Here is a 72,089-nt window from a genome sequence, read left to right on the forward strand (position 1 = left end):
ACGGATTAGAAGAGGGACAGTGCTTTAACAGAGGGGATATGAGCACCCAAGAAACCTAATGGATAAGGAAAAGGGGAAAGGAAAACGACATTTGCAAAAGATGTCGTCCAGGATAAGTCAAATGGAGCAGAAGAGGGCAGGGTTTGGAAGGCTTATCAGAAAGAAAACATATAATTCTTAGTATCACAAAGACTTTTTTCAAAGATTGGTGTGTGTATATATATATGGTAATGGAGTACACAATAGATGCATACGCATATTGCCATATTACCATATATACATATGCATATATATGTTCATATGCATACAAACACACAAAACCTCCCAACACAGACCAACCCATAAATATATAAATATATAAATATATAAATATATAAATATATAAATATATAAATATATAAATATATAAATATATAAATATATAAATATATAAAAGTGTATAAATATATAAATACACAATGTATTTCCCTTTTCCAATAAAAGAGGATATAGGCTCTTAGACCAACTTTCATATATGGCAGCTTAGAGCAAAAATGTTTTATTCATGAATGATGTCTTTTGTCTTTTTTTTTTCTTTTTTTTATAAACACATAAAAATGTGAAACAATAAAAGTGATATATACCTAATAATGAGTGAGCCAATAAACCCCACCAGGCAACTTAGCTTTGGAAGTGAAAAAATTGACTTTATATAACAAATTGCAGAATTATTAATCCTGTTTGAAACCCTTTTTATATCAGACCATTTACTTTAATTCTCACTACTTTCAACATTATCATACATTATGCATTTTTTCTTTGTAATTTTTTTTTCTTTCCACAAGTACAGTGTGCTCCCAAACTTTAAAGGGCTGGGATCATTTTAAAGAGAAGCCTACTGGGTAAAAAAAAAAAAAAAAAACAAAAAAAAACCAAACAAGGGATAAATTATTTAGGCCATTCTGAGGTACTCATGCCTGCAAAAACTCCCTCACAGTGGTCCCTCACAGACCACTGATGAATTAAACTTTGTGGAACCTCTGCAAGGCAAGGAAATATTGTCTCCTGTTAAGAGGGCAGAGAAGTGAAAGCACAGAGCTATTTCTGTGTCTACACTAAATTGTGCATGAAGATTCCAGAGGGGGACCAAACTCACCCTTCCTTGTATCTTCTGTCCTGGTGAACATCCAGGGCTTCCTGCAAGTGATGGAAGTGGGAACCTATAGGGAGGCCTTGCCTTAAGGTGACTTTCTTAAGAGACATAAACAGGAGCAAATGTACTTAAACAAAATCAGACACTCTAAATGTAGATTGGTCTTCAGACATATCTGCAAAGAAGAATGTGAACTGAGTGAAATAGTGGGTGAGGAGAGATGAGGTGATGTTTTTTGTAGTAAAGCCCATTTTGTTATGACATGATTCATCCAAGAAGAGCCTCAGCCATGCTCCTGGTGTTGTAAACACAGTGTGTGTGGGCCTGGACACAGGGGAAACCTGTATGGGTGGTAAGATTCAGGTTATGTCTGCAGTGCGGTGCTCTTAATGCCTATCCTTTTGGGAAGTTTCTATATAATCAGTATTATCTGAAAAGACCAATTTTAGATGCAGAGTGTAGAAGATGATTTAGTCTAGAACCTGAAGTCTGAGGTCATATTTTTCTCTTCCCTGCCCAGCTGAGGAGGTAAGTGATGGAGTGGCTTTGGCTGGCCCCTGGTGTCCAGCTTGGGTCAACCCACCCCACCTGACTAACAGGCCATGCAGCTCAGGTTCAATGGCACCAGCAACATCTGGTTAACTTGGAATACTTTTGTTGGTTAGCCAACATATAAACACGTTAGAGGTAACATTTATAGCGTAGTCTATTCTAAAACATCATTTTTGGTGTATTACAAATTCCACCTTTGGGCAAACGTTTCTCTAATCTTCCCCTGAACAGGTTAGATAATCAGTTTGAAGAGTCCTTAAGATATCAGTCAATTTTATTTTTCACATCCCTTCCTTTGCCAAGATTAACAATTTCAAACTTCCATACTTGCTAACTATGCATAATGCATTTCCAGATGTGAACACTTGTTTAATCCAGTGAATTCTCTTTCAGAAGTAAGATTTCCACTTGAAGAAACCTGGAGTACCCACAAACTAAACTCTAATACTTTGGCACTGGTTACCATCTCTGTGTCAATCTGTACAAAAAGCTTTATTTTCCATCTTGGAAAATAACGATTCCAATATCCTTTTCTTGTTTTTTTTTTATTAACTTGTAAGTCTGTGACAGATATGACTTCTTCCTTAATTCCTAATTCATCCTCACTGAGGCATCTTAAAGCCTATATTCAGCTCTGTAGTAAACCAAATATTAATTTTCCTCTGCAAGAAGGGAAGAAAAAGTACCTCCATTGTGTACTCTAAAAGAACCTTTTTTCTCTTTATTGATCATAAATTGTGTAAAATTATATAGTTCTGTCCTATATCTCATGTAGTGAACACTTCATGTGTGGTGAATCCATGAATTTTTAACTGCATGTAAAAAAAAGTCTCTTATTTTTATGGAAAGGAATTAGTCCAAATGGGGATCTAAAAGCATATGGATTTTGAAAATATGGCCAAAACACCTATTTTCATAACAATCAAATAATAATTTTATTAATTTACAGCACTGATACTCTCTCTTTCCTGTTGCCCAAAGTCCCCACTATTTGTTCCTGCATCTCTCCATACTCCCTTTCTTCTATTATTTTGTTAGCTATCTATGTAACACTGATTTTGAAACTCTGAACACAGCTGATGTTGCTGACAAAAATCCCCAACTCAACAAACAAGAAACCCAAGTGCAATTCCCCCAGTGATGATGTACAAAGGAGGTTGTATTGTCCTATAATACAAAGCATATTAAAAACCGGATTTATGTGGAGTAATTCAAAATTTCCATTTCCAGACATGGACTGAGACAGAAAGAGAGTAATAGGGAGCCGAGATGGAGGGAATCTTGCTTTAATTTATGGTTTGAAAGCATTTATATTTAAACTTTTCCACACAGAGGGTCAGTAGCACAGAAAGAGGTATATTTGCATGAAGTGCTGGAGGTGTTGAGCTCCTGAACAAGTCTGCTCTTGGTGTTCCAGCCTTAGGTAGGAAAGTGATAAGGCCCAAATGAAGTAAAAAAAAAAAAAATTATTGTGGTGACTCTGGCACCAGGCAAATTTTGTAGAACATCTTGCGCCAGCAGCCAAAGTGATTTACATATATTTTTTTCCTTCTCTCTGAATAGAGTGGACAGCTGGCGAATCCTTATGCCTATTAATCTTTCAGCACACAATCATCTCTTGATATCCAACAACTATTTTTCAATCTTTGGGGCATCAGCTGAGGTAATGAATGATTCTGTTATATTCATACAGTACTGATAGGCAGTACAGAGCAAGACATTAGGTTTGAGGGAGAGGAGAAGGAAGGAGAGGGGAAATGCTGGCATAAGGCAAACAGGGTATTATTGGCTTTTGATTGGGGCAAACAAAAAGAATTCTTCCTAATCTGGTCCTCAGGGGATCACCATAATACTCTGACCATCCATGTACCTTTTGTGTGTGCATGCATGCACGTGAGTATCTGCGTTAAACTTTCTTGCTCTCAGGTAGGATTTTTACTACTTCCAAGCTTTTGGTGTCTCTACTCTTAAACTTAATTGGTGAAGCTACAAAAGTTTTAATTTCTCCTGTCCAAGAAACTGAAATTTCTGTGCCAGCTGCACAGAACAAGCCACTGCAGTATGTAGCACAGAACATAAGACACTGTGTTGTTGAACAATGAAATCAGGTATCCAGTCTTTTGCAGAAAAGGAAAGGAGAATACTTTGTTAATTCAATTGGGTCTAAATTGAGAGGAAGATGTGTATATGATGGAGAATTGAGGTAGTGAAATTTGTGGGATTAGGTGCTGATGTGAGATTTTAGAAATTTCTAATTAATATGTTTAAAACTAGGATCTTGATAATTGTTCATAATAAAGCACATCAGCCTCAAAAGTAGCAATAGCAGGATGAGAAAAAGGCTGAATTGGATAAGTGTTCTGGGTGGGGAAGGGATCTTTATTACACTTAATTTTGAGGAATTCTTAGGGAGTTTAAATAACTTTTCATTGTCCCTTCCAATGATTGGCCCCAAGTGCACTCTCTAAACACAGAGTATGAAGGACTGCAGTCCACCACAAATTCTGTATCACAGGAACATCAGTTCTCTTGACATCCCTGTTCTAACTCTGATGGGTTATGATCTGCAAATACTGTAGATCAAGGTAAAGCAGACTGGAGCAAAATTTGGAGGCTACACACTGATCTGTCTTAACACCCTTCTGAGGTACACCTTGGTCATTGCTCTCTGTCCCTCTTCTCCTTTGCATTTTCTTTTACTGCCTCTCCTTGTTGACAATGTGTATAATTCACCTCTGAGAGAAGCTTTTGAATCTGTGACAGACAAACATGACTGAGAGAAGGCACACATTTCATTTTAACAAAAAAAATCAAACCAAACCAAACCAAAAAAATCAGGCCCTGAACAAGAAATAAGGCTGGACTCTTAACAGAGGCAGGAAGATTTTTCTTAGCAGTAAGTGCATTAAATAATACCCCTTGCTGCGTGCTACAGAAAAGAAGACAGAAAAAAAATTTCCAATGTTCAAAGAAAACTTTGTCTTTAAGGTTCACAAATATGCTAGCAATTTGTTGCAGGTATTATTATTACTACTATTATTATTACTACTATTATTATTATGATTATTAAGGTTCTACTTTAGATAAATTGGCAGTCTATAAAAAGAGGAACACAAGCAGTATAAATCATCTACTCTACTGCAAAAGAGAGGTGCTTCTGTAGAATGGGATGCTGAACACACTTCAAGGTGTTCCCTAAAGAATGCTGATGAACTCCTCCCCAGATCCCCCTTCAAACACAGACTATATATGAGCATGTAATTAAATATGTGTTCTTTGATTATCAGTCAAAGACTCATTGCAAGTGGTACCAACCCCTTTGGAAGGCACCCAGCCTACTTCCAATTAAAAACTACCTGACTATAAATAATAAAAGCATATTACACACATAGTAAATAATGGTTCTTAAAATAATGTATTTCAGGAGTTATATTTTAAGGATGCCATATGTGTTCCCTGTATAATGAGCTCTTCCCTCTATCAGTCTAACCAGCAACCTCTCAAATCTAGAGACTTGAAAAGATGAACTTGCTGGTTTAATTTCTTCTTTTCCCAAACATTAGCCAGTTGTTTTTCTTTCTCCATTTTAAAAATTAAATTATCTGTTTTCTGCATTTACATATCCCCATCATTGTAAACAACAAGCTGTAATTTAAAAGTGAATTTTCAGAAAAGAAGGAAAGAAGATAATATTTTTTTGAGATGAAATATTTATGTATGAGGATGTTCATATAGAATATATATGTAACTATGTGATGTGTATGTGTGTGTCTGGCATTATGTTTATGTACATGTGTATTTGTATATATGTGCATATAAATATATATCCGATGCAGACTTAATGCTAAAACCAGCTTCAAATGTTAAAGATACACTGAATGGAAGATATTTTATATTTTATAATTTTTTAAAAATGTAATATTGATTATTCAAAACAAAGATTTTATGCAGTTCATCAAGTGCAATTTTTTTTTTTTTTTTTTTTTTAAGAAAATTGAATTTCTGGTAGAAAGAGAGATGGGATTCTTCCATACCTCATAATATACCATAAGCCAAATGACTCTTTCTCACTGTGAGTTTCAGGTGACCACACATCTGAGTGTGTGCATGTGTGTGTGAATGTATTTGGCTATTTTGAGGCAATGGAATGATGTTTTTCCCCATCTGAAAAGTTTAATTTTAGGAACAGGAAAGACTTTTTCCATACTGGTTGCAATCAAAATCTTACTGAATAATAAGTCAAACTACCGATTTTACAGTAAATACTAACTCTTGCATTTTTGAACCCCTTCGTGCCTAGACTTTTCCCCACTGAGATATCTATATGTACATACACACACAAATAAAGAAATACCCTTATACTGAGAACATTCAAAGCCTTAAAAATGTTTTGGATATTATGTAGAAAATAAACTAAGGGTTACACCCTACCATACATGTAACATCCAGAACTGACATTTATTTTAAACAGAAAATGGAAATAATATAGTTGTTCATCCCAGTTGAAAAGGGAACATGAAAAGCGTTCAAAGTACACTTTGTACCAGATAACAGCATTTATGTTTCCACTTTTGGAAAGTCTCATACATGACTTCAGGCTGTCAGCATCATGATTTTTAGTAGGAACCGCCTTATGGGTTATTCCATAACTGGTTATTTGAGAGATTTCTATGCTTTCTGTGCTACAAAAACAAAAAACAAATTATTAAGAGAAATGGTCATAAAGTTAGGAAGACTATCCAGAAAGGGAAACAGTGAGGATATACTGATGACAGTCACAAACACTGGAGCTAAAGCAGTCTGGTTTGCAGTAGATCTGTGCATTTTTTGTTGAATGACTTCTTGCTGTATTCTGTTATAATTTCCTGTTATCTTCACATTTACTCATAGTAGTACTTTTTCTTGTCCCCCTATGGGTTACCTGTAGTAGTTTATACTTCTTAGTAACAATATCAATGTAAGCAGCCACTGAGCAGTCTGCACCCTTGGCACAGGGTGTATTCCTTTGTTTCTGCATTTTTACCATTACAAAGCTGAGTATTTGCAAAGCCAGGAAGTTCTGTTGCTTTTCATCCAGTTGATGGTGAAACCATTTGTGTTGATGGTTTACTGGCATTTGAGAAGGCTAGAACTTGATGAGAAGCCAGATGAGGAGTGGCTGAGGGCACTGGGTCTGTTCAGCTGGAGAAGAGGAGACTGTGGGGAGACCTCACTGCAGTTACAACTTCCTTGTGAGGGGAAGAGCAGGGGCAGGCATTGATCTCTGCTCTGTGTGACCAGTAACAGGACCCAAGGGAATGGCCTGAAGTTGGGTCAGGGAAGTTTTGGTTGGATATTAAAAAGAGTTCTTCACCCAGAGAATGCTTGAGAACTAGAACAGTTTGACTCCCAGGGAAATGACCACAGCACCAAACCTGACAGAGCTCAAGAAGTGTTTGGACAATGCTCTCAGGCACAGGGTGAGATTGTTGGGGTGTCCTGCGTAGGCCCAGGAGTTGGATGTCAATGATCCTTGTGGGCCCCTTCCAATTCCTTATATTCTATTCTGTGAACTTTGAATTGCTTTGATAGTGAGAAGGGTTGTATTTGACTTCCCCAGTGAAGACCTCACATGCTAAAAATATGTTTGTGTGCCATCTAACTACTGCAATTATCTCATCTGATTTCTCTGTTGTTATTATTATTATCATCTGTGGGTACATAATTATCCTGAGACCATCACTTCTTAGCCCCACTGGGTTTAAAAAAGTCAAGAAGTAGAAAGAAATCGTGGGAGACTCAGATACACCTACAGACCAATTGATCGTGTTGCTTCATTCCCACAGGAAACCAGCCTACACACAATTACAATTTATTGCAAAAGAGACTGGAACCCCCATGTCCCACAGATAAGTATCTAGGCCATGGAAATGTTCCTCTGTGCCTGCCTGCTTCTTCTGACCATCTGCCTCTCTTTGTCTATTTCTCTTGTTCTCTAGCTCTCATATAAACTAGAATAATTCGAACAACAAACACTAAAAAGGAAAATTGTTTCATAACATTATGCATTCTTTTCTTAACAGTGGAAGTTTTAGGTCTCAGTATACCCTAAGGAGGAGAGGGAACTTGATACTAAATCTTTTTTAAATGTGTAACCTCACTGTATAAAAAGTAGCATCCACTATGTAAAAACTGTAAACATTCCATTTTCTTTCTGTTTTTTGTTTTTTTTTTTTTTTAATCTTGAGGGATCTTTCCCAGAAGTAGGTAGGATGGGTATTAGATCTTAAAATAGAATGAAGTGTTTAGTACAGCTGGACAGTAGCCATTGCACTGTTTCCACTGTATTAAGTGTATTTAATGAGAGTTGTAACTGTGTCAGGAAAAAGCAAAAAGATGCAGAAGACAGAAGCATGTTTGAAACTACCCCTCTTTTTTGAGTATCTCAGCCCTTCTTTCAACAAGCCACCTCTGGGAGCATGGTCTCCAGGGCATAAACTACCTCCCTGAAATTAGTCATGCAGAGCATACCCTTGGGCTTCACTTTACTGATACAGGGCTTTGAGGGCAATATGGTGCAGCAAGCATTTGACACAATATGTAGCCATTACAGAACCTGTACAGAAACTGAAACATATGGGCTTGGCACAGATCTCAGCTTCTGTGGATTAAATTCCTGACATGTGAGGAAACTGGCTTAAAGGAGGAAGTGTTTGGAAGGGCATGATAAGATAAGATGAGGGGGAATGGCTATAAAAAGGAAGAGCTTAGGTTAAGATTGGATATTAGGGAAGAAATCTTCTCTTTGAGGGCTGGCACAGGTTGTCCAAAGAAGCTGTGGTTTCCCCATGTGGTGGCCAATTGGCCCGTGGCACAAGGGACAGAGAGAGCTCTTGCTAAGACAGACTCTGGTGCCAGAGACTTACCAGTCAAGGTTAGGGTGACCAGAAAGGCTTCTCCCAGGATGCTTGTTCTGTTATGTTAATCTGTCCCAGTTTGGATTCCCCGGTTGGCTGTTGGCCTCTACCCCTCATCACTCCCCCAGAGCTTCCCCACTGGTCCCTGTTCCCTAGTCCTGCCTTTTCCCCGGCCCCTGGAAAAACCCTGAGCTGGCCTTTGCCTCTGTAGCCTTCAACAGTGTAGAAGCAATAAATGCTCCTGTTGGAATACACGCAAAGACCCTTCCGATCTCTTTGTCACCGACTTTACACTGAAGCTGGCCGTGTGTTTGTGCATGCATGTGAGCCACAGAGCTGGACAGAGACAGTAATAGCCCCATCCCTGGGAGTGTTCAAGGTCAGGTTGGATGGGATTTATAGTAACCTAGTCCAGTGGAAGGTGTCCCTGTCTGTGTCAGGGGTGCTGGAACAAGATGGTCTTTAAGGTCCCTTCCAACCCAAGACATTCTCTAGGTCTATGAAATGTATAAAGAAAACCCACCTATGGCTATGCCATATGCCCCTCCAGCTGAAGTGATGGAAGCCATGAGGAGCCATGGAAGGACATATTGGCTAGTTTGGAAAACACTGTTTAAGGGTGATCTGGATTTAAGAGCTAGTGTGTATTTTACTCACCACAATTAGTGAATTAAATTCCTTTGTGCAGGCAGCATTAAGTGTGTCCTACACGGAGTTCAGTGAGCTGGCAGCAGATGCCCTGTGCCCTATCACTGAGAGCTTCCATCACAGGTGCATCATGATCATTTCACCTGATGAAGGAGAACATCTCCTGTAGCCATTTTTCACCTCCACAAAACATAATGATGCAAAGCAAGATCTTTACTTGTCACACGTGCTGGGCCCCCATACTTGGGACCGCCTACAAAAAAGACCCCAAAACAAACCCAGAAACTTTGAGAATGTCCTATCCCTCAGGTATAATGATCAGAATCCTGCTTTATAACACCCATATACACTTCATCACCATAAGTACTTGACTCATGGCTATCTTGGGTTCAACCAGAAAGACAATCTCCTCTGATTTCAAACCATCTTGTATTTCAGAATTATAATGTTATTTTTGATGCCCATGTCCCTTCACCTCCAAACCTCTGGATTAATCAGGCTCTCTGCAGCCATGTAAAAAATACTGCAATTGAGACCTGAAGGGATTCATTCTATTAGAATCAGGCAAAAACTTTCTGGTTAAGCAGAAAGGACATATTTGTTGTCCCCTATAATTTCTCTACAATTTCATGGGAATTGATCCCATAAATGCTTATTCATTCAGGTGAATAAGGAAAGTTCTCAACCTTAGCGAATTACTCAAACAAAGTTTTCAAAGCATTGCAATTTGGCCTTTTTTACTTTTTTTTTTTTTTAATTTAACTGTCTCAGGAGAATCATTGCTGCTAATAAATATCAGAATATTTTACCTGTGTCATTTTTAACAACTATTTGCAAAATATAAGCCAGCAAACTATTTTCTCATTCATTAATAAATCTTTGTTGTTTAAAGATAAAAAAGGAAGAAGAAGGGCAAAATGGATCATGGGCAAGTCTCAGTTAGGAGATGATACCAGAAATCTTTCTGAAGATTTGTTTTCACACTTCTGTGGCTTATTGCTACTCTGTGAATTTTCTCACATTGCTTAATTTTTTTTCACAGTCTCGGGCAACGGTTTCATTTAAAGTGAGCTGGGATCAGTTTTAAAATGGAGGACTTTCCATCCAGAGAGTGTTCTTGATAGCAACCAGACAGCCAGGTGTTGTGGGACACAGGTTTCTGTGGCCCAATGTCCACATCTCAAATCTGCGAAACGAACTTGGGTATGCATCACAAGGAATATAAATACGCAGGACTAAACCAAGCAAAAAAGCCCATCACAACATCAACAACAAAATAGTTTGGGGTATTTTTACCTTTCTACTTCTTCACTATTTGATCTCTCTGCTCTATATGAGCTGATGTGATACTTTTCAGTCAGTGTAATAGGAAAGGAAACAACTGAGTAAGAAACATGATTTACTGTGATACATACTAATGTGGCACATGGACAGCTTAAAAGAAAGGGTTAAGCAGAATCTATTGCTGAATAAACATTTCCTAGGGGACATTGAATTGGTAGTTACTTCCTTTTGAGAAGAAGAAGCTGTTTGAAGATTCATTTGGGGCCTCCATCCTCAGGCTTTGGAGCTACAATTGTTGTCTGAGGTTTTGGTTCCTTGTCTGAGCTACACTGCAGGCATGCCTGTGCCCCAGCCATTAACAGTGCTGACCTTGACCTGCTGACTGGAATTCTGGCTTAGCCTCAGACCTGTTTCACCCCTGTGCACCTGTCTGGGATTCACTGCCTGTGGCTGGTCCTGGTTCCATCACTGTTCTTCTTGCTGCCAGGCTTGGCTCCTGGGTCATTTTCCTCTTCTTTTATTGCTCCTTAGTGATATGTGAATACTGTTATACCACCTTCTCAGGTGATATATATAAAATATAAATAAGCTAGAAGGACTGAAATTCACAAGGCTCAGAAAATATCTAAAACCCACATGTTTTTCAAAATCAAATTTATTGTCCTTAGTAGAAATATTCGCTTATATACTAATACATAATCATGGTGTGAGTTATCCACTGTCCCCCAAAGCCCTAGGCCCTAAGTAAGTGAATTTCTTGCTGAAGATGCTGTTCTCAATTTTTCCAAGGGAAGTGTGAGATTAAAAGGCTAAATAACATCAGTGGCATTTCCACATTGCCCATGAATGGTTTAGGAGGGCTCTTCTGCTGAGAGTAGTAATCTGAGTCTGTGATCCCCATCAGCTTTGTCCATTATTGGTGAACTTCAGAAGAAAATTTCACTTTCACATCCAACTTTCCTTTTGTCTATCACATCCTTTTTCTATGGTCAGTGCTTGGGGTTGATGTCATGTTATTATAGGACCTAGAAGAGAAAAAAACCCTCTGGTCTCTTCACAAGGTGAAGCTGATGGAAAATCAGATGACATGGTTAAGCAGCTCTGGTGGAAACCTGGAAGTATCAATCCTTTATTATCCCAGGAACCTGATAGTGTCTGGATTCAGACAGTACATATTGGAAATAGTGTGCCCACCATACCTGTAAAAGATTTGTTTCTCATCTTTCCTTTCTTTATTTTGTATGGATCCAAATAATTTTCTATATTTACTATGGCATGTAGGTCTGAACTGCAGTCAATGCTTTCTAAAGTAAATTTTTATTCCATCCACTTCCATGATGAATAGGCTCCACCATCACCGTGTCTCCAGTCTGACCCTAAAAGTCATATCTGTGTGTAAGACTGGCCCTTTTCTGGAATGTACCTACTGGTTATTGTTGCTCTAGCATGCAAGCAGAGTATATATTTCAATTCTGTTTTAACAGAAACCTTCTGTAAGACCTTGGAAATGACATTTATTCCCTCTGTGACTTGATTTCTTTTCTTTTCCTACCCCCCACTAGTGCTCAAATATGGTGACAACAGGGCTCTGGACCCTGTTATTACCATAGATTGATGTACCAAAGTATTTGTCCACTCAGTCTGCGGCAATCTTTGCACTAATTGTCATTTGAAATTATTGCTTTTTCTTGCTGTATTCAGCTATTTTCAGTACCATGGGCAGCATGACCCAGTGAAATGGTGTCTCTATAGAACAAAACACTTGGGTCTTTCCCTAAACATCAGGGGAAACTCCAGTCTTGTCCATAGTGGTTTGCACCATTTGTTTCCTCTCACCCTTGAGGCATGGTAATTCTGTTTGTAGCATCAGTGTGGATCAAGACTATCCAGGATGGGAATTGAGGTTAGCACAAAGTCTGTGATTGGCACCAGCGATGAATTCTTATTGTGTTGAGATTTTGGGCATGACAGTTATTGGTAAACCAATCCGAAATAATCCCATTCAAACCTGCCAGATTTGCTACAAAGTGATGTGTTCCTGAAGCTCCTTGCCGGAATAATGATTGATGCCTGCTGCCAATCAGTGCTGAGACACAGTCGCTTCTTGTTATCATTTAACTATGGCTACACTGAGTGTTTAGCAAAATGAAGGTGCATATTTGATGTTTAATGATCAAAATTACCTACAATTGCTCATAAAAGAGGTTCACACCTTTGTTCACTGGAAGGCAAACCCAGGCAAATCACTTGACTTCCTTATGTTTCAGTCAATCCATCACTAGAGAAGCAATAAAACAAACAAACAAATAAAAACCCCCTACAGATACAAAAAAAAACCCAACAAAACAACCCAGACCCAAACAAACACACCTGAAAAGCAATCAGCATTTGAGCTAGTACTTACAAGGGAAATTAAATGTGCATTTCTCATGTTCTAGTATCATATCAAAGTACTTCTTAGCTTCACTGATTGTACATTACTCTACAGATGGTATCAGGTTACCTTTGCAGAAAAAAAAAAAGACTATTTGATTTTATATTATTTTTTCTGTCACTTGCAAACGAATAGAATTAATGGATGATGAATTCTACTCTGACACTCTTGTTTAGCTTTATTATGCAGGTGGGATACTTTGTTTGTAGAACATTCTTCTTCAGCTCCTAAATTTTAGGAAAATGCCTAAGTCTCACTGGTAGCAATGGGATAGTGTATGCTTACATTTAGGTCTGTACTCAAATACATTCTGAACGAGGAAAATATTTTGGAAAAAAAAAAAATCAAGGCATACCAGATTCAAGATGTGTAAATGCAAATGCTAATGTAAGGAATTATAAATTGGTCAAAAAACATGGGTAGGCCACAGCAAAGATGGTTGTAGTCCATAAAGGTCCCAGTAGTTTACAACAAGCTTCAGTCTTAGTGTATTAATTAAAAATTCACAGCGGCTCAGGACACAGCAATTATATTGATGCAATTTTTCTCTTTTATGCTAGGAGAAACTCACCTGATAATACTAATAATGGCACTTGCATAGCACTTCACATTTGCAAAGTGCTGTACCAACAACACATAAACTACACCCTGGTTTGTATTGTTTCTTTTACTGCTGCTAAAGGATGGGTCTTAGAGGACAAGGAATAGGGGAAAAGTTCCTCTGCAGTTGCTGCGCTGTAGACAAGGCTCTGTTCAAACTAGTCTTTTCCCTTGGGTTTCTGTTAAGTCATGTTCTTCTTGCTTACAACTTTAGTAGCTTTTCCACACTAATTAAAAAAAAAACAAAAAACCAAAAAAAACCAAAAAACCCCCCCAAAAAAAACAACAAACCCAAACCCAAACCCAAAACCAACCAACAAACCCTATGAAGAAACCCAAAACATGAACCAAATAAAAAAAAAAAAAAAAAAGAAAACCCAACAATAAACCCCCCAAATATTTTTTTCTTGATTCATATTATGTTTATCTTATGCAGCACAACTACAGTGTTTGGACCAGGCATCAATGAATTCTGTGGATCCTTGCAAGCTGTAGTTAAAATATTCCAAGCATTTAGCATCAGCACAATTTTATAGTCACCTGAGACAAAATAGATGCCACACAACTTGTTTTTTTAAGCAAGTTAAACAACACTTAACAGCAGGGGAATGAATTATGAAGTTTTCTAGGATGCACATTGAGACTTCCCAACAGACAGCAAGATGCCAGTTCACAAGTCTTGCCCCAAAGAGTCAGCTCTTCTCAACATGTATTATTGCATTTATCAAAAACTGGTGACCATGATAATCTTGTTAAACCCTTTACACTCAGCAATAACTACAGATCATTCCCCCCTCTATTTCTGCATTACAGCATATGAAACCAGTTCTATCTTTCTGTGAGAACATGAACTAAGGAGCTCTTCTACAACTTCTTGCACCCATGTCAGGGTAGAAAGGAATAACTTTGTGTTCTATTTCTTTCCTCCTTTCATTAAAAACACTCTAAACTTTGCAGTCCTCACTGACATGAAGCTATGTCCAAGTTAGTTCCCAGAACACCGACTAAATAAATTTGCAAAATCTCCTGTTAATATTGTCAAGATTCTACAGCAGCAGAGTCTGCTCAGGAGCTGCAAGGAACCATTAAAACTTTCCTTCCTCTCACTTCATAGTACTCTGATAGTTCCTAAACTTATTTACTTTGCTGAAATAAATCCTAGTCTTTTTTCTTTCCCTTAACCTCTGCCCTTTAGTTCCTAATCTTTGTCTGTGTCTAATAAGGGAGTCTTTTACTCACAGCATTCAGCTGACAAAGTCCAACTACAATAGATCAGTCAGCAAGTTGTGCCTGCATTCAGCTCTCTCCTGACAGAAACGTACACATTATATTACAAACTCTAATCTGCATTAACCAGAAGCATGACTTGTGTCTTCCTTCATAGGAAGGCTTTTTTTAAAAACCATTTGACCAAGTTCACATGAGTAACTTCTGCATTATTCCTCTGGCTTTTTTCAGAGTCATGCAGCTTGCCAATTAAATCATTTGAAGTTGCTGAGTTATGGTCCTGTGATAGTCATGTAGGTGTATACAGAATGTGCTGCATTTAATCTTCAATGGACGGAAAATTGCTGGCACTATGAATTTTGCCAACCTTTGCTTCCACCCCCCCCTCCACACTTTGCAAATGGTTTTAGAATCTAAATGCAAACGCATTAAGTGTAAAGAATGAATTTGGCATTTAAATTAATGGTTTCATGTCAGACAGAGTACAGGTTTTGTTTGTTTGGGTAAGAAGTTAAAACCTGCATTAAATCTATGGTGTCAGGTGATTGACCAGCACATTTTGTCCACAGGATGAGACTCAAAACCAGATCTCAGCTTATGAAATGGCTGGCTGACTCTCAGTTCTCAGTTCCTCTTTTTTTTTTTTTTTTTTTTCCTTTGCATCAAAATATCTTTACCCATGAACCAGTAGAGTTCCTCCCAATGCAAACTATCATGGTTCACACTACAAGTTTTCAATGGCAGCCGGTCTGAAAGACTGCATATATCTACCCTCAGACAGCTGTGTTATGGAGCTAAAGGAACTGCATCTAAATTCATGAGCCGATAAAAAGTAATCTGGCTAAAGTCTTTTTTATACCGGAATATACGCTGATAATCACACCCCCTTGAATTACAAATGTTCCATAACCATTCAAACTGGTACCGAGTTACTGACATTATTTGAAGTAATGACATAATAAAACACACTTTAAAAGACAAACCCATAACTTACTTACTTCTCACTTAAAAAAATGTTCCAGAAATCTTTTGAGAATGTAATTGATGGGATACCAGACTTCATAGACCATCAAAGACCTATGTTTTAATAAATGAGAAAAATTAAAGTTTGTTTAGCTTACTAATTAGCTTTGGGGTTTTTTAATTATTATTATTATTTCTTATGTTTTCCTCCTTTTCTTTTCATCGTCCTACTCAGTTCTCTCCCTCTGTCCCCACCTTATATTTTAAAATTCAACTAAAAATTAATTAAAAAACTATGTTGACCTGCAGCTTTATCTCACTAACAAAAGTATGGATTTTTCTCTTCTTCTTAGAGACAACAGATATATCTGCATTCTCATCTCAATATTTTTTAAGGGAGGTATGGGAGGTATGGGAGAGGGAATGAGGCATTTGATGCACCCAGTTTAGACAGCACATCTAACTTGCTTCATAATGGTGTGACTACCTACCTGTCTGTGCAATACAAAGCAGTGATAATTAATAAGGTTGCTCAGCATAAGGGCTTGGAGCAACTTGCTGTGTCCATCTATCTTTCTAATTGTCATCCGCTGTATACTTGCTGTGGTTTCAGGAAAGTCAGTCATGGTATCTCCCCCTACTTTACACATCAGGAAGAAGCTGAGCTAATTTAACACCCCTTGCTTGTGTTTTCAAGTAGAAGTGAATTTTCTACAGCTAGTTGAACTGAGAAATTCATACAAATTAACTAATTGTCTAAATGGCTATGTTACTTTCTTCTTGTCCGGTAACTTTAGCACAGGGTTTTGTGAAAGGACTGAAGAGTGATCAAGGTGTCAAATTCTCACAAAGTTGTGTGGTTAAATGCTATTATGGGGCTGATTGAACCGAAAACTTAGCCAAGTCTTGGCCTTAAAATAAAGGAGGAACAATGGTCATGATTGTAAAGGAAAACCAGAAAACAATATGGTTAGATATTGCAAGGTATATGTTTTCAATAAAAATAAGAAAAAGGTAAACAAAAATAACAGAGGACTTTTTACCTACCCAAAACAAATCTCAGCATGTAATATTCAGCATAAATAGAAGTTGTGTGTCTTTTAGCTGAAGATAGTGGAGAAATGATGAAATAAAAGTAGTTTATTTTAGACTTTCAGGGAAGTTCACAGTACCTTATGTGAGGCTTCTAACTCCAAGGGTGTCCCTAGTGAATTCTTCAACTCTTAGTTGACTTAAGTATCTTCCATTAAAAACCTCCACACCCAATAATTATATATCCACATCCTAGCTGTCCATGCCTGGAACTGAAAGATCTTCATTGCAAGAAAATGAGATCTAGTAACTGCACAGATTTTGGTCTAAATTCTGCATTTGTAGACATGTTCTTCTCTTGTGGGAAGATTAGCCAAAAAAAAAAAAAAATAGACGTAAGCAATTTGTTTTTACATGGGATAATAGGGGATAAGTACTTTAAAAAATGTCAACAGATACTAGTTTTGTTGCAATTAATGCAAACATCTCTCTTTCCATACATCTGTGCTCAGCTTCCAAGGTGCAACACTGCATATTCATGCCTTAAACCTCAGTTCTCCGCCCACAAACCAAATAATCACTGAGAATGAAATTGAAGGGCCCTGTGTGTGAAAATAGAGTGGTGATATGAGAGCAGGAAAGGACAACTTTCTGGCCAGCACCCCAGCAATGTTGACCCTCCCTGGACACCCAGTGCCAACCAAAGCCACTTTGTCATTCCTGTTTTTGACTGGACAAGGGAAAGAAAATATAACAAAAGGCTCACAGGTTGAGATAAGGACAGGAGAAGATCACTCACCAGTTACTGTCACAAGCAAAACAGACTCAATTTAGTTAAAATTAATTTCATTTATTACCAAGAAAATCGGGGTAGAGGAATGAGAAATAAACTCATGTGCTGAAAACACCTTCCCCCACCCCTCTCTTCTTTGCAGGCTCAACTTTACTCCTCAGTTCCCTACTGCCTCCCTCCCAGTAGCACGGGGGGACAGAGAATGGAGGCTGTGGTCAGTTCATCACACATTGTCTCTGCTGCTGCTTCCTCAGCAGGGCTTGGACTCCTCACACTCTTCCCCTGCTCCAGTGTGGGATCCCTCCCATGGGAGGCAGACCTACGTGAATCTCTGCAGTGTGGGTCCTTCTCACAGGAGACGTTCTTCTGCTCCGGCACAGATCTGTTCCATGGGGGACAGTCCTTCAGGAACAGGCTGCTCCAGTGTGGGGCCCCCATGAGGTCACAATTCCTGCCAGCAAACCTGCTCCAGCCTGGGCTCCTCTCTCTACAGGTCCTGCCAGAATCCTGTTCCAGCATATGTTTCCCATGAGGTCACAGCCTCCTTTGGATATCCCCCTGCTCCAGCCTGGGCTCCTCCAGGGGTTCCAGGTGGATCTCTGCTCCCCCGTGCCCTCCCTGGGCTGCAGGGGCACAGCTGCCTCACCATGGGCTGCTCCAGGGGCTGCAGGGGAATCTGAGCTCCAGAGCCGGGAGCAGCTCCTGCCCCTCCTTCTGCACTGCCCTGGGTGTCTGCAGGGCTGTTCCTCGCACACATTCTCCCTCCTCTCTCTGGCTGTATTTACCATCGCAAAGGGTTTTTTCTCCTTTCTTAAATACACTATCCTGGAGGTGTTACCACCATCAGTGGTGGGCTCAGTGGGTCCATCTCTGGACCCAGCTGCCACTGGTTCCACTGGACATGAAGGAAGCTTCTGTCAGCTTTTCAGAGACACCATTCCTATGGCCCCTGCACTACCAAAACCTCATCATGCAAACCCAATACATTGGTGGTCTGTTCAGTGGCTGTTCACAAGATGTTTCAAAGAAAGATACCAAAAATGTTATGATAGAGGTTGACTGAATAATCTGTCTTTTCAGAGCTGCTGCTGTTTTCTGCCCAAAACAGCTGGAATCTACCCGAAAGAATCATATTGGTCTCTAAAGGTCTCTTACCTCTTTCACATGTTATACCTTAAACACTTCCACCTGTCTTTTTCTTCTTTCTTCATGTTATTTCCTCTTTTTAATCAGGGAACAACACATCTTATTTCATGAACAGAAAGACAGGCAAATGTTAATTCCATTGAATTTTAGGCTCTAAGCTAAGACAATTTATTTAGTACCATAATCTATTATATGACCAAATAGAAAAATATACTTCTTGAAGTGACAATTTACTCTGCTTAGATCTGAATCTCACTGGAGGTTCCTTTAGCTTTCCAGAAGCTAAAAAAGTAACAGAAAGTAATTTATCTAAGGTATTCTAGCCTAAATACCTCAGTTATGAGCCTAAAGTTGGGCTCACCCTGTGTCTTCGCACTCACAATACAACTTGTAAATTGTTCTTTACCTCTCTCAACCAACTGCTTTTATTCAACCATTTCATTTAAAGGGTGATCTCATAGCTGTTTGGATACCACATTTTGCTCTGTGGGCCAGATCTTGCTGAATTACCATAATTCAACTCAGTGCAGGAGTCTACGTAGGAATAATAACAAATTAATAGTAAGAGAAAGCAGCATGATGCACCACTGCTGGAATTATTCTCTTCTCAACTGTAGTAAATTGAGGATAGGTAAGCATTTGCTTTTACAGTCCTGGTGACAAAACTGAATTAATTATTAAAGATGATGGTATCAGTAAAACTGCTTTTCAGCCAGGCACTTGAATCTCATCCTTTAATAAGATACACCAGAAGCTGGAGGCGGAGGGTTGTTTGTTTGTTTTTCTTTTACCACAATCTATCAGCATAAATACCACTTCCTTAGTTAGAATCCATCTGCTTTGCTGACAATGTACTCAAATTGCAAGCAAGCATTTAATGGTGTCATGCTGAAGCACAACAGAGTGGCTGCTGAGAGAGCCTTAGGAGTCACTGAAATGAAAGGGCTTTTCTCTTAATTTCAGTCACTAGAAGACTTTGAAAAGAACATGACATCTTAGCCATCTGAGCTTTTTAAACGAGACTTTGGCAGATGCACAATGCTCAGCTCTGTGGTACCTAAATAATTGAGGCTTTGAAACATCAAAGTGCTCACACCTTCAAACACTCAAGTAGCTTTATTTGAAAGATTCTTTTCACAAAAGAAGACTATCTCTGCCATTTGAGATCAATGGATCTCTCTGGAACACAGTGTCCCCAGTTTAGATTGGAAGACATGGGTTGTTTACTACATATTGACTAGCAGTGTCCCAGGTGCAGAAGGCTTTTGATTAAGTGGATGTCTTTGTGATGGCATGACACAATAAAAAATTAGGGATGACATTTGAAAAAATGGAGGAGGGGGATCATTACAGCAAAAATTTGAAATTCATAATAATTTCACTGGTTTTATGTGTGCATTTAAGTTTATTTTTTATTAATAAAATCTGATTAAATTTCATTTTTCTTTGCTTTGGTTTATTTTATACCCAACAGATAGAAGTCTTCTCTCTTGATAGTGTTGCACTCAAAATGTTGTTGGTGCAAAAGGGAACAGTATCTCTTGTGTTTGAAACTAAGGTTTTATTGTTACTTTAATTAATGTTTAACAGTCTAAATAAAAGCCTAATCCTTTTTCCTTATTAGTACTCGTGGCGATGCACATAGTGAAAATTAGCACAGAAAAGTCCTTGAGAGCTAAAATTGTTTTTCAGAAAACTTATTGTGCCTACTTTACTCTGAGTTGCAAGTTGTTGAAAGCTTCAGTCCTTCTGGAGAGGAATGCACGAGGTGGAGTTAAAAGTTGACTGGGTCCTGATGCAGAGAGGTGGGTGATGTGCTGTGAAGGATTCCTCCTCCTCTCCAGTTTTCAGCCTACTTAGCCCTTTCATTCTCCCTTTCCCCCATTCCCTTTGCATGACCTCTCCCCTCTACATGACTTTCCAGCTAAGTTTTGCAAGCGCTCTAGAACTTTCACTAGTCCCAAATAGTATAAAAGCTGTTGTTTGTTGCACAGTTTTGACTTCTGTACTCATTTCAGAGACCTTATACTGTCACTTCAGTACAGACCTGTGGTCTTGTACCAACAAAAACTAGATTTACTATGATAAATTGGAGGAATATCATAATTTTCTATTATCCTAGTGCTTGTGTATCTCCATCTTTGGATTTCAGCTATTAGGCAGCAAATTCTGTAGAGTGAAAGGAAATAAAGCAGTCTTTCACTTTGGTATTCTTCTGAAAAAGAAAAGGTTTAAAATGCCTTATCTGTTTGCAAGACTATTTATTTACGCTATCCATTGATAAGTCTTCAAAATACAATTAATTAGAATGGTTTTGATAGTAGCTGAAGATCTATAGCCACTTAGATAAGGACTTTAATTGTAGACTGCAAAAATATGTCCTCCCTGTATGTCTCTGAATGGTGATGACTGCTTTCCTAAGTTAAACAATTTCATGCAGATCAGTGCAAGGTAATGTAGTTTATCAAACCTGTAGAGATTTGTGATTGTCTTTGGGCAAGAAGTTGACTAGAGATTTTGCTATTCCTTTTAATTTTTCTAGGAAGGAGATTATTGCAGCAATGGCAAAAATATAGAATTCTTTTCCTATGTAACTGCTATTTTATAGTATTTCTTTATACCTACAGCCATATATACACAAATAGTTATATATGTGTAGACTTTCAGATAGATGTAACATGGTAGGAAAATTTGCTGTTTCTTTAACAGCTCATAGTTTACATGGATTCAAGAAATTGCCACATAAAGAAATTAAAGAAAAATCCACCTCAGGCTGCTAAATAGAAACATTTAAGCTCAAGAAATTTCCAAGGCACAAACCATTGAAGGCTATGAGAGTATACCAGGAAAATATACACAGACCTGCTTGTTATTCTGGTTTGCTCTAATTATCAGCTTTTGGGTAGTAGTGGAAAGGAAATATTGACTTAAGTGAACCTCTGGTCTGATCCAGCATGGCCAGTCTTATGGTCTGATGTTTTTTTTCTCCATAATTGAGGTAGTAAAGCAAGAACCCCTACAGCAAAACACAGAATACATCTGATTTGGTCTCATTTTAAAAATGGCATGTCTATCAGCTGCAAAACCCAAAGTTTAATAGCAAAAGAGATGACATTTTCTCAAATTCTGGATTAAAAGTGAGCCTTTGAACCAACAAAAGCCTTATTGCATTCCACAACATCTTGTGTCAACCACATGTTCACTCTATCTGTGACAGAAAATAAGTTTCAAGGAATGCTGAAAAGTTGTATTAAAAACAAAGGCAAATGAGGTAGAAGATCATGTCATTTACTGCTTTGTTGGCAACTCTTCTGATATCCCTGTGACAGCTCCTGTCAGAGAACAGAACAAGGTAGAACTGCAAACCTTCAAGTAAGAGATATAGAAATTTGTCTGGAATAAAACTAGATCACTGAAAAATAATCTTTTACATTTCTGCCAAAAGTCCTATACCACTGTCTCACTGATGTACAGAAAGAGGAAAAATATGACCTCAATATTGCTTTTTCACCATTGACTCATCCCAGAATTGATACACTCGTGCTGTGGTTGCCCTGAAGTGTAATAGTGTACCATTAAATTCCAGCTGCAATACCATTATATTGCTATTAGAAAAGACTGACGAGCAACACAATTTTTCAAATAAATATAAATTGTGAACGGCTGAAATGTGAAATGCCCTCAAGTGCCCAGGAGCAGAATTTTTAAGCGTCCTTTTTTAGTGGACAGTTATGATCTCCAGCAAAGGGATGGCTCAGTTTCTCTTTCGATTTTTAGTGGTAGTCTTAACAGGCACATACAACAAAGAGCCATACAGAAGTCTGGGCCGTGACCTCTGCGTAGCCTGGTGAAGGCACTGAAGTTCTGATGAGTATTAGCAGTGAGAAACTTACATTTTTGACCTCAAAGAGCTGGTTCAAAACCTATTGTGATTCTCAGTCCTACACAGTTGCTGTCCTGTTGTTTTGTGCTTGCTTTATTTGCCTTAAACTGGGGCAAAATTCACCTAATTATGACAGAATAACACCATAAAACTACAAGGCCCTTTATCTAAACAAATGAAACAAACACAAATCTTTATCTTTCATCAGGCTTGTCTCCCTGAAATTCACACTTCTTCATCAAGAGGATGTTTTTTACAGCTACTCAGCTGGAATACAGTACACACTGCATGTTGTTAGCCAGCATTTTCACACCCACTTATTCATGCATATGCTAATAGTTTTCTCACTACAACTGCTAGGCTTTGTTCAGGACCCCTTACAGCTGTTTCAAGCCTGCACCACCAACCTGACAGCTTCTGGGTAATTTACACCTGCTCCCTACCCTGTGGTATTTCGGTTGCTGAACATACAAGGTATGTATGACCATCAGCACTGGCCAGTGAGACTTCATGTTCCTGCCTATCAACTTGTAGGTGTAAAACAGATGGGATACCCAGCAGAAATAGTCCGAGTGATGTTAGCTGCAAGTGGAACTCTGGAGTTCAATTCCACACTGTCACTGAACTGAACTTTGTTAGCAATTTCTGAGGGGTTTTTAAGGCTAATGTTGACAAATATGTAGAGATAGAGGTGCTTTTGATCCTCAAGGAATACGAGTTTAATCATTAATTTGTATTTAAAGAACTATTTAAGAAAGGGAGAAACGTGGTTTAAATCGCAGATAGGTTGTGTGTGATTCCTTGCTTGAAGTACAATCCTGTTGTTCAGCTAACTGTGCCAAACTGTGAATTACAGCTCCAGCAATTGCCAGTGCCACTTTTGGTATTTCTGCTGATCTTTGTTCATTTAATACCTTTAAATTAGGGATGGACAAATGTCCAAAATAAAGTTGGGCGAACCTACCAATGGCAAAGAAAGTCTTTGTTAAAACTGCCATGGAATTTGTGGGAATTTTCTTCATTTCACCAAAACACTGCTTTTTATGGGCTTCAGCTTAATGGCTTCTTGCTATTTTCACTGTAGGATTTGAGGAAATCTGCCTTCCATATTTTTCTGTCCTATCTTTGTGCTGGGGCTGGACGAATCTGTGGAGTTTTCAGTTATCTGCTGCTGTAAATCACAACACTAAATATAAATTGAAGCTACAAACCACTCTATATTAACCCATTGGACTGGGAAAGATGGACACACCACCCTCTCTGCCCCTATTGCTAAGGGTGGGGAAAATTCTTCAACTGCTGTGGGGCAGGCAATTCTACAATGGGTTCTCAGGGCGAGGAGTTGGACTCAATGATCCTGATGGGTCCTTCCTTTCCAACTCAGTAAATTCTATCATAACTTCTCACATCTCTTAAATAAATATCTACCAAGTCTGAGCACTTGTGTCACAGCAGGTGAACGGTACAAGCATTCTTTGTTTCGAGAATTCCTCTCAAAATTTTTCATATTATTATTCCTGCATCCCTACTTATTTGAATTGCAAGTCCTTTGAGGAAAGGGTTTGTTCATTCAAGTATTATCACAGTGGGGTTCTGTTAGTTACTCTCGTGAGAGGATGAAACACATCTGGGCTTTCTGGAATCTCCTCCTATGATAATTCTTTGTTGTAATATGAGATTTTTGTGAATAATAGCAGAAAAACTAATTTTTGTCCAAGGATTTGGTTAAAGCTTTGGAGATGATATCTTGGGGGGATTCATCAGACTTCTGTTCTGTAAATATTTTTTATTATAGTGATTTTTGTCATTATCTTATGCATCTTCTCTCTAGTTGGAAATGAGCTGGATACACCTCTAGTCAGCTATGAACTGCCTCTGGAGGCTCCTTAGGAACTGATTTCAGAGTTTCTTAGGGATCCAGTTTTACTGGGGTTATTTGCTTGTATAATGTGACTTCCTGTACCACAAAGAAAAGAAAAAAACCCAAACCAAATGAACAAACAAAAAATTCAAAGCTTTATTACACTACAGCCATTGACTTTAGCTACAGCAAATAATTTAAATATTTTGGAGGCCATGTTATCCTACTGAATTCAAACATAAAGAAAACATTCATGAAGTTGAAGTTTAAATGGCTCATTACTGCTGAAAGTGAAATGGTCTCCTCCCTCTTTATTTGTGTATCACTCATACTTGTTTGAAACTTGACAATAAACTGAATATATTTTACTACAAAAAAAGTTAACTGAATTTGTCCAGAGAGGGATCAAAGGAATCAGTGCATGATGTACACAGCAAATGAAGGAACCAGGAGAAGAGAGAGCTTAGACCAAAAATAAAATCATAGAATCATTTGGGTTGGAAAAGACTTTTAAGACCATCAAGTTCAACCATAACTGTAGCATCATAAAATGGTTTGGGTTGTCCAGCCCCTTTGCCATGGGTTAGAATGGGACTTTAAATACCATCAAATTCCAACACCTGCCACTAGGCCAGGTTGCTACAAGTCCCAGCCAAACTGTTTAGATTGGTTTTGCCACCCTTGGGCATAATTTCTCATACCACACCATCTCTCCTTTGCTTCTTATTTTTAATCTGAGTGCATGAAAGAGAAATACTACACAGGTATTTATGGAAAAAAAAATTCTCTGTAACACAAGTCTATCCAGGTAGTTAGAACTAATCTATTTTATTTGTTTAATTAGTTTTTTTGTTATTTGTTTTAACTAAAATGTCATGGGATACTAAAAGTGAGTGTGCTGAAATGTGTCCCAGACCTGAACAACCAGACTTGTATTTTATCAAAAGTAGGAAATATGTTGCAAGACCCACTTTGCATGAAACTGCACTAATTGCTATTAGTAGTATTTTTAGCTTCTAATTCTTTGTTGATATACTCTTAAGGTATGATGAATGGCACATTTAAGTCAGAGTTTAGCAGTGACAAGTCCTTCATAATAGCTGGGTAGGTTAATGACACCGGAGGAAAGAGTTTGTGAGTGAGCGTGAGAGAGAGAGGTAATTGTTTGCCTGGCTTGTTCAGGCTGTTAGCATCAGCTGCATCAGATGACAATGACATGAAAAAAGTATTGTTCCAGGTGTTGTATTTCAGACAAGATTTTTATAGAATAAGTGGACTCACAAGGTAAATTGAGTTAATTTCAAGACAATGTTTTCTTTATTTTTGATTAGAAACGAAGCCAGACTGGCCCACTTTTTATTACTTGCGATGTCTCCTCTTGTACTTTTTGCAATATTGGACTTGTGAGAAAAAAAAAAAAAAATCTTTACATAATAATAGTTGAAAAAAAGAAGAATTTTATAGTCATGATCTCATCAGAATGCACAGTGAACCAGAAGATGATAGTAAAGTGTAGTTAGCTCTTGGCTGTTGTCAGCCTGCTGATTAGAAGGGATGCCTGGGAGGGGGCTGTTGGTTGCTCTTATGAATCAAGCAGATTCCAAGCAATCTAGAACCCAAGAAAAAGAAAAATCAGGAGAAACTATATGGTTCCACATGTTGAAATCCCTGGAGTTTTGTGACTTGCTGTGGATTCTCCTTACAGATGGTAAAATTGTACTTTTTCCACTTTTGCAGATCTTCCTTGGACAAAATTTTATTTTATAGCAATTTAAGGTTACCATCACTCTCAACAGAGCAGGGTAAGGAATTACACAGCCTTGAAGCCATGTTTGCAACCTCCAGTTGCAAAAGATACACCTGAAGGTATATCCTGTGTGCACTGAACTTTTAGCTGACAACTGGTTTGGAATACGAGAAAACACTTGTCTTGTGAGAATATCCAACTTTGGAGTTCAGTGGTAAAGAGAAAAGAAATAAATCAATGGGTTTAGGTTTGTACGTCAGGAAGTTTTGTTCAAATTGGAAAATGTTGTGTTTCATTTTCAAGTTATTTAAGACTTTTTTTTTCTCCTTTTCTTACCCTTTAAAAAGATCAATTTCAAAATGAAAATGACATTTTGAAATGAAACATTCCAGTTCATTCTGAAAATGTTGATATAAAGCATTCTGACATTTCCTAAAACCATTTTCTTTCATGTGTGCATGTGTATACGAAGACTACTTGAAGGATGAGACTTGACCTTATAAATTCATACTTGTTGATAAAACAATACAGGTAGAGGTGTGCATGAAAATGTACTTCTCTCTTGCTAAAAATACTTCACCCAGATGTAAAAGGCCCAGAGGAATAGCTGCAGGATTTAACCAGTTATTGTGAGCCACATGAAACAGAGCAGCCCCTTGCTGCAGGCCCCAAAGTGTTGCAATCTGAAATGGCCACAGCCCGATCTTCTTCAAATCCAATTTCTGCACCATGATGAAACATAAAACCAACAACAGAACAGTAATAAAAATTATTGTAGGGATTCTTTGTCAGAGTGAATTCTATTTTAAACACCATCTATACCAGTAGGCACAATAGCTCATAAATATCTATTTGAATACAAATGACAAGAAAGTGGGGTCATTCTTGGTCATTCAACATTGGAAGACCACATCCCCACATGTGGCCATCCCCAGCTGACCTGTTTTCAGGTGAGATAGAGTTAATTTTCCTCCTAGTATCTGTAATGGTGCTGTGTTTCTGATTTGGTATGAGAATAATGTTGATAAGGCAGTGATGCTTTAGTGGTTGCTCAGCAGTGCTTATTCTAAATCAAGGGCTGCTCTGCCTTTTAGCAGAGGCACAAGAAGCCATGAAGGACTGGGGGAACATGGCCAGGACAGATGACCCAAACTGGCCAAAAAGATATTGCATATTGTAAGAAATCATGCCCAGTATATAACCTGGGGGGGAGCTGTCCAGAGGGGACAGATCATTGCTTGGGGATGGGCTGGACATTGGTCAGCCTGTGGTGGGAAATTTTGTTGTGCATCAGTTGTTTCTCTTGGGTTTTATTCCTCTCTCTCATTTTCATGATAATTAGTAGTATTAAATACTATATTATTATTTTGTCAGGTATTTTTTACAGTTGTGAAGGAGTTCTTATCTCAGTCCAGGAGGTTTGCCCTTTTTTTCCAATTCTCCTCCTTAACAGGGAGCAGAAGGGTAGCAGAGAATGCAGTACTTTTTGCCAGCTGGGGTTATTGGTTTACACTAATACAAACAATTTAGTACAGTATTATACTAGTATTTAAAAACAAACAAAACCCAAACCATTTCCCTTTTTGTTCTGTAGTGTCAGCAAGTCATCTTTGTATATCAGTTCAGGATGGGAGAGAAGTTCTTATTTTTCTGAAATATTTTGCTGACCAAAACCATGTACGACCATGTGCAATTGAGGGATGCCACACAACAGCATAGCTAGCATGTCCAAATTTGCAGGAATCTATTCTAAAGGCTTTATTGATGGTGCTCCATCTACTTTCCTGCAATCACCTTTCTGTTATGCAGAAGTGGGGAAGAAAACGAACCTAAACACCAGCATTTTATGTCATAAAAACTGCAGCACTGAAAGGAGAAGCAAAGGGCCTATGCAAATTTTTCTGTATTGTCTCCTTTCTCTCTCTCTTTTTTTTTTAATTATTATTTTTAAAATTAAAAATAAACATGCAATTGGTTTTAATCCTGCTGAAAATTGGGAAGATTTATAAAAAAAGCACTGCTAAGCAAAACTGCTTTTGGGCAATAATCTCCCTGTACTTAAAATTTAAGGGCATTGATGTGGTGCAATGCTTGAAGAGTAAAAAGAAGGCTCTTCCAAGCACCATGTCAGGTACATCAAGTACAGAAATCCTTCAGTGTGCTGAAAAATGTGTCACTGAGAAAGAAAGCCCAAACAGCTTTTCTACCACATAAGAATGTACAGTAAGGCACAAAATTTATTTAGAAACTTATTTCCTAGATCAGCTATTCTGATCTAATTGGTAATAGGAAACCCAGTTTTGCAAACTCACAATTCAAGACAGAAATAAGAGAAAGCACAGTAAAATAAGATTAAAAAGCAAAATTGCTAACAAAAATGAAAGAAAAAATATTAAAATATGATCTAAGGAAAAAAAGCAAATTATTTTAATGTGACTGGCTAATGTAATTGCTAATGCAAGCCTCAGTTTCTGGAATAGTCCTCAAAATGGTGTATCTGCATTAAATGTACGCTGTTTCAGATGACAGAAACCCATTTGATAAACTAGAAAAATTAATTTCTTACTTACAATCTACTGAAATCTGGACTGTGCTTTTTATCCACAGGAAAAGGAAGGGTATGCAAATTAGTCTGTACCATTTTGACAGGTATAAAAATGATGATGCAAAATGAGATCAAATCAGATGTGTAAATCTCTAGAATTTGTGTCCATCTGTGTTTCGATGATACCTCTATAGAAAAACATACAAGAATTTAAAACAATTATTTGATTTCAACAATTTATAGAAATCTGCAGATTATATTCCAATTTCCAAAATATAAGCTCCTCATGTTACTTTGGAGGTCCTCCAGGGTACTACTAGGCCATGGAAAATTTTGGAAGTCTAAAATGGCATCAAATGCCTATAGAGTTCAGGAGACTGAATACCACTATTAATGTAGGTATCACTTTATATTATGGACTGCATGACCAGAGAGATCACCACTCATGTGTTACAGGAAATTTGGAACAAACTCTATTAGGGCAAACCTGAGCCAATATTGCCCTATGTTTTCCATGGCCATTCACTTCATATATCATATAATACATACATGGAGAAAAGGAGGCTTAAGGGACACCTTCTTTCTCTCTACAAGTAACTAAGGAGGCAGCAGCCAGGTGGAATCTGGCGAGGGAATAATGGTGTCACCATCTCTGGAGGTGTCTAAAAAATCTGTGAGTGTGGCTCTTGGGGATGTGGCTCTTGGAGTGATGGATTTAGTACTATCAGGTTTACAGTTGGACTTGATCTTAAAGGTCTTTTTCATCCTAAATGATCCTATGATTCTGTTACAGTGCAGATACTGCAACAAGCTGTATCAGACAACAAGGCCCATGGAAAAAAATATATATGGACTGATTCTTGATAGATGTTTCAGACAGATGATTATTTCTCCAGCCGCATGGACGGGGCTCTGCTGAGGAACTGCTCAATCACAGGACCCGAGGGTCCTTGCCCATGCAAAGGAACACAAAACAACCCATGGGGAACGAGGCTGACCAGGGGCAGGGAAACCCCGTGCCTCCCCCCAGGGCCCCTCTCCCAGGGCTACATGGCAGGGGGAGAGCCCCAACATTTCACCCGTTTCATTTTTAACAAAAAGAGATTTAAAACTTAACATTAAAAACAACTGGATAAACTTGAGATAACAAGAACAGTTTCAAAACAAAACAAGCCACCCTCCTGAGTCTTTAAATGTCCAAACGGATTCTCTGGAACATCTTAAGGCTGACAGAAGGGAGACAGAACTCTCTGGGCATGCTTTGTGGGGAAACTAAGGCAGGAGAGGGTTTAATTTCTTCCCTCCCCCTTTTCATCCCCACCTTGGCATCAGAGAGGAGTTATAGGGGAAGGGAATTGTATAGGGAAGCCATGGGGTGAAAAACAGATTAGGAATAAACTGGGGATGGGGTAGACTTAGGAAAGGGTTCATATTGGGTATAGGGTAAAAGGGAAAATTAGGCTGTGGGTAGGGAAGTTGCTGGGATGGATATTGTTTATAATTTTGTGCATAATGGCTGCCTTTGACTGGAATACCTCCAGACCCAGTAACATTAGCTGCTTGTAACCTTTTTCTACCTTGCACAATTTTGAACTCCACTACCTCTCTATCTCCAAAGTTTGGTATTACAGCTGGTGATGGGGTCAGTAGCTCTGACCCAGGAAGAGGTGACCGGTCCGGGGAGATGGTCCCATAAGGAATCGCCTTCCCGAAGCCCGGTGTCTTCCCTCAGCTGCTGGCAGGAGGGCCCTTGCAGAGGCTGTCAGCTCTTTAGTGATTGTCAGCTCGTGATTCCAGCTCAGCTCTGCAGGGCAGCCTCCAGGCCAGACCAGGGAGAGACGAGAGGCTCGTGGGGCTGGTTCTGCACGAAGGTAGCTTTATTGTTGGTCCCCTCCAGCGAAGGGGAAAGCCAGGGATGAGAACCCTCTCTGAGTCCCACAGGAGCCAGAGGGCTTGCTTTTATAGGGATACAGGGGATCGGTAAAGGCCAATGGGTTACAGAGGATCTGAGATGGGTAAAGGCCAACGGGTTACAAAGGATCTGCATAGGGTCTCCTAAAGGATTGTAGGTCTGTCTTTTCTTGCCATGACCAAAGAAGTGGTTGCCTTTCCAGGGGGTCCTGCTGGGCGATTGCAAAATCTCTTATCTCAGCAGAGATCCCTCCAGGGCAAGGGCTGGGCATACCCCACAGTTTGGGATGAATTTTTCAGGGTTATTCTTTTTAATAGCAGTTCTATGAGCTAATACATCTTGCTGGTTGTCACATCTCATTATAAAACCATAATTTTGTTTAACATTATACCATTTTATTATTCCTAAAACCTTAGCTACGGTGATTCTTTCCTTTTTCTGAGTGGCTGCTGTTTTCTGTCTCGCTGCATTTTCGCTTTCTCTTTCTCTTTCACTAGCTCTCGTGTTGGAATTGTTGGGGCTGCTCGTGCCTGCGCGCTCTTCCTGGGGTCACATTCAGGGCCACGCGGGCCAGGCTGGGCCGCGCCACTCAGCTCCCTGTGTGCCACTGCCTCTGCTCTCAGCTGTGCTGCCGCTGCCTGGGGCCGCACCCACGTCTCGGCCAGGCCCCCAAGCGGCAACCCCCCCACACCCCGCTCCAGTACGTGTTTCGGCTAGGCGTGGTTCCACTCCAGCCCCACTGGCACTGGCCGCCAGCCGCGCACCGCCCCTCTCGGTTGGGCATTCACAGGGCTCGCTCCACCATGTGCTGCGCGGGGCCAGGCGGGCACCGCCGGATTACACCTCTCCCGCCACGCTTCGCTCTGCTGCCAACACTGCAGCTCGCGCCGCTCCACCTCCACACGGGAATTGCCTCGCTGCTGCTCCGAGAGCGCTTGGTCCACGTGGCCTGGGTTGCACAGACTCTGAGGCACGCTTCCCTTCGCCAAGACACAGCTGACATTGCTCAACAGACTCGGTAATTAAATAATACTCACGAAAATATTCTTCCATCGGCATATATTTTGACTCAAAAATTAACTGTGTCCAAATGGTCTTCCAAAAGTCTTTGGTAAGAATCACATCCCAAGAAACACAGAAAAAGTTCTTAAACAACCATTCCAGGAAGTGTTGCAGTTCCTTTTGAGCTTGAATTAAGCTAAAATTTACAAATCGTTGTTCAAGAATCTTTTCAAGTTTAAGATAAATGTCCATATGCAGCTCTGAGAGCCAAGAGTCTTTCCACGGTTCCTCCATAATCCAGGGAGAATATCCAAACCAAAGCTAGAAGAAAGAGATCTAGAGTGGTTTTTACTCATGAATTTTCTGTCCTTAGGGATCACTGTCTTGCCCGCAATTCTCTACCGTTTGTAACAGTGAAGATACTGCAACGTATATCAGACAACAAGGCCTGTGGAAAGAAATATCTACAGACCCATTCTTGATAGACGTTTCAGAGATGTTTATTTCTCCAGCTGCATGGCCAGGGCTCTGCCGAGGAACTGCTCAATGACGGGACCCGAGGGTCCTTGCCCACGCAGGGGAACACAAAACAACCAATGGGGAACGAGGCTGACCAGGGGCAGGGATACCCCGTGTCCCCCCCAGGGCCCCTCTCCCAGGACTACATGGCAGGGGGGAGAGCCTCAACATGATTCTATGAAAAAAAGGGAGTTGAAGGGTTCATTTCCAGTGAATTTCATATTATCGATTAACTGATATTTAGACTCCTGAGGCATCGCTTCTCATTGTGCAAAATAAGCATAAAAACACTACAAGCAATTAATTGCATGAGGTTTGTACTATGCTTTGAGATGGCCTATCAGCCCTTTATTAATATTAATGAGAAGAATTAGTACCAAAGATCAGGGATCCATGATAGCTGGAAGAACCTGCAAGGACCCTCCAGCTCTCATGCTTTATTATTTTTTAATCAAAGTGTCTGTCTTGAAGGCACAAAATTAAAGAACGGAGTCCTTTATGATTCCACAATGATTCAAATTAAAATGATCTATACTTGCATAATTCCAATGAGCTATTTTGTGCTAGTTAAAAACAGTTAAAAATTGCATAAATGAATGATTTAAGGGCTGCAGCTTTCTAATCTTAATGAAAGCATTGGTTTTTTTTGTATATTTCTCAACCCACACATGTGACTAGAATAAATCCAACACAGAAGAGTAAGGAAGGAGGAATGTATTTGATGGCAACATTCTGCTAGTGAGTTATCTTGAAAAAAGTTGGGATTTGGTATCATGGGCAATATTTTTTACTTGTCCAAAAAGACAATTATCTTCTTATAAGTATATAAAATATCATGTCTTACATTTATTTTTATTGCAACAGGATTTAAATGTCCCATCCAAGCTGGTTTTTCTGGTAGATTCTGTCTACACAATAGTTAATGATAAACCAAGCTGTGAAGAGCTCTTCACTAACAATATAAAATTACAAAAAGACAAGACAGAAATAGAAGGGGAAACAATGAACAACCTATGGCCATCCTTCAGGTGAAGAACAGAATTTGGGCTGCAACCAAAATGCTGTGTTGCAGTGGTATTTAATGGATTATACTGCCTCTCTCAAATTTGTGTTATTGTAATTTATGTAAATTCGGATAATCAGTGAATTTCAGATAATTGTTTGATAATGTACTACTACACTAATTATATAAAATAAAGGAGAATAGAAATCATTAGATCAAGACTCTTTCTTTCAGGTACTTTTCTTTATCCCTGACAAAAAGTACATAATCTATTAGCACTGACATTCACTGGCTAAATGAGGATTTGCATTGCAACACAGAAATCAGTGTGATCTGTAAAACACTCCGAAGACTTCAGAAAAGTCCTTGAGCCATTACTTTATGCTGGCATTGTTTCCCATGCAAGCACATTGGAGGTAAGTTGTGTTTGGACTACAGCAGAACAAAGAAGCATGATCATTACCCTCCTGTAGTGAAATTTTGTCAAGACATAATTCCTAGGTACTGTTTGGAGTCACGTCAAAGTGCACAGACCTTCAGTGCCTTAAGTGAATCCTCAAAGAACCACACTGTAGACTGTAAGGTGTAGCTCAAATTTCTACAATCCACCCACAGCCTACGTGTCATTGACACAGCATAATGGATCATTGGAGTACTCTGCGACTGTGCACAGAGAAATCCTAAATCTGTGGATCATGAACATGACAGATTGCAATAGTCCCTTCAGAAAGTTTAGAGTCTCTGATACCTATGTGGATTTAGAGAACAGCAGATTTCTACATGCCTGCCTCCTCTGCACACTGAGAAATCTGACAGAAATTGGGATATGTGAAAAGCATGAACATTTCGATATTTATGCTTCTAGGACAAAAAAAACCTCTCTTTTCAAACACATATCAGAAGTCCAGTAGCTATCAATTTTGTCCCCTCTAGCCATGTCAAGAGGTTCTGTGAAGCCTTCCTGACTGCATAGCTAGAACTCAAAGTCTACAGGGTTACTTTATATCAATGTAGTACATAAATTTTGTGAGTGGAAGCAATCATCTGGTCCCAGTTCCCCAAACGATCAAGTGAAAATGAGATTAGAACAGTTGCAAAGCTCCTGTGATGACTTGCAGCAGATATTGTTGTCCTTAATATTTTAGTACAAAGAAAAGAAAAAATTACACATAGGTCATCTTTTCCTACCTGTTAGTATTAATTGAAACAGTGTATTGGTTAATTCAGTCACTATGGTTCAATCGATATGCTCTTCCAATGAATTTCTATAAGAATATCTATCTTAATCATCTCTGAGTTCAGTTTTTCATTATAAATATTTTAACTTTCTTCACTTGCTGAAAAAGCCAGGAGCAAGTGTTTAAGCCTCACCCAGGCTATGGACCATGGTAAATAAATGCAAATGTGAATGTGTCCTGGGGCATCAAGGTTAGAAGCTGAAGGTAGCACTTTTTGTGACACTAATCACACTGTTTCTCTGACATTGGCTAAAGAAACCTTTGGCACATATATCACCCTGCTGAGTTGTTTTTGCTGCGGTGGATTCTTGACCTCAGTGCTAACTTTGTCCCTAACCAGGCCTGAATTTACCCATGGGAATTTTTAGCACTTATAATAAAGTCCACATCAGATGGGAGAGAGGGAGAAGGGAAGTCAGCTGATGTAAACTATTTACTTCGGTATATATTGAAGAAATCTCCATCCTTTAATACCACTTTATGAATTTATGCTAAGCAAAGCTATATAAAACAGCGTATCCCTCTTCCCAGATAGGTGACAGATGCTTCTTTTCCACTTGACAGGTGCTACCAACAGTGTATTTACATCGTGTATGTTCTTTGGCATGAGTATTTCTATCTGCAGCAGCAAACCTCTGCAACACATTAGATCACAGAAACACAGAAGTGGTCATAAAGGACTTGTGCTAGTTGGTTTTCTTGCTCTTGGTGCTGTGTCCCTTCTGGTTCAGCTGGAACTTCTGAATAAGCTGCCATGATTTTTCTTTGTGAAATTTGCAAAAGAAATTTGCTCTGGGACTGAGACCATGGATGTCAGATAACAAATTTATACGGCTGGCATACGATGTGCGTGGCCCAGAATATAAGGCTTGATAATGGAAAACCTGACAAAATCATAAGTGGTCCTAGTGGGCAATACTATGATACAGCGTTATTATGCCAGATTTCCAAAAACATATATTACTCAAGAACTGAAATTACTGTTTTGCAGCCCAGGAGCTTGTAATCCACTGAATAAACTACAGTTTCTGACTAATATTTGCATGCCTGTCTAAGAATATGTAAATGTGACAGTTTCCCTCCTGGAAAAACTAAAATCCCTAATGAATTGAAGGGCCAAACATGCAAATAAACCTCATGATTCACATATGTGTCTCTCATTTAATTTTTCAAAATGTATTTTGCATTTTGATTACGCTACAAAATGCAGCATGGAGGGCAGAGCACTGAGAAAAATAGAAGTGTGTGTACAACATATTTTTCATATCAAACAACGTGATTTACTTTAATCATTTCAGGAGTAACAAATAACTGCAAGTACATGATTTGAATGCCTTCCAGGGGTATATAGTCAAGCTAAAAAAAAAAAAAAAAAAGTGATGCTCTATATATATATATACATGCACTTTTCAGGCTATAGGCCTGATTTTTCACTCAGTCACTCTCCTCTGGCATAATACTAGTTTTGACTTTAACGAAATTGTATTTGGTTTTTGCATATGTCAGTGTGAGGAGATTCATGCCTCAGATGCCTCTGCTGTGACAGAACTGAAGCAGTTCTGGTTGACTATGTATACATTGTTGGACAAAAAAAATCAGTGTTATTTATTTAGACTATCAGATACATCAGCTATGCAAAAACTCCTCAAGTAGGAGGAAGTTCACCCAGGAAATACCCCTCACTGCACCCCTGAGAGATGCAAAGAACTTCCCATTAAGCTTCCCCAAACTCTTACAGGTGTAAGCAGAACGTGTTTAACTTTTGCTTGTCCTTCTCAAGGACAGTGAAGACAAAGAGCAGTGGAGGAGAATATCCTCCTTGAAAATTTTTTTAAAGAGAAAAGATAGCAGATGTCCTCTGGCAAATCTGGTTGCAGAGGTTTTAAGACATATATTTGCTCATCCTTCTGGCTCACAGCCTCCAAGCTATTCTCCTCTAAAAACGTTACAGAAAAAAGAAGTCTAGCTGAACCTCACCACTTCAGATCAGCGTTAAATCCTCTCATGGAATTCAGTGCAACTGAACTTCCAGCTGACACAGCTGAAGGGTGGCTGCTCCAGCCAGCACCCCTGTAGGGGTAAGCAGAAGGGGATCTTAGGTTGGGTTGTGGCAATGCCAAAAGAAAATATTCACCAGGAGATGCTGCTCAGCACCCCAACACTGCTACTTGCCAGTTCCCCTGCAAAAAATCTGCCAGGTAAGAGTCCTTATTTTCAATTTATCAGTGGCATCTTTGCTCCGGATAAGGATTAGAACATTTCACAACTTCATACACAAGACAAACTATTATGGTTAAACGATACAATTTTTTAGGATTTATGTAACAAATGGCATTTGCTTTTCTCTTTTTTTAGAGATACCCTTAAAAAACTAAAAGGATCAATTTTGGTTTGTTTGAAAAAAAATCTGCCACAATATTTTTTCTTTTCAATTTTGAAAAGCTGATTTTTTTTTTTTTTAATATTATTTTCCAGTCAGCTTTAAGATAATAAAAGTAATAACTAAGCCAGGCCAAAGAAGGTGAATTTTTCATAACTGTCAAATAATGACAACATAAAGAAGGGACAAATAGCATCCTGAAATTAATCATACAGAATGGATCACAGTGAATGTCCCCTCTTTCTGCCCAAAAGATGCATTTCATTTTCCTATCTTTATTTACATAGAGATTCAGGCAGAGAAAGCTCCCTCCAAAAGCCATTTCTTTAAGATACCACGAAATAGAAAGGTTAATAGTTAACACTGTGAAGAGTCCCATTATTAAAACTGCTTTGCCATGCAATACCAGGACAAATGGAAAATGAAAATTAGCCTAGACATCTACAACCTCACAAAGGAGATTCAAAGTCTCTGGGGTTGTCATTCCAGCATCTTTACATGATAATCAAGCAGGTTTTGTGTACTTACTGTAGTTAATGCCACCTCTTCCCATTTTCATTTTGTTGCAAGCACTGAAAATATAACCAATAATGTGCATGTTCTTTTTTCTTTGAGGGGAGGAAAGGGGAAAAAAAGAAGAATTTAATTGACAGATAAAACGGATGTAGAAAGGGTAATTTCATTTTCCATCAGAAGAAGTAAGGTTTTATGTTGGGAATTAAATTAACAGCACATGAAATTGGCTTTTCCTAAGTTCATATTTTTTAAACTTTTTTTTTCTTATAAGAAAAAGAAGAAGGAGAAGAAGAAAGAAAAAGACCCCCAAACCAAGGTAGAGTTGTAAAGCTTGACAATGAACATAGATGATTTCCAAAGGCGATAAAACTTTTCCAATGCAGTGGGGTTGTGGGCCCGCTTGCTTTTCAATCACTCTACATTTTCTGCTCGTGTGATACTAAAAAGTTATGCTTATAAATGTTTCCTGATTTCTTTGTGTGATGTTCCATCCTCCGACTCCAGCTGGTTTCAAGCTGCACTCCCCACCCCACATCTTTTCCTCTCTTTCCTCAACTTATTCAAGTTGCCTGCGGGTTGTGATTTATCTTTGTAGTTAATACATTTGTATTCACGTAATTTTTTGCTTCTGTTTGGCTAGGCAAATCTCTATTGGAATACCAATATGTATGGATTTCCATATTGTCATCACTGACAAAATAGCAACATGGGACTGAAAAAAAAAATCTAAGTGATGAGCAAGAAAAAAATATGCAGAAAAGGGAAAAATCATTTTGAAATCACAAAATGTAGTGTCTTCCCCTCCCTCTTTTAATGCATAAAAGTGAAGTTAATGACAAAACCCCTTGCTAATGTTGTGCTTAGGAGAAACAAAGAGAATATTTCTAAAGAGTTCCCTTGATAATTTATCAAGACAAGTGTAAAAATCAACTATGAGCCAAGCAAAGACAAAAATGCAAGCACACACACACAATGGTATATATCCATTTAAAAACCCAAGCAAGGAAAAAAGAACACTCATCTCCAAAAATTACAGCAAACAATGATGAGTAGCATCATAATCAATCACAGACTGGATGGTTTTGACAGTTTTCAGTTTCTTGTTGAGTTGAAAACATAAGTTTTTAGGTTTAAGCACACAACAAAAATATTTTAATATTTTTCATTTTTCAAAGATCTGCAATTTTTTTCACCAGCATAACATCCTTTAATAAAAGAAGGTCAAATTTTGCAACACCTTTTCATGTAATTAGTTTTCTATTCAAAATCTCAAGGCAATTTGTGGGACTGGTGTAATTTTCAGAAGTATCTCATGACTTCAAATGTCCCTGAAGGGAACACCAGCTCAGAATCCATAAGCAAATTCATCGAAATACACAAGAGACACTCAGTGCTAAGTACATGGAGCAGTCTGATGTATTTCAGTAGGTGATGGACAAACCTGTGGGTGTCTTTCCAGTGAGTTGATCTTGGTCAGCTGCCAAGCATCCATCCAGCTGCTCCCTCATTCAGTGGAACAGGGCAGCAAAATGGGGTGACAAAGCTTGTGGGACAAGAAAACGACAGGAAGATCACTTGCCAATTACCACCACAGGGGCAAAACAGCCCACTCAATGAAAATTAATCTACTGCCATTTCAAATGGACTTAAGTACAGAAAAACTAATAACAAACAACAAGAACAAAAAGCCATGCTTCTCTTCCCACCACCACTTTTTCCAAGCTCAGCTTTACTCCTTCACTCTGAGCCACTCTACCTTGCCCCCTTGAGCTGTGCAGCTCGGTGGGGAGGGTTATGGTCCATGCACTATGGTTTCTCACTGCTGCTGCTTCCATCTCACACTTGTTCCCTAGCCCAGATCGGATCCTTCTTACAGGATACTGTCTATTTCAGGAATATCCACCTGCTCCAGCTGGAAGTCTTCCACGGGCCAATATAATAATATTTACCAATGGCTTTTTTTTACAGATGGCTTTTAAATATATTTTTTAAATTCTTTTCTAAATATTCACAACCAAAATAATCATATTACTTTTGACAACTCTTTCAAGTAAAGTGCCTTAGATTTAGATGTGATTCAGATAACCCAGATAAGCTGCTAAAGCTCTCAGATATTGCCACAAACTGGACACTTCTGAAGGCCATCAGATTTCCAGGACCTCAACTGTGTAGTCAGCCTCCACTTATTTACTGTAGGAAGGGTGAAGATGGGAGTATCTTTATGCTGAAAGAGAACATTTCTATTTTAATATTTAAATCTGTGTTTTTTCACATTTCCCCCTCCATAACACCACCCCCTTCTTATTTTTTCCCTGGTCAAGTGATAGCTGGGATTCTTTGAACAGATTTAAACATTATCCTGATAAGTTCCGTGAGGATGATTCAGTCATATAGGAAGGCATATATAAGTCATATAAAGAAAGGCAACAGGTGGTAGTCATAGAATCACAGAATGGTTAGGGTTCAAAGGCACCATCTATTTCCAACACCCTGCCATGGGCAAGCACACCTTGCACTAGACCAGGTTGCTCAGAGCAACAAAGATTCCTTTGCCCTAGCTTAATTATCTAACACTGAGGGTTAGAAAACATCCTTAGAAGCAGTGGATGAAAAATTGCATCTCTAAAGAGCAATTGCTCGTTATGTTGCAAAATAGGCTCAAAGAAGCTTCTTCTGAAAGTATTTATTTCTTTCCAGTGTTTAATTAGTTCAAATATTGAGAATTAATTTTTAGACATTGGTTATCAGGGGAGGGTAATCTTGGTCTGATACACAACTACTACTTGGGCCTGACTCACCTGTGTTGATATCCCCAAACCTGATGCAAAGAAGGAATGGGAAAGTTTACTGGCGATAGGGAAAATGTACACAGCTGTCCTTCTCAGCACTGTGCCATGCTTGGGTAGGACTAAGCAGGGCACGGTTCCCTGTGGAACCTGTGCAAAAGACAAAGATTCCCTAGGAGGAATTTGAGGGAATGGAACAAACTCTGGTAGGAGGTAAGAACCTGTACAGATTCTACCATGTTTGGTGCCAAAGTCAAACTGACTGATTTTTGTACCCCCCGCCCCAATCCCATCTCGATTTGAGTATATATTTAATCAGATGAAAATAAAATACTACCAAAATAATGTTCTGGACAGCCTCCACTCTGAGAGAGAGAGGATGAAATTAAAAAGCAGCCACACCAGGCAAATGCCAGTTATGCCACTTAACTCATTACTGCCTTCAGTGTAGGCAAATGGATGACACTGGGAGCATTACACAACCAGCCTCCATAAAAAGAGCTGTATTCCAGCTTCTAACAGCTTCTTTTATATACATAAAAATAAATGCCCATAAGTATATATATATATACATAAACATATTTACACATATTTAAGTGCATGTATTTGAACCATATATATAGTTATACAGATCCATAGCTATATATATGTATATTTGTTTGTGTATGTTTATGCATAAATAGATGTTTCCTTTGTCAAAGTGGGTTTTACTGATTTTCCAGTACTGTAGGTAGGATCAGTCAGGAGGGAGAAAATCCACTATAAGAAAATTTACATTAAAATTAAATTATTGGGTAGCAAAAAAAAAAAAAAGATGATGAAGAAGAAGAGACAGTGAGAGAAAGAAAGACAGAAAATAAAAGGGGGAAAGAAGAAACAGCAAGTGTGAGATGAAGGTATGTATTTTAGGGTGACTGCGTTCTCAGAGAATAAGAGCTTTATCTTGATTTCCAGCTCTCCTTCTAACAATAAGGGATAGCATCTTAGAAAATGGAAGTTCTTTTTTCTTTTGCTGACCTACCAAAAAAAAAATAAAACACAGTGCAAAAAAAAAAAAATCTCCATTGCTGAGATATTTCCTTTTTCTTACCTTTCTGCTGATAAGAATTCTCAGTGTTTCTGGATAAGAAGAGATACTTTATTGTCTCCTGCAAAGATATAAGAGAAGAGAGGGAAAAAAACAATGCCTTTTGTTAGAAAGGAAAGCAAGTGCAATTTGAAGAACGATTGTAATAGACAGTATTGCTGAAGGCAAACAGAAGCTAAGAAGTAAGCGTTTTAGAATATTATCCTTCCTTAACATTTTGATAAAGTTCCTGAAAATGGGAGCCACTTTTGCCTCTGCAGCACTTTAATTTCCTATAATCATCTCTGATGGAACAGATGATACACACAGAGTTACCCCAGGTATTGTTTAAGTGGGGACTGAATTACTTTTATACTATCACTAAATGATTGAAAAAAGGAAGCAAAACACGTTTTCAGGATCACTCTGCTTCCATGCTGCAAGCCCAGCATAGTGATGCTCTCACTAATTCTGTTTAAACTGCATTCCAGAAGTATTCACAAGTCAATTTTTTTAAAGCCATAGAAAAGAATGTGCAAGCAACACAGTGTGGAAAGCAGAGGCAATGTTCATTATCAGGCCCAGAAGAAAAGGACGTGCCGAAGAGAAAAACCCACAAACTACAGGACTTTGAGGAATTTGCTAGTTATCTTTTCCACTTGGGTGACTTTAGGCTTCACTACCAAATTGAAACACCATTTTCTCAACAATAATACTATACATTTTTCTGACATCACAAAAGAATGCTTTTAAGGCATAAAAAATGTATTTCCCTTATGTAATCAAAAACAAAACTCTATAAATTATAATGCTATGTACAGTCCAATTCCTCCATTCAATGCATTTAAATGGTATGTGCTGATTAAGCTCTTAGTCATTTATGTTAAATGTCTAATGAAAAGCTCTTTGAATCTGGTTTAACCCATATTAAATGCCCTAGTGGTGCCCCTGGAATTAAAAAAAAAGAAGAAAATTAATCCTATTCTTTGTTCCCTTTATACATTTTAATAAATTATACTGCATCTTCCTAATGCATTTATGTCTCAGACAAAATGCCAAATGGTCTGATCCTTTCAACAGAAAGCCAGGGAACAAATTTGCACATTAAAATGTAGAGTGATTCAACAATTCAAGGCGCAGTGTTTTCCAAAAGATGATGTGTTTTCTATGTTTCTTAATAAATCTGCATGATGATTTCTGCTTTGTGTGTAAGCAGGCTCTGTTGAAAGTTTGCTGAGTTTATAATTTTTTCTTTTCTTTCCTTTCACTCTCTACAGCTTAACAGAATAAACATAATTTTCAAAATGCACTGGATCCCAGAGCATAATATGTTGTACAAGGTGTTCAATAAACTGGCAGGAAGCAGAACCACAGATAGTTCAAGTAAACACAGAACAAGGTGTCCTCTTCATGTCTCATTTACATAGAACTGTGGAGATTCAGCATTGGAACCAAAATACAAAGCTCACCTATTGCTCTTTCAGGTCTAGGCTCAAACCACATGGCCAGATAACTCTTTAGGGATGTTTACCAAACATGTTTTTAAAAATCTTAAAGGGTGGACATTCCTCAACCTGAATAAGACACCATTTTCTTTCTCTTTTATCTTTCAAAAAATAAAAATACAACAGATTTCCATTGCCATCTCTGTTATACAAGGTAATTTTTCCAGTTGCAGATCAGCTGACTGTTTCTTGCTCTTTCCCCAAGACAATAAAAAGTAATCACTTAATATAGTATTCAATCATGTTTCTTGAACATGGTCTCCTCATTTTGGCACCACACTTACAAGACTTGTAAGTTGTTTCAACACCCAAAAGTTTTACATTGAGAGTTTTGTGATCTAAATTTAAAATCTAGTCAAGTTCATCTAAATTTTAAGCAGATTTTAATCAGAATAATTTCAACAACAACAACAACAGTAATAATGTAAGTACCTCAAAAAGAAAATTAAATAAGAAATAGAAATACTTATGTTAACAGAATTCAAGATATGGGAAATAGAGTGTAACTAATGATTAGTTACATGTGTGAGGAGAAGTGTGTAAAGGAAAGAAATAGATTACACAAGTATGCTCTGTTTCACACTGATTACTAAAACATTCCTTTAAAGATTCCCAGGACTTGCCTGGAATAAGAAAAATCCATATATACAAATTGCTCCTGAGAGTCTTCAAAAAGGCTTTTAAACCAGAGTACACTTACCTTTACAGGGTTTCTGTTTCTTCATTTAAAGGAAAAATATTTATTTGCTTTGAATCCAGTAGTGGTCCTAAGTGGAAAGTACTAACATTATTAAATATGACTTCGGTACTAAATCTTCTGGGAAATGAAGAAATGCAGTGATAATTAATGGCAAAGAGCAGCTAGATAGTGTGGATTTTAGTACTGTGGACTTTATCTGATTTGTGATACTTGGGTGGCTTCTGATGAACTCAAGGCCTAAAGGTCAGTGTCTTCTTCCCAGGAGGCAAGGTGCTAATTTTTCTAGATTTTCACCCTGAAACTCTGAGTAGTTAAAGCCTCTTATTTCTGTGGCTTAAAGACAGTTTTGAAGCCACAATCACTTATTCCTAAATATATTATGTGATCAGTAATAGGAAAGTCACATTTCTTGAAATTCATTATGTTCTTTCTATGGAATCTTTGAGACTCAAGCCCTGGAAGAAAATAAACCCAAAAAATATTCAGCCTAAACTTCTGTATATGCATGAGGAAGGCTGGATCCTGAAAGGTTTTCTAGACTTGCAAACTCTTCACTGAAAACAGAGTAGATAGAAACAGTGACAGCTATAGTCTTATTTATGTCAGCTTAAATTTATGGTGCTGTGATCCCTGAAGATCCACACCTTCAAGGTCCCTTTTGCAAATCTGGGACCCTGAAAATATGATCACTGTGTCTAGTAAAAAACCCCAAACCCTTGGAAATTAAGTACTTCTACCTTCATGTGTTCAGATTCCTTTGCTACCTCATCTGACCAGTCACTTCCTGACTTTAATTTACACCACCTGTAAATTAAATGCAGTACATTTACCTCTGATATGAGAAGGCTCGCTTGACTGTTTTAATGAATCATTTCTTACCATGGAAAAATTTTAAAATGGCAAAAATGGCAATATTTGGATATATTTCTGGTTTTTTAGTTGCTTATGGCGACTCCCTTTGTTCCAATTATTCAGCTGGTTTTGTTTGAAGAGAAGGTAGAGTAGATAACCTGATTGAGGATAAGAAAATGAGGTTGTCAGCAGTAGAAAGTTAGGATGTTATATGCTGGACCAGCTGTACAACATTCCTGCTGGGTACAGCTGTAAACTGCCGTGCATAAAGCTGCAGTTGGTGCTTCTGTGGCCTAATGAAAAAAAAGGAGAAAAAAAAGGAACTCACAAGAAATTCAGGGAAATTGTTTATGGATATGAATGGTATATAAGCAAAAGTGTTCAGTGTGTAGAAATTACCTCTTCTTGTTCCATGTTGCCAGTGATAGAGAATAATAGGAATGAGACTGTTAAGGAGTAGATGAAAAAATAAAGAAACACTCCCTCCCTGCGCTGTACATTCTACCTTCCTCATGCAACTATGCTCCAAACCACTGTCACAGGCAGGTGGTACATCCTGAAGATGAATCAGCAGCAGCCCACAAACATCTGAAAACACCTGGCACAAGCTTCCCCGATTTGTATTTCCCAGCTCTCTAGTCAACTAACAGAACTCAGTAGCATGTTGAGAGTGCAGGGTCCAGTCAACTGCAGACGTTTCACACTTTCAAAAGAATGTGGGCAATATAATATGATGATTTTTTGTAATAGGTCTCCTCACTTCAGATCTGTCTGAATATTCATCCACAGTCATGCTCCATACTTTCCCTGTGCCATATTACAATTGCCTTCCATAGGGCATCTCTCACCTTTGCATCCACAGCCATAAAATAAATGATTTGGGCTGAAGTGTTCTGTTGGGCACAGAACAGATGGTACTAGCCACAGAAAAAACAAGCAGCACCTGGTTTCAGATACTCAGGCAGCAAATTCCCTGCCCCCAAAGCCATGGCTCATTATTCAGTCCAGATAATGGACAATTCAGACAAAACTTTAGCTATTTAAATCTCAGTTTCTGAAACCAACCAGACTCTCCAATTCCCTCTGCAGATCCAGCTTTGGCTTGGCTACATCTGTCCACAACTGTTCTCTGGTTGGACTTTTCCATACATATGAAATCCTTTCCTAGTAACAAATATATGCATCTGTAGCCGTTTCAAGCTGTTTTCTGTGTAATAGTCCCAGCAGCTGTTTTCACTTCAGTGGTCTCCTGTTGAGCTGTTATTTTAAAAAGTTATTCTCCAATTTCTTATCGTCATTCATTAGACCTGTCGCCTTCAGAATCAAGTTTTAAATTTTTCTTTTCTCATATCCATTATTTGACACCCCTGCAGAACATATTGTGTTTACCCCGAATTCCTCTACAGCCATTGGCTTGATATGTTTACTGGTCATCCTTAAACTATTGTTTGAGGAGCAGCTAGAAAGCAGAGAATGACCACAAACCCCCTTTTTTGGGGGGCTCTAGGCTTTACAGATATGGCCAAATTGCCTTGTACTGCAGGTTTCTTCATTATGTGTTGTAGTTTATCATCAAAATCCCAACTTTTTGCGCAGAATAATGGGAGATAATAGGTGATACTTATATCCCAAGATTCAGAAATGTAGGTCACATTCATAACTGGAAACTAGATCTCTAACTGTTTGAAATCTGGGCCTATCTCTTGTGCTGCAAAGCCTTTAGGAACAGTAATGTTCTCTCCATGTTACTGAACTTTATAATTGGCTTGTTTTTATTTGTACCTTCAAAATAAACCATCAATAAAAGAAACTTTTTTTTTCAAGACCCTTAAAAGTGAAAAGAATCTCATTGATTTAATGTCCCATCCCTTCTCATTAGGGCCTTCATGAAGTTTGAGCATCTTTCCTAATCAATGAACTTATGGGTAAAATCTGTGTCAATGCCTGCCTGCTTCTTGCAAACATAATCAGAAAAAGCCAGCAGCCATTCTCAGGGGATAAATTAGTCCAATCATACCTTAACATATGGCCACTTCACCTTCCTCCAGCACATCTATTTCCACAGAAAGAAAAGAGTGTGGCTTCATAGTTAATAAGGGAACTGCCCTCTTTCAGTGTATTCTCTAGGCACACTTGAGAGATTTTAAAGAGTCAGTAAACCTCAAACAAAACTATGCCTGAACTGAATGCTGTCTCTGCAGCTCCTTGGTGTGTTACACATCCATGTAACATGATCCCAGACTGCATTATGTTGGTACCTGGGCAAGTGACAGTGCACAGGTCCCTTTCTTTCCTTTCATAACCTTTGAGGTGAATTTAGGGAAGTTTCTTGCCCTCATCTGGCAACTTCTTTCAGCAGCAGACCAGCAAATCTACATAAGGTCTTCAAGGTCTCAAACGGCAGATGATTATTTTACAGTTAAGCAAACTGATGCTGAGTGATTTGCCAAATGTCAGAAAAAGAAATGTTTATAGGACTCACGAGACCTTACTCCCAGTCTGGAGGTCTAGTCGTTAATGACATTCCTTTCCTTGGCAATTCTTCATGAAGCTGGTATGATTCACCCACCACCTGCTGTACAATATAGCTAGGCATGACATCTTGCAGCAAGATTTACTCCTAGGTGCTACATGCTGATGACAGTTTGTAATTAAGGGGACTGGTTTTTTCTTCTGTTTCTCCCCTAAAATGAATTATTTCATTCCACAGACCTTAATGATTTTCATTTGCTTTTAATTAGATAATTAAACTATGAGTTCAAATCATAACATGCTGCATTAATGATATTCATTTAATCAAAATGTCCATTTGTTTTCATTATATTATTTTTAGTAAGAGATGTTTAAAGAAATTCTATGTTAGTTTATTTTCTCTTCCTCTTGGCCTTTTGTTATTTATTGTGTGTAGATATAAACCCCAGAAAATGTTAAGATGATGATGATGATATTAATAACACCAACTACTACTTTTTGGTTTTTTGATAACAAATACATTATATGTAAATTTATTGGCACCATATTGGCCTAACAGAGATGGCATGTTTATATATTCAACATTTTTGAAAGTTTGTAATGATCACAGTCCATCTAGCATGGATATCACCTTTCAGAGTATGTTAAGGAAGATCCTTGTGAGCTATATATTCTTCACAGACACTGAGAAACAAAAGCAACTGAAAAATCTGGTCATTTTTTAAAATCGTGTTTCATATATTTGCAACATAATTTCCATTTTTTAAAAAAGCTGGACTCTTTTACAGAACACCACTAATTTTGTTGTCCTTATTTCTCATAAAAGTTTAATTCCCATCAGATTTTTAACTCAAGACAGAAACATGGACATGTTATTCTCCATGATATTGTAATTTTTTTTTTCCTCCTTACATATTTGTTAGGATTATTTTCCTTTTATTTCATTTTTTCCCCATTCTTATAATGCAGGAGAGCAGAATTAGTACTTAATTTTTCAAAAGACAAAACTGCAAATGATGAACCCAATCATGTAGCAGGTTAAAACCACAGAGAAAATGAATGGCTACCTGTCCTGTAACTTTCTTTTAGAAGACCTCCCTGGCCTTGCCAGAAATTTGGCAGAGAATCATCCTTTAACATGATAACTCCATTAATGAATGCCCAAGCTCTTTCACTTGCTGACTCATAGCAGGATGTCTCTCTTAATGGAATACCAACTGCATCGGCCCTTTTTCTGCTGTTACAATAGAGTGAGAAGTTTTCTACAAAATCATGCCTTGAATCAAATCAGTGACAACATTGAAGCTTCTTGGTGAAAACAAAACTGGAGTCACTCATCAGGAGCTTTTATTTGAGAATCTGAATACTTGAGATCCCTTTAAGAAAACATGAATTTTTCAAGGCTATACAAATGAAATTGTTGATACAGCTATCCTGTGAATCCTTGTTAGGATCATGCAGGAGTTGGACTACAATGATCCTTGTGAGTCCCTTCCAGCTCAGGATATTCTATGATTCTATGGAACCAAACCTGAATAAATACATCACTGCAACTCACTGGTGCAAGATTAGTGTAGAAAAATGATGCTCGGACTACAGTACTAAAACTACAAACATAAGGAAGGTTTAAGAGTTTGGCCAAGGCTTCTTGTCTTCTTATGAGTGTGGAGGGAGGGAGGGAGAGGAAGGCAGGAAGGAAGGAAGGCAGGAAGGGAGGAAGGCAGGAAGGCAGGAAGGCAGGAAGGAAGGAAGGAAGGAAGGAAGGAAGGAAGGAATTCGGAAGGAAGGAAGGAAGAAGGGGAGGAAGGGAGGGAGGGATGGAGGGAGGGAGGAAGGAAGGGAAGAAGGGAGGAAGGAAGGAAGGAATTCGGAAGGAAGGAATTTGGAAGGAAGGAATTCGGAAGGAAGGAATTCGGAAGGAATTCGGAAGGAATTCGGAAGGAAAGGAAGGAAGGAAGGAAGGAAGGAAGGAAGGAAGGAAGGAAGGAAGGAAGGAAGGAAGGAAGGAAGGAAGGAAGGAAGGAATTCGGAAGGAAGGAAGGAATTCGGAAGGAAGGAAGGAAGGAAGGAAGGAAGGAAGGAAGGAAGGAAGGAAGGAAGGAAGGAAGGAAGGAAGGAAGGAAGGAAGGAAGGAAGGAAGGAAGGAAGGAAGGAAGGAAGGAAGGAAGGAATTCGGAGAGAAGGAATTCGGAAGGAAGGAAGGAAGGAAGGAATTTGGAAGGAAGGAAGGAAGGAATTCGGAAGGAAGGAAGGAATTTGGAAGGAATTCGGAAGGAATTCGGAAGGAATTCGGAAGGAATTCGGAAGGAATTCGGAAGGAAGGAAAGAAAGGAATTCGGAAGGAATTCGGAAGGAATTCGGAAGGAAGGAAGGAATTCGGAAGGAATTCGGAAGGAAGGAAGGAATTCGGAAGGAAGGAAGGAAGGAATTCGGAAGGAAGGAAGGAATTCGGAAGGAAGGAATTCGGAAGGAATTCGGAAGGAAGGAAGGAAGGAATTCGGAAGGAAGGAAGGAAGGAATTCGGAAGGAAGGAAGGAATTCGGAAGGAATTCGGAAGGAAGGAAGGAATTCGGAAGGAAGGAAGGAAGGAATTCGGAAGGAAGGAAGGAATTCGGAAGGAAGGAATTCGGAAGGAATTCGGAAGGAAGGAAGGAAGGAATTCGGAAGGAAGGAAGGAAGGAATTCGGAAGGAAGGAAGGAATTCGGAAGGAATTCGGAAGGAATTCGGAAGGAAGGAAGGAAGGAAGGAAGGAAGGAAGGAAGGAAGGAAGGAAGGAAGGAAGGAAGGAAGGAAGGAAGGAAGGAAGGAAGGAAGGAAGGAAGGAAGGAAGGAAGGAAGGAAGTTTTTTTCTCTCTTGTTTGAATTTTGATAGTTAATGATACACCTGCTGCCATCTGAGTGGCAGTCTCAGCATAGACAGAGAAAGAGACATCTTCGCCAAAGATGAGATCCAAATTGTTGCAATACCTTTTTCAAAATTAAATTATAAGAAAGGTCTTTAATGAGTAAAAAAGAATTCAAAGAAATCTGAAAATAAATTTGTGGTTGGATTTCCACCATTGCTGGGGGGTAAAACAAAAGCACATTTTCTTCTGTTTTGATTCTGAGCATGGTTTGTATACATATGGCTTCAGTACTCTTCTGCCAGTCTCACAGCATAGTCTGTTCTTGCCACATCACAGAATCCAACATGACACTGTCATTGCTAAGAAAGTAGGGTGTATTGTATTTAAAAAAAAAATTAATTGATAAATAAATAAACATGTGTTATCATATCTTTTGAAAATCTTAGGCTTATAGCTGCATTCATTTGCACATGCATGCACTTAGCAACTTAGCTGGCCTGGGATGGTGAGGGGCACAAAAAATCATTTTAAATAGCTTGGTGCTGAAGGAGTGGCTAATTGTAGCTCCGTGCTCCCCTTATTGCATACTGCCATTTATGATTCATGCTGCCAAGAGCTTGCAGTGGCCAGCTGAGAGGCTTTTCATAAATCTTACATATTTTATAAGGCACAACGCAAAACACTTTGGGAATGGACAGGACTGTTGGCAAACTGAAAAAATAGCTGCACATTTTGATCCAAATACCAAGATTTGCTAATGTGTTTAGAAAACTGACAATTTCAGTCTTAATCCTATTCAATCCAGTGCCTTGTAATTATGCACAACTAAACAGCCATAATTTATGAAGCAGTAGAAGAACATCCAGACTGAAGCTTTGCATCTGGCGTCAGGCTATGGGGACAGGAGCAGTGGTGGGGGCGGCCTCTGAAAGCCATCCTGCTACTTGCCAATCTTATTTAAATTTTATTGCTGCTCAAATTGGAAAGATTACATGGTAATTAGCAGTTTCCCCACCAGTATAGATTCTGCCTCTCCAAACAATCTTTGATAATGATCCTGTCCCTCCTCCCCGACAACTTCAGGGAAATTTCAGAGCCAAATATTAAACAGGCAGTTATGAAATTGTGCTCAACCACCTGTTCCCTTGACCCATGGCCGACCCATTTAACAAAGGACTGTATATCTCAATTAGGCCAGGTGATCCCAAAGATTGCCATTTGATAATTAGCACACTCCCCCCTTCTTGCAAGCTTATGCAAGGCTCTCCTCAGGAAGATGCCTTCTCTGAATACAGAAGGGATGTCAAAATGATGCCCTGTCAAAAACATAGCTAAAAACTAGAGCTGTGTGTTTGCAGAGTGATAAGGGAGAGATGAAACCATGGATAAGAATGTAAGATCAGCTAGAGTATATCATACAAAAGGCTCATCTAATACAATATCCTGTCTTTGGCCAAAAATAGATGTCCAGTAATGAGTATAAGATCAGGGTTAGCGTATGTGATATTTTTCTTGCTACTTCCTGAGCCTGCAATAATTGCAGCTCAGGGTTTTTTGATCTGGAGATGGGTTCTACAGATGTAATTATCCTCAATGACCTTGTCCAGTCTCCCCTTGAAACCATACAGACATTCAGATTTGACAAGATCCTGTGGCATGGAGCTCCATTACTTAATTAATGCAAAAAAACTGAGTAGAAAGTGATCATTCATTTTTTCTCAGAATACGAGAACAAGAGAAATTTTCAGGCAAAGGTTAAAAGCAAAAGAACTAGTTTTTCAAACAAGGACTGAGGAAGTGGTTGCTGCTGTACATTGTGGAAAATGAAAGTACCAACAGATTCAAAAATATGTTGCCATAATAGATGGATCTAACCAGGGCTATTAATTATTCTTGATTTAGATATAACTTTAAGCCCTGGAGGATCAGCCGCTATAAGAAAATGGGAAATTATTTTGGGAGTTGAAATGTCATGGAATCATAGAAGAACAGAATTGTTTAGGACTTTAAATATCATCTTGTTCCAGCCCCACTGCCACTAGACCAGGCTGCTCCAAGCCCTGTTCAGCCTGTGCTTGAACACAGCCGAGGTCGGGGCATCCACAAATTCTCTGGGTAAATATGTCCCATTATAGACACTCTTTGTGTATATACAAGCCCTTTATAAATCTACCAGTAGACAGTTTGGAGGCACCATTCAAATAGTTCTTGTTGTCTTATAGTGATTTTAGCTATACAATCTAATTAATCCTGAACTTCCTTCACATCTTCTGTGGAACAGAAAAAGGAATACGGTGACTGTGATCACAGCAAATGCAAAGAAAGGGATGTGAAGAGGATATGTAGATTTAGGTTAAAATATTTGTCCTTTACCAACCTCTAGGAGAGCCACAATTATTAAAATTACTTGTTGCCTTAGAGACCTTTTAAACTATTTGAAGAGGAGACAATTAGGGGACAAAAACGTCAGAAAAGCAGTATAAAATAAAGGAGTGAAGGACAGCAAAAAATATAAAAAAAATAACTCAGAGGAAGGAAAAAGATGTAGAAAGATTAGACAGGAAATCAAGGAAGACAGGAGAAAAGAAATATTGGTGGAAGAAGGAGAGAAATGAAGGACCATTTGAAAAATGAGGATACAGAAAAACAAGTAGAAGGAAACAGTGCAGTGGAACTGCTGAGAAAAAAAAAGTGAAACCATATGACCTCCAGATCTAACCTTACATCTAACCTTAAGTAATCCATGAATAAAAATATCTCCATGTTATGTTTTAAATAGTCATATTTGTGGATATGTTGACAAAAAGCACTGCTGTTTTTTGTAGTGTACTTTCTCATCTACGGTTGTAAGGTTCTCTAAAAAGTTGCAGGAATTGCCCTTAACTGCAGTACAAAGCATAAAATGGGCATTATTTTCCTTGAAAGAGTGAAGTGTACACCAAAACAACCATGTGTCGGTACGCAGATATTGTCATTTCTTTAACTAGGCTATAAATTAATTGCCATGATTTGAAGAAAATTGCTAGTCTACGTGTTAAAATCCCATTAAAATACTGATCTGAGAGCTTTATTGCCCTCTGCAATCAATGCTACTAATTCTTTGAGTATTTTTACATACACAATTGCAGTTTCAGCTCTACAGTCTTGAGTGTGTATTTGGCGACTGCTAATGGAAAAATAAAACATGAGAACTGTTTTCCATTTCTGTAACTCTTGGGATTCATAGTGATAAGACAGACCAGAGTGAGAGACTTCCTCTCCCCTTATCAAACATCACAGGACCACACAGGTATTTTGTGCTTTCTTTACTTTTAGTAAGTTTCTTCAGACAATGCAGACCACTTAGGAAAAAAAAATGTTAAAAAAGATAATTGTGCGAAGGAACTGAAAACAACAATGCAAATGCTATCTGGTCAAAATGTAAACACAATGTACCAAATTCCTAAATTTCTTCTACATATGTCTAAAATAAGTTGTTTTAGCAGAATGAATTTCTTATAAGAATCACAAGTTTGGCTACATCTGTCTTCTACCCAGAAATGCAGTCTGGTCAAAAAAAAAGAAAAAAATAAATAACAAAAGGAAAAGCAATGTTTTTGTGGGTACGAAAGCTCTGGAAATGTAAAAAAAAAAAAATAGCCCAGTATGGTTGTGGAAATCTTCTCAGTCTCATCTTGTCTCTTCTTTTTCAAGTAAGTACAGATCTGTTTGTAGAGAAAATGTTTTCAGGAAGAACAGGATAACCTCATCTCATTTTCCTGGAATGCTTGAACAAAATACATAGAGGACCTGCCCAGCAAGGAGGTGTCTATGGCTGTATCTATTCCAGTAAATTAAACAGAGGATAATTTAGATTCCGAGAAAGCGCCAATCCTAAATTCTTCCTCAGAATAAAAGTTAGATCATCCTGGTTGGGCCTACATCATTGTTAATGTATGGAGCTTTTTACCTTACATTTAATTGCCTTGCACTTTGTGCATGGAAGTCATACACAGCTGGAAATGTATCTGACAGTAAGACTGTCACAGAATGCCATATCCAAGCTATTAAAAACCTCTTACACTTCAAAAATGAGGCATCTGTTTCTGAAATGCCTTTGCAAGTGGTCCTTTGCCAGTGCTATGGTCAAGAATTCCATGGTAGAGTGCTAAAAGGTTTGTTCCATTCTTTGTATAGACCAAGGCAACAATTTCTCACTATGACTCAGTTCTCGTGTCCAAGAACGCTTTTTGGGACTCTTGAATTAGCCAGTGTAGCCCAGAATCCTGGAAGGAGACCATAGTAAATGATCCCAAAGCCAAAGACTAGGAGAGGAATAGAATTACTGAAGTACCAAAACCTCCTTCAGCCATGGGATGAAAGCCCTCCAGGAGCAAACTGTTCTTCTCTTTGTTGATATATTGTCTATTTCTCACAACTGAGCTTCATCTTTATTGATTAGATTTCAGAGCATCTTTTTATTGTCTTTCTGTATTTAATATATATAAGATTTACTTGGAGGTCTAGAACTAGAGTTTGTTACATGCAACAGTTCAGTGTTCCAGAATATTTCATCCATATTCTGGAGAACTGGAGAAGAAATGGTCTCATATGTTCACAAATATTAGCATATGTCAGAGAGGTTGCTCATCATTGCCTTATTTTCTGTGTCCAAAGTTAAAAGCATTGGCCCTGAAAAAAAAAAATTCTCTATCAAAAGGGATTTTTTTTCTCATCTTTTTTGGTTTGTTCATTTACTCTTTTATTCATTCAGAGTCTGCTGTTTGCAGGCCCTTTGGAGTCCTTCTGGTTTGCTTTCAATTAAAATGAAAACCTCACCTCCACTTCTTATCCCTTTATTGTACATTCTCTCAGCTATGCTTGTTTGTGTGATCAAAATAACAGCCTACCAAGCAAAAATGGACAGTGATAGCAATTCCCTGTGGTTAGTGCAAACAACTAACTGCCTTTAAATATCCATATGTATTAATAACCTTGGGATCTCAAGGAAGGAAATTGTGAAATAAAATCCTCAGTCTTCTTTTGCTTGGAAAGCAAAACTGGTGGACCAGGTACTCCTCTGGTGTAAATAGACATAGTTGCAGGATCATGTTGGGAATTCGGAGATAAATTTTAGGTGGCTGGTGTGAGTCAGTGCCTCCCTAAATTTTACAAAGGTAGGTTCCACTTTCTAAATTTAAATGCATTTTCTTGCAGCTATGATTGGTGGCTATAATCAGCAGAAAATCTATTTCCATGTAAAATATATGTAGAATGGACCACACAATTAGTAGGAAATTGCCAGTCAGATAAAGTTGTTTGATTTACTTATGGTTTCTTCCTGGAAAAAAAAAAAAAAGGGAAAAAAAAAAAAAAAAGAAAAAAAGCCTGAGGAGCAAGCCACTATAAAAGTGCTTGTTACATGCCATCAGGTCTTTGGATACTTTAATCTTTGTGGTCATAGATCATAAAGAACATGACTCCTGAAGAACAGTCAAGGAAGTTCCTGGTGGGTAAATAACTGCTGTAGACTTTTCATATAGCACACAAATGTGTGGCCTGAAAAGTTCTCTTGTGACCCTAAAGAAGAACAAAAAGTGCCTGACATTATGGAGAATGAAGAATCAAAGGTAACCCAGTGACATTCAGAAACCTGGCTTTGTTTTTTATGTCAGTTGAACAAAATCTGCCTCCTTAGACAAAGGCATAAGGATTCATTACAAGGAAAGGAATCAGCATGTTTGGTTGGTTTTTTTTTTCTTTTTTATTTCACATGGCTTCTAAATAGAAAAACCTTTTATTTCCATGTTAAAAATTGACACAAAGAAGAAAATACAACTAAAACAAGTTAACAGAAGCTTCTAGTCCCTTAAGCATCACTGCAAGTTAAGACTGCATCACTTCAAGCAGCTGTTGTTCTGACTCCTGAAGTGATAATACTTCAGCATAACTTCACTGAACTCAGATCTTAGTTGTTGGTTTATCTCTCAAAGCCTTCTTATCTCTCACAATAAAATCTGAGCTGCAAGAGGCATAGTGTGCTTGTTCAAGACTGCTGTAATCATTTAGTTTGACCTTTTATGACACAGTGTTTCTTGAAAGGCAAGTATTTGATAGTACTGAGTACATTTTATTTACTGAACAAGGGAGGGATCCACATTTGTTTCCCAAAAATCTACTCTCAATTGCAGGAAAGGCATAGAACTGAGAGATCTTCAGATGAAAGTTGCTGTGGAAAAACACAGATCATGTATTTATGAAGAAAAATGGTTATAAGACAGGAATAAGCAGAGTTTGTCAAGTGTTTTTCTGACCCTAGCTGCCCACAAAGACTCAAGTACCACCTAAATGAAGGGTAAGGTGTGAAAGTCAAGCACATCATATTAGGAAGATGCCAGAGTCCTAATGAGCCTTCTGTAGCAGTCCAAAAAAGATTTAATCTGACTCGAAGCTCATATCATAAGCCTGTTTCCATTTGAGGGAAAGCATAACTAACAGATTACCTAATCAAGAATAAAGCTCCCTAAGAAAGGGGAAAACTTCAGTCAGTGAATCATGAAGTCACTGCTCCACTTGTGTCTGATAACTCAATAGCTGTTATCTTTGCTTCACCAAATAATCATAAAAGCCACTTAGCTTCAACTGCTTTTAAATCCCAAGCATTTGCTCTGTAGGAAAACCTGTGCTAGGCAGGCATTTGAGTGACATATTTCAACCAAATTCTCTGCCCATTTTCAACCCAAGACTGTGTTTGTAGATACCTGGGTAGCACAACGGACTTGTGTTGAAGGTTTTTCACATGTAGAGAGATTTCCTGTTCTAACTTATTGGAAACAAGTCTGGATTCCAAATTAAAAAGTATATTATGATTGTTATCAATTTAATATAATCCAGGTGAAAGTTAATGAGACAATCTCAGTCCCCTTCTCAGGAGTCAGGAGCATGGGTCATAACCCACAGCTGGTTCACTGCCCAATGTGTCCCCTTTTTGGAAGCCCCAGCCTTCAAAGTATTTGGAAACAGGGTTAGGCATAAGAGCTTCGTTCGCACTTTAATTAAACCATTAATATTTTATCTTACATGGTCAAGAAGTATCCACCTTTCTTTAAACACCCGCCTGAAACTGAAAAAATAACCCAACCACAATCCCTCACTTTTCTCCCTGAGGCTTTTTTTGCCTGTTTTCTGTAAGATTTTAAAAGCATGGAGGAGTAAATTTATCTAAGACTGCAGGTATTTGAAATATATGCTGAATCACTGTTAATAATTATAGAAATAGAGTAACTAACCTACAATCTCAAGGTAAGCTAGATACATTTCATATTTTCTGATCAGAAATGCAGCTAATGCACTTGGAATTAGTCTATTAAAGCTACTTTGCAAATTCTCCTGATATCACTTCACAGTATTTCCCCTTAAATCTCTATCTTTCTAAAGAACATTTCAATATTGGGTCAGATTATGAATATTAAAGTCTCTCCAAAACCCACGCTAATTTTAAACTACAGGCACTGTGAATTGCAAATGACCTGAGCTGCTTAAGCCTCATAGTGTATGTGACTCATCCAGCAGCTTCCAAAAAATCAGGTCATGAAATTTTCTGCATTCACAACTCAAGTCCCCGAAATACCAAGTCAGTGTTATGATTCTCCATGCTTTCTTTTCAGACATAATTTAAAAATTGAATTTATAGCCTGAGAAAGACCTATTATCAGAGACCCATAGTGCTCCAGAGACCAGAGATTTCTAGAACTGGGTGGGGTTTCCTGAGCACCACAAGACCCTGCTTTGAGCATAACTACAGCTGTTCTTCTGCCCTAGGTCAGCCCAAAGCATCATGCTATCATTTGTGACTGCAGGAAAATGATTTCCTAGAAGTCCTTTGCTGGGATTCAGGTTGGACATATCAGACAATGGCAGCGGAAGTCTGCATTTTGCAGAAGAATTATTATTTATGAAGATTAAACTAATCTTCCTGAAATTCATCATTTTTTTGTTATGAGAAACTAGACAAATTGTGGAGTTACAGTTACATATATGTGTGTCCGAAACATATTAACAGAAAGGTGCAAATTTTGATGGGAGATAGCTGTAGACCCCAACAAAGATTCTTTTGCAATCCCACCTTTCCCAATTTTCCTTTTCCTTAACGTAGAAGCTGTCACTATTTTTCATCAGAGTGCAACATAAGATTTTGAAGCTCAAATAAAGATGTGAATAATGCAGAAATGTAGCAAGACCTGGACTTTTGGTATAGAGAGGTGTTTGATTACTCAACTGTGCAAGATGACAGAGACCAGCGAAAATAGAAAAACAGTGGGCACAATGCAGTTTTTGATTGCTTTTCCCACTGTGTTTGCTAGAAAACTACGGACTGACATAGAATAGCTGGTGAAACTGGGGGATAGGTTGTCTAGCCTTACCTAGAAGCCCTTCAAACCCTAAATTTCCTAGAAAGGCTGATTCATACGCTCTAAAAAGCTTCTTTATTATCAGTTCTCTTGCACTCTGGAGTTGCCCACTTCTTTCTGTAATATGTAAAGGTGGTGTGGGCTGGCAGCCCAAAGGAGGGGAGATCATTCACCAAGTACTGTCAGAGGCAAAACAGACTCTAATTCAGGAAGTTAACATATTTTTTTGCCAATTAATAGAAATACTTAATTTTTGGTTTGGGTGTTGGGAAACAAAACATAATTTTAAAAAATACAGAAAAAAATCGACCATTAAAACACTTAGGAAAAACATTCTTCTGTCCCCTTTCCTGGACTCAGCTTCACTTTTTCCCACTAGATTCCTCTCCTCCCACCTTGCCATCACAGCAGGTAACATTTGGTCCCTCCATAAAGGACACAAGTGGTGCAGGGGGGTGGTTAGCCAGTACACAGCAGTTTTTCTCTATTGGTCTTTCCTCCTTTTTTTCCAGAGTGTTCCTCTCGAGAGCTGCAGGGCACATCTGCTCCATCATGGAACACCTCCTCCTCTGATCTTGGTGTTCCCCCTGCTGTTTCTGACACTTTTCCCCTTCCTACTCTGTATGTCCTGCATTTTATGTGTTTTCCTAAATGTCCTTTCTCAGAGTCATGACAGAGTTGACTGATGGGCTGCCGTGGGTTCACTGTGGAGCTGGCTAGAAAAGGCTGTGCCTAACACAGGGCGGACCCCGGCCTCTTCCCACAGAGGCCACCACTGCAGCACCTCAAACCTTGCCATGTGCTTCCAATACAAAAGGAAACCTACGCAGTGACAATAGACTAAAAAGAAAGCTTTCTGGTGTTTAAATTAGTGCAAATCCTTACCCTCTCTTACATTTACTAGCTATACCTTTGCTTGATAAAGTGTCTTTTGGTACCTGTGGGTCCATGGACACCCAGCAAAGCTAAACGAGTGCCACAAATGAGAGATTCTTGCAACAGATCCTTAAATCTTTTTGATCAAAATGAATACAGAAAGAGAGAAGATGTATTTTTTATGGTTGGAAGTAAGTAGCGGATATCTGGAACAGGGCTTTTGCTGGTGGCCTAACATGTAGCACATAGACCTTTTCTCCTGGGCTATAAACATTTTGTGTAAGCTTTAATTAACCCTTTCTTTGTTTAACCAGCTGAACAAACAAAAGGTCCTAAGTCTATTACAATTAGTTGGCCTTTTGCTTGGCAGCACCTTTCCTAAGATCTCTATTAACATTTAAATGAAGAAAGGTCAACTGCACACATTACAGCTCAATTGTGTAAAGCCAGGCAAATGATGAGGGAAAAAATACAATACTGCAATAAAAGCAAGAGTTAAGAAGGTCTGTTTCTCCAACCCATTTTAAGAGAGTTGTAGGAGCAAGAAAAAAAATCACTTCTCAACTCAAATGTTTTGTTGAGGTTGTTTTATTTGTTTAGCGGCAAATTGTTCTCCTATTTCCTTTTTTCATATGGCCAAAAACCTATGTGGCTTTTTATAAACCAGAGTTTGAAGTTACTCTAGATTTGTGTTGCTCTATGTTGAAGTAGCATTTGACCCATAGATTTTCTAAATCAAATCAGATTACTGGTTTCTATAATATTCAATACCAGTTTTCCACCTGGCTATTGAACCTGATGATCATAAGTTTTCTCTGGCACAGGAGACTTCCACATTCCTTTTGCTGGATGGACAGCTCTGATGAAAAGATTTATTCATATCTGTTCTTTTTATATATATTTTTTCATAAGTTTTAACATATTGCATCTGGCCAAAGTTAAAAACAAGATATAGTACAAATGGAATTTCTATTTGACTCACTGTGATACTATTACAGCTGCATGATCATGACCTTCCCATACTTTAATTGATCCGTGGAAACTTGATATAAAATACCATATAAGCAAGTGTCCTTGTTCACTTCTGCATGTGTGGTATTGTACCTTTGCCTTGGTATCACAGGTGTACATAAGTACACACAACTGGGCCACACAGTCCTGGTTTCAGCCAAGGCGGCTTGAGAACAGATGAAAATTAACCATCTAAAAAATGTTTAACTCTTTCAGGACCAGGAATGTGGAAACGCTTTCCAATTTAAACTGTCAGAGTATCAAGTCATCCTGTACTATGGCTGTGCCTCAAAGGGAAAAAAAGGAATGCTTTAATTTAATAATGCTTTAATAGAATCATAGAATGGTTTGGGCTGGATGAAACCTAAAAGATTACCCAGTTCCGTTCCCAGCATGGGCAGGGACACCTCCCACTCGACCAGATTGCTCAGAGCTCCATCCAATCTGGGCTTGAACACTTCCAGGGATAGAAGTGCCATCAGAACATCCACAGCTGCTCTGAGCAATGTGTGCCATGGCTTCAGCACCCTCACAGTAAAGAATTTCATCTTAACATGTAATCTAAACCTACTGTCTTGCAGTTTCAAGTCATTCCCTCTAGTTCTGTCACTCCAGGCCCTTGTCAAAAGTCCCTTTCCAGCTCTCTTGCAGACCTTTATGTACTGCAAGGCTTCTATAAGTTCTCCCTGGAGAATTCTCTTCTTCAGGCTGAGAAACCACATCTTTCTCAGCCTGTCTGCATATCAGAGATGCTCCAGCCCTCTGATCATCTTCATGGCCCTTCCCTGGACCCACTCCAACAGCTCCACATCTTTCTTATGTTGGGCACCCCAGAACTGCTCTCAATCCCTTCTCCCTCCAGGCTGTGTTTGTGCTGGACATTGCCCTGTTCCAGATGCAGGACCTACCAACCTTCCCCAGGCTGGTGAGCTGGTGTAAAACTTAAATTTCCTAATTAACTTAAGATTTAATTTTAGAAAAAAAATTACACCTCAATGTTCAAAAGAACCACAAGTACTTGGACCACTCAAAATCTTGTCAGGAAAAACAAATACACATATATTTTATAGTTTCTGGCCTAAGCACCTGTTCTATTTGAATTCCAAGAACACAGTGGGAGTTCTAGTGCAATTAACACAAAATCTGAAAATAGTTTAAGTATGTGTTGCTGCTAAAAATATAAAAATATTTAATTTAGATTTAGCAGCAATGTAGGGCCCCTTGGAGATAAGAGTCTGTGCTGTGTACATCTGTGGCAGCTCTTGGAAGCCCACCCATGCTCATCCATTGAAGGATTCCTATCACACATGGCCTCACACCTCCTCTCTCATCTTCCAGGTTTTCTTTCCTCTTCTCTGATTCACCTCTGTGGTAGTGACCTCTCCTGTGTGTTACCTGCGCCACACAGTTCACCTTTCCACTCAGCTACGCATCCATTTCCTGCAGTCTGACCCACCCACAGCTTCTGCCTCAGAGATGTGGTCACTTTTTCAACTGCAGACAAGTTCCAGCTTCCCTGCTGTTCGCAGTGACCTGTGCTGTTCCCCTTTCACAGTCCCTTTCTGGTACATGGAGAGACCATTCCAAAGGGTGGGTCTCACCATCCTAACCTAAGCACTGAATAAAGCTGGGATGGATTGCACTTTAGGAGGTGTCTAATGCCTCCATAAAGAGAGCCTTGATGATAGCTAAACTACATACTTCACTATCAGGTAGATAAATTTAACTCAGGTGGTCCCACCAAAGGTGTTTATTATTACTAAAGCTAAGAAAATAACTCTCTCCTAAGAAAAAGATTTCTTTAGAGCTGTGTCTGCCTAAAGCACAGTGCTCAGTTGTGATGATCTGTTTAATCATTGCTTTTCCTATCCCACATTGTTCCCACTGCTTTCCCCTGCCCCTAGCCCTGGCCATGCCCTCCCTATTGGTTCCTGTACCCCAACTCCACCCATGTACCACCCCTGCGATCTGACAAAACCCCCCTGCGCCCAGATCATGAGGTCTCCCTGTCTCTGGGGAGAGAGACATGTCCTCTGCTGGGACAAGATGTAACCATTAAAGTCCCTCTGAAACCCTCATGGAGGGACCCTTCTCTGCCTCCTTCGCTGTTACTGTGTTGTAGAGCTGACAGCTGCCGTAGCAAAACTGTGGACCCGTCTGAAATGGACTGTTGGAGGGAGAAATGGTCACACTGCCCTAAGCAGCCCTGCTGAGCTCTCAGGGAAAGCTGCAGCTTGTTAAACTAAACCAAGCACTGCAACAAATGGTGTCCCAGTGTGAGGCATCCGAGAAGAGGTGCCCTGGAGAGCGTAGTCACCTTTGGGAATCCATTTCCCTGACACGAAGCTCATGTTTCAGCCGAACGGACAGCCGGTAGCCCCTTGAGAAGAGTAGTGCTTTTAAAAGGAGGTCAGCTGGTCAGTGACGGACTACACCGAGTGCCTTAAGCTGATTCTCTGTTCTGGTAAGCCCTCAGAGTAGCCTGGTGGGCCTGGTATGATAGTGAGAGACTCTTTGTGCTAGTAAGCCTCAGAAGGAAGCTGGAAGATGGCCTGGTTCGGAGGGTCAATTTTAGTTTAATCTTTTTGTCTCAGTTTGGGTGGACAGTTGGGGGTGGGTTCTTGTGGAGGTGAAGAGAGTCACGTCTCATGTGAAGCCCTGGCAAGAAAAAGCCCATCCCTAACAAGAGAAGATTCAAGTTCAGTGCCTCCAGTTTGGGAGTTTTAAGATTAGCTTTGCGTGGGAGGTTCTTGCGTACGAGAGATAAAAAGAACAAACCTTTTTGTTTCACTCAGTCATCTGGAAACAGAAACCTCTGGTCATCTCCCTCTGACCCTCAGGAGAGATCGGAAAATGTTCTGACCCTTCCATGTCTCCCCTGTCCTCTCACCAAGCTAGGGCTGATCACCCTGGCCCAGGAGCTCCCCCTAAACCCTTTTCCCGACTCCCCAAACTCCTACCGTGTCGGCTCTAAGTAGCAGCCAAGATGGCGGCTACCGTGTGTTCGGCTCTGCCATGTTGCCTTCTTCTTCTTGTACTCCGTATCTTCCTGCGCGCGCGAAAGCCCTTGGCCTGTCCTTGACCCCTCCCCCTGCGTCAGTCAGTGTGCTGCATTGGCCCCCTTACCTCCGCCGAGACCCAGCGCGCCTTTGCGCTGAGTCCCTGCCCCGCAGCAGCGCGTGTGCCCCCGGCAGCCCCTCCCGCCGTCACGGGGTGTTCCATCACGGCCGCGGCCCCCGCCCTCCCCGGGCCGCGTGGGCTGTCGCGGCAGCCTCTTCCCACCCAGCAGCAAGTCCCGCCCATGTTCATGCTCCCTTTCACCAGCGAGCCCATCCCATCCCATTCTATCCCTGTCTCAGCCCCTCCCTCCCCTCTCCACCGGATTCCTCGCTTCCCGAACCCAAAACCGTGGTGGAGCTGGCCCGGCACGAGACCCCCTGGCCCCTGCTGGCACTGCTCTGCTCCACGCGGCACACTGCTGTCCTGCCCTGTGCCACCCTCCCCGCCAGCTGGCTGAGACCACGGCGCAAGAGCAGTGCCCGTGCCAAAAGTGAAAATAAACCAAACCAAACCAAAAGAACATAGGACTGCGCAGGGCCGGGCCGGCCTCAAAGTAGTATCCTGCAGCAGCTGTGGTGGGGAAAAGCCCTGTCCCCAGACCAGACCCATGGGGTGGGCCCTGCCCAGGGACCGTGCGACCCAGCCTGTCCCCAGGGTATTGGCGCGGGGTGCCGAGGTGAGGCTCCACGTGCAACACGGCATTAGACCAGCGGCACAGCCTCCCCCGTCTGCCACGACCAAAAGGATGCCGCCCCAGCAGAAGAAAGAACACAATAAGCTACAAAAGCAGCTGCTGTGTGAGAACTCAACCAGCACTGATCTCCAAAGTCATCAACAGCCAGCCGACCCATCATTTTAACTATTTTGCATTGCTTTACCATTTTTTCTGTTGTGTGCCCTTCCCTTTTCAATTTCATATGAAAGGGGGAGATGTGGTGATCTGTTTACCCATTGTTTTTCCTATCCCACATTGTTCCCACTGCTTTCCCCTGCCCCTAGCCCCGGCCATGCCCTCGGGTTCTCCCTATTGGTTCCTGTACCGCAACTCCACCCATGTACTTGACAAAATCCCCTGCGCCCAGATCACGAGGTCTCTCTGTCTCTGGGAGTCGCCGGGACAAGATGTAACCATTAAAGTCCCTCTGAAACCCTCATGGAGGGTCCCTTCTCTGCCTCCTGCACCGTCACTGTGTTGTAGAGCTGACAGCTGCCGGAGCAAAACTGCGTAACCCTCTGGAATGGACTCCGGGAGGGCAGCAATGGTCGCACTGCCCTAAGCAGCTCTGCTGAGCTCTCAGGGAATGCTGCAGCTTGCTAAACCAAACCTACCACTGCAACACTCAGTGGTGCTCTGGTACAAGTTTCAGATTCTTAATAGCTCTTGAAATGCTAACAAAACAATAGGTAGTGGAGGCATTTCTATTTTGAAGGATGCATTAGCTGCCTATGATTTCCTCAGATGACATTTATTTTAATAAATAAAATTACTTTTATTGTGCTGCTCATCCTCACAATAGAAAGATAATTTAGCTACGTTTAGACACAATTATATGTAATGTTTTACCAAAGCTTCCATTTGACTCCACATTCATCAATTCAGAGAGATCAAAGTCATGTTTTATTTATACTCTACACTGATTGGATATGTATTTTGGTCTCAAAATTTGTATTAAAATGAATATTTTTACAAATATTTATGGCTTTGGTATTCTATTCCAGCTATAGTCAAACAGGAACACTTGACATATTCACAACAAAGCCAATTTTACTTAATTGCAATAGTTGTACAAAATTTCAAATTAAAAGTAGTTTTCCAGTGGAAAACCACCCACTTCTGGTTGCTTTCAGGAGAAAATTTCATTGAAAAATATTGTTTCTCCTACATATCTGAGATAGCCATACCATATTTTCACCTCCTGTCATAGGTTAGCAAGCATAGTCCCGGAAGGGATATCCTTGCTAAGGGGTGCTTACAGCTTCCTCTGGGACCTGATAGAACCTATCAGCTGGCCAGTTTGAATATGGACAATTCTTTAAGCCACTTAAAGTTGTGACCGCCTCTGTGATACACACTTTAGAATAGACAGATTCCCCCCCAAGCTCTCTCTCGTTTCCAGTGCTGGGACAGGTGGCTGCAGGCCCCGTGCGGGGGTCAGTGGGCCCAGCCAGGCCCTGCTTGGGCCAGGCCAGGTCAGGCCCTGGCCATCCTGAAGCCATGGGCCTGTTCCAGTCATGGAAGCCCCCAATGCCTTGCCATGGGCAGCCGGAGCGGCTCGGCTCTCCCCCCCCTCCACTGAGATAAGAAAAATTCAACATTCCAGCTACAAAGCTGCAAGGCCGAGGTGAGATTAACCCTTTTATTGCTGTGAAGAGCTGAAAACCTGAGGGAAGAGAAAGAGGAGATGCTTAAAGCTGAAATTCTGTTGTGAAGCTATGATATATCAGAGTATCCCGTTGTAATTTCATGAAGATATGGGGGGTGGAGCGTTCAACTCGTAAGCAATAGGCAGATGCTGACACAGCTGTAATTTCATGAGAAGTTTGGACAGGGAGAGATGGACCAGATGAGGACTTTTGCTCCAAATGGGAAAGGAGAAAACCTCAATTCCTAGAGATGCTCCCAGAGATAGTCCTAATGATGAAGATGAGGAAGACTCTTTGCTCCCAGGGAAGGAGAAGGGCCTCTGTTTTTTTGTTTCTGAACGGCTCAACCTTAAAATTGTACCCAAAAACTTCAAGAGTGGACCCTCGAAAGCAGTTGCGGGAAAAGCTGCAAGTCGGGGGAAGGGACTCACATGTGAGCAGAGAGACTCCTCTTCCTAAATGGACTGAACAATATTTGGAAGTGGGCGCCTGTCTCGGTGTGATACTGTTTTCATAGCACGAGCAAAAAAGAGACTTCTCTTTCTAAATGGACTGAACAAGGTTATTATGGAAGTGGTAAACAGACTGAACATCTCAAGGGTTGTCTTTTTACAGTGTCAGTGGGAGAAGGGAGGAAGGTGGGGGGAGGAGGAGAGTTCTAAAGGTATGGTATAATTTTTTTTTCCCCTCTTTTAGGTCTGTTAATAAACTTCTTTACATTCTTTCAAGTTTGGTGCCTGCTTTGTATTTCTCCTAATTCTTATCTCACAGAAGATAAACAGTAATGAGTATTTTAGACCAAACCACTACACTAAATTGGTGTTTCTGCCCGGTTACAAACCCAACCCACGACACCTTCTAATGCCATATTTTCATACTTCTAATGGCTTTGTGAACAAATTCCTTTTACTTCAAGTCAGTTCCCACTGAGCAGATTGTTTGCAAATAATCCTCATTGACTGTAGATGACTGTGGAACTGAAATAAATACAATAGTGTTGTCTGATGTGATCACAGGATAAGAAAATGCTTGTCATGTCCCTTTGGTTTCCCCTTTTGCCTGCCAACAGACCTACCCTTTCATCAGCCTGCTGCTTTTTCCCACTCTCTTGGTGGACAAGTCTCACTGAGAGATTTTAACATGATTTCATGATCATCAGTGGAGCAGTAATGAGAAAGTCTGAGACACTGATAGACCTGCTTTAAAAATTTCTGTAAGAGAAGGCTTTTATTTTTAATGTTTATTTTTTTCATTAACAATAAAGTGGCCAGGGGAAAACAACTTACTTGATGTAAGTTATGGGACAAAGGGTATTCCAGGCAGCTGAGACATTCCAAATTCACTCTCTAGGTTATTATTGTTCAGCATACTTTCTTTGTTCAACAGAGATTAATGTCCTTTCTCAGAGTACCAACTAATAAGTCACGACAACAACCTGACAAACAACTGGACTAGTTGACAGAGCAGTGCATTAGCCAGGTATATCTTCATTACAACTTGAGAAATGGTTTAAAAAATACAGCTTCTTTCTAACAGATATGCTTTCCCTAGGTTTTTGTTATTTTGGGGTGTTTGCCCCCAAAAGCCCGACAAGTTCTACCACGGGTTTTTGTGCTCATTATTTTAAAGAAAAATGTGAATGGCTGTGTGTGTATTTTCTATATGTGTATGTGTGTGCTCACTGTACTAGCTAGCAAAGCTCTACCCAAATAAAACAAAATAACAAGCAGGAGCACAGAACTCCATTCATTTACTTGTCAGCCTGTGTACAAGACAGGGAGGAATTGTCTCTAATGATGCTTCTTTCTTTGTTAGTATTTAAAAGGGCAGAACCATCATGGAGGTCACTTTTGACAAACCTGTTTATTTTCCATTTTCCACAGCATTTGCTGAGCATCCTGCTCAGTTAGTGTTTTAATTTATTTATTTATTATTTTATCTGCACTGCCCCCTTCTTTCCTTAGCCTTTTCCCCCTTTTTATTCCTTGAAAACTATAATGACTAGAATCAAATAAAATGTCAACATTTGCAATTCCAGAGCTTCATTTAAGCAATAAAAATAATAATTAAAAGGGTAAAACCTTAGAGAGATTTCTTCATTTTATATGGTTTGCCAGAGATGATACACATTCAAAAAAGCCAGTAAAAGAATTAATTAGAAACAGCTAAAGCTCAACAAGCTATGCAAGTTAATGAAGCAGAGAGGGAAATGTCATCTTTGAGACCCAGAGCTACATTGGCTTGGATAATATATACTCCTGCCTTACTCTCCTAACTAAACCTCTTTTAATCTCTCCTCTAAAAAATCAATGCTAATGACACTGATTTACCAGGAAATGACAGGCAAATAATACCACAGGAGTTGTTCTTGTGTAATGGTGACTTAGTTCTGAAGAAGAATGGCGAGGATTTTGTTTTGAAGTGTTGGTTTGCTAATTGAAAATTACTTTCAACTTGTTCTTTTTTTCATTTTCTCCTTCTGTTTTCTTTTGCAGCTGATCCTGAGTTAGAGCAAAACCTTCCTTTATTATCTGTAGGAAGTTGTAAATATCTTACAGATTCAGAAAAGAAAGATCCACTAGACTACTCTACTAAGTTTCTCTTGCTTTTTTTCTTTATCTTTTATTTGTTCTGCTGAAAGTTAAATGAAGAACAGCAAAAATTACTGCACATAACCAGCACGTACCAACAGGTCCTGTTATCCAGGAGCTACTTACATATATTCATACTTGCATAATAATACATGGCATTGGAGGAGGAATTCTTTATTCTAAAAAATGAGTCAGAAGTTAACAGTAATAAAATCACAGAAGACAAAGGATAATGAACATTTTCTCTGAGTAAGTATTAAAAAATAATGAGAGAAAAGTATTTATAAAATTTCTTTTTATTTTGGAGGGTGTTTAACAGTACTGTCCTGTCTGTGAAAGTCTTCCAGTCATACAAATATTCCTCACAAATATTTCATATACAGCTCCCAGTACTTTCAGTATTATGGTGCCTGAACATCTTCCAGTAGTTCTGGGGCAATTTTCAGTAGCACTTCTGAACTGTCTTTCCAGAGTTCATGGTGAGAATTGTCATGGCTTTTCTATTCTTTCTTCTTGTTGTTCCAAATATTTAATTTTTCCTTGTAGCAACCTAAAAAGAGATTAATGTCTTGTATATTAAGATGTTAAAGGTATTTTTAAGAGTATTTTTTTTCACTGAAGATTCCATCTATGCACAGAAAGCCTATATACCTAGCCATGCATTTCCTAGGTAGATTACAAATAATAAGTAGGAAAAAAACCCATAAATGATGACTCTAGACTGGTGATTGTCTGATGGATGCATAAAATTTCTTTACTCCAAATTTTATGCTTTCATCTTAAAAATGTTAGTTATATTATACATCTGCGTGTTTTTATTAATTTTTATGCAGACATGGAAAAATATTTTATATTATTTTCTTGTTAGATATGTATCTGTTATTGCCATCATTTTGTCCTATCTCGATAAATTATGGATGCTGTGAACCTGGATAAGGTAGTCTGCTGGGTGATCTTGGTGGTTCAAATTGCTCCTGCAAGCTCTACATCTATGGAATAGGTGTTGTAGGAGGAAAACCTTCCTGCAAGTGGTCATCTTTTCCAGGCAAAATATGGTAAGCTGGCTAGAGAAAGTCACACACAGAGGGATCTCTTAGGATATGTGCCAACATTCCACAGTGCTCATGGTGCTGTTTGGCACAAACCTGAGATTGATATCAGCTCTGGGTCCCCAGTCCAAAAAGTTCCTGGTCTTAGTTGTGATGAATGCAAAATGTGTATGACACTATTTACCTCCTATTTGGCACTGCTGTGAGCAATAACATATAAATAGATTGGATATTCATTAATATTTTTAAAGTTATCTAAGAACCTTACCTCAAAGGTGTCATATCCTTGCAAAGCTTTATTACTGCTATCACACAGGAGAGTCATGAGGACTAATTAATTAATGTTTGTAGAGTATCTTGCAAATGCAAGGTGCAATGTGAATATGGATCATTATTATTTATTATCCTAAAAGATATAAAGATATGTGGGAGAGCCTGAGCTGCTTTTAAGTTTCACTTCTATTGCATCAAAGTGGGCATAAAACTGCCTTAAGGCACCTGCTGAGGATTCAAAAGCAACAAGGATGATCAAATGTCTAAGCAACACGATCAGTGAGGAAAGAGCAAAGTTTATGGTAAAGAAAAGACTGATGTGGAACACAATAAAAACCTTCAAATACTTTAAGTATGCAAACGGAAAGTTCATAATCTCTCTCAATACCCACTAGATATTGGACAGGCACAACAAAAGAAAAAATATGGAATGAAAAATAAGGTCTTTTGTAAAAAGGAAGATAGTTTACACTGCATTTTTTTTTCTGCAGGGTTAGGACTTCTCTGCAGAAGTTTTGTAAATGTTATGCATATATCTATCAAGAAAGAGCAATATATTTGCTTCTGCCTTTTGAATAGTTACTGGACAATAAGAATCATAGAATCAGAATGGCCTGGGTTGGAAGGGACTTTATCACCCAGTTACACCCTCCTGCCATGGGCAGGACACCTTCCCCTAGACCAGGTTGCTCAGAGCCTCATCCAACCTAGCCCTGAACACTTGGAGGGATGGAAGTATGACTGATCTGTATTTTCTCCAGAAAATACTTCTATTGTTCTGTGTTGGACTTGATGATTTTAAAGGTCTTTTCCAGCCTTAATGATTCTATGACTATGATTCTGTTACCAGGGATGTTTGAACCACGGCTGAGATGAGTTTTTAGGGTGGATTAGCATAGACATATATCTTGTTCCTCTCATGATTGTGTCCAACATCCTTACACAATTTCTGATGCAATCTGAGTTCCCAAGTGTGCTCTCCATTTTCACATCTGGTCATATGTTTGCTGCTTGAAATATAAAGGAGAAAGTGTTTGCTTCCCTCATAGACTGGTGTACCTTTTTTTCTTCTCTCAGTCAGCTCTTTATGTATTCAAAGTTAAACTTGGGATGCAATCTCAGCTTTGAGGAATAACATGTTGGAATTTTTATTATTATTATTATTTTTTTAAATTATGGTCATAAAAAAAAAATTTAAAAGAAAGAAAGAATATTCAAGCTGTAAGAAGTGATAGTTTTAGTCTCCCACAGCTTCCAAGAAAACTTGCAGCAAATATTTACTCTTTTTTTTTCCCCTGGAATTACTTAGTGAGTCTTAACATGAATAAGATGTCTTTTTCCCAGTTATTCTCAATATCACTTCTCTCTGGGTGATGTCTGTCTGTTTTCCCCCCCTCTGCCCTTTCACACTGTAATGCTTTATGGAAAACATTGTGCCTACACACTGTGAATTCAAAAAGATAGTTAAGTTAACAAACAAAACCAGCAGTGCTGCTTTTCCCCATGTTTGTTACTCAACCATTACTTGGGAAAGTGCCTTAGTAGGATAAAAATACAAAGACAAGTGAGGAAATGAGAGGAAAAAAACTAGCCTGAGTAATGTCTTCTTTTTCAAAGATATATAAATGTATATAAAAATCATTAAATACATATAATATATATTTTAAAAATGTAACAATTTATTTTAATTTAATAATAAATTTTGCTGTATGTTTACTGGTATACAATGAGCATACTGGCAAACAAACCAGCCTAAAATGGACACTTTTAGGTGAGGTAGTGAAAGTGGTCATGAGCTCGCACTGTGCACTTGCAGCCCAGAAAGTCAGTCATGTCATGGCCAAGGGAGGGCATTGTGATTCTCTCCTGCACTCTTGTGAGAACCCAGCTGGGGTGCTGGGCACAGCTTTGGCATTCCCAGCACAAGAAGTGGACCTGTTGGAATGAGTCCAGAGGAGGCCACAAAGATTCTGAGGTGGCTGGAGCACCTCTGCTCTGGAGACAGTCTGAAGGATTTGGTGCTGTTCAGCCTGGAGAAGGCTCTGGGGAGACCTTACAGCCCCTTCCACTGTCTAGAAGGGACTTACAAGAAAGTTAGAGAAGAGTTTTTATCTTTGCTTTTAGTGACCGGCCTATGGACAATGATTTTAGACTGCAGGAGGGTAGATTTAAATTGTGTGCGAGGAAGATGATGGGGGTAGTGAAGCACTGGAACAGGTTAACTGTAGAAATCATGGATGGCTTGTCACTTGACAGCTTCATGGTCGGGGGGGTGGGGCTTTGAACAACCTGATCTAGTGAAAGATGCCCCTGTCCATGGCAGTGGGGTTGGACTAAAATTGTCTTTGAAAGTCTCTTACAACCCAAAGAATTCTATTATTCCAATTTGCAAATTTTTCTCTTTTTTTGTCCATTTGTTCATATTCCCCAAAGGCTTCAGGGTGAAAGACATACCTGTGCCTCTGAGTGGCATAATCTGGATCAAATGTTCAAACTGGAGTTACTCTGAACATGAGAGTTCAGCAGAAGGGTACAGTTACTGCTGCAGTTTCAAATGCATGGGGAATCAACAATTCTTCCAGGCGTACAAGACATCCAGTCCAAAAAGTAAGAGCACCTCTCAAATTTTTTATGCAGATGAACACCAATATTTCTTAGGCTTATTGAATTATTCTGTGCTCTGTTAAACAGTGGCATAGCCATTACTTTGCTACTCACAGGCAATCCTGTGAGAGAAAAAAACAACTAAACAAATGTTATACTTGGTACTGTCATTTGCAGGTCTGGGGCTTCTTTTATCACAGTGATATATGCTTATCTGAAGCCTACTGTCTATTTTTAAATGTACTAACATGCCCTTGACAGCAGCAAAAGGAATTAATACCTTAATTTCTATGAGTCAGTAAAGCCTAAAGGCCCAGACCCTTTAAGATA

Source organism: Aphelocoma coerulescens (genome assembly GCF_041296385.1).
Source record: "Aphelocoma coerulescens isolate FSJ_1873_10779 chromosome Z unlocalized genomic scaffold, UR_Acoe_1.0 ChrZ, whole genome shotgun sequence".
Lineage (NCBI taxonomy): Eukaryota > Metazoa > Chordata > Aves > Passeriformes > Corvidae > Aphelocoma > Aphelocoma coerulescens.